Source organism: Microcaecilia unicolor, chromosome 3, assembly GCF_901765095.1.
Source record: "Microcaecilia unicolor chromosome 3, aMicUni1.1, whole genome shotgun sequence".
Lineage (NCBI taxonomy): Eukaryota > Metazoa > Chordata > Amphibia > Gymnophiona > Siphonopidae > Microcaecilia > Microcaecilia unicolor.
The window spans coordinates 191,990,922-192,063,010 of record NC_044033.1 but is presented as its reverse complement, the minus strand read 5'-3'; the positions used below and the strand labels follow the sequence as shown (position 1 = coordinate 192,063,010).

At 44.1% G+C, this 72,089-nt stretch overlaps 1 protein-coding gene across 2 annotated transcripts; it reads left to right on the top strand.

Moving 5' to 3' along the window:
• Positions 1 to 20,308: 20,308 nt before the first annotated feature.
• Positions 20,309 to 70,194, top strand: NR4A1 (nuclear receptor subfamily 4 group A member 1). 2 transcript variants are annotated; one of them, XM_030196856.1, is made up of 7 exons: positions 20,309 to 20,441; positions 53,390 to 54,198; positions 58,697 to 58,826; positions 60,283 to 60,434; positions 65,115 to 65,317; positions 67,006 to 67,184; positions 69,425 to 70,194. In XM_030196856.1, the coding sequence occupies exons 2-7, from the start codon at positions 53,392 to 53,394 to the stop codon at positions 69,679 to 69,681; spliced, it is 1,728 nt and encodes a 575-aa protein (XP_030052716.1). In that variant the 5' UTR covers positions 20,309 to 20,441; positions 53,390 to 53,391; the 3' UTR covers positions 69,682 to 70,194. The 2 variants fall into 2 exon arrangements, with proteins under 2 accessions (XP_030052716.1, XP_030052715.1); XM_030196855.1 differs by lacking the exon at positions 20,309 to 20,441 and adding an exon at positions 48,976 to 49,084.
• Positions 70,195 to 72,089: the final 1,895 nt, after the last annotated feature.

Sequence of the window (72,089 nt, the reverse complement as noted above, 5' to 3'; positions counted from 1 at the left end):
TAGGGAGAGGTTTAGCTTGTAGTGATCTGTCCACGGTGTTTCTGTCCATTTGATGTCAGTTATTGTTAGGTTCTGGTCTGTTGACAGTTTGTGTGCGAAGAGATCGAGTGTGTGCCCTTTGACATGGGTTGCTTGCATATGCGGCCATTTAAGATCCCACAGGTGGAGGAATTCATTGCATTCTTGTGCGTTAATGGAGCTTGGGTCTTGGAGTATTGGAGCCCGTCAGTAGTTCCGTATCGGCGCGTGTTACCACTGCACAGTAAAAGAGCCCCTTAGAGATCAGACAGCTAATAACCTGGTATAGGGCCCCACCTCTAAGAATTCAAAAGGTATTCTAGGATACCAGGAAGCTGTTCCCAACATTTAGATGACAAAAGCTGTATGGATCCTAGTGCAGACCCCTGAGTTCTAATATCTAGATGTCATATCGAAGTGTTCGTTTGGAACTGTAGGGTAAAGTGTTGCTAATGTCTTATTTAAAGGTATTATCTGTGTGTCAGAAGGAAGATTTATTGATATCCTGATCCTAAGACTAATAGACTGCACTGTGCCTAGTGCCAAATAATTACCATTTCCATTCTAACCTTGTGCCAGATTCTATTTATGTTCACCCTGTATGTGACTAAAGCAGCTTTTAAATATAACCCTTGAGTGGCTGATTACTGCCAGGAATGAATCTTCCTGTTTTCCTACCCTGTGCAAATGATTGTTCTGCTGCTCTCCTACACAGATCCCAGTGGATTCCAAAAGGGAGCCAGTCACATGCTTCCATTTTATTGTTAGGTTGGTTTCAGGTTTTTTGACCAATACCTTTGAGGTCCTGAACAGTATGTGCCTGGGTCATTAAATTCCCCTTTAAGTCTGTGTCTTAGAGAGCTATCAATGAGGCTCTGCTGGCAGTGTGTAGTAGTAAGAAGTAATACCTGCAGTGCCTTGTAAAAGTCCTCACACCCTCGTACAATTTTACATTCTGCTGTAGGAGTTTGTTTGACTATCTACACAACATGCTCTAGATCAGTGGTTCTCAAACTGCAGGCTGGAACCCCAAATGAGATCACACTGTCAAAAGATGTGGTCAGAGAAACAGAGCTGCTACCCCTCCCTGTAAACCTCCATGGTGACCTACAGTATGCCTAGTAGAGGCAGTCAGCATGGGATCTGGAAGTCAGAGAACATTCAAAGGCCCTGGCTGCTCCCTAATACTATATAGGCTTCTTGTTAAAATAGTACTGGGATCTATTGAGTACACACTGAAACACAGGGTCCTGTGCTGACGCTGCCTTCATGCATTGGGTAAGTGGAGGAAAAGGAAGTGGATGAGGGAGGAGAGGGAAGCAGAGCTGCCAAGGGGGGGCAATTTTTGAGAAGGAGATTGTAGGGCATGCCTCTAGCTCTGCATACTCTGCCCAGTCCCACCCACTCCACTTCCTGGCTCTACCCCCGGCACACCTCAATTTCATAGCCTTCTCTTCAATTCTTCAAGGCACCAACAAGCTACCTCCCCCTCTTGGTAGCAGGAGACACCCTAATAAAATGCCATCTGCTGCTACCATAGGACCAGTCTTGCAATCAGAGCTGTGAGGTTTTGCAGTTCTTATCATGAGACTGGTCCCACAGCAGCAGGAGATAAGGTCTTATTAATGTGTTTCCTGCTGCCGATGGAGGGGATGCAAAGATGCCAAGGAAGGCCCATTCCAAAGCTGGAGATTTACTGGCGCTATGCTGGAGAGTTAAGGCCAATGAATGAGATCTTTTTCACATGCCCCAATCATGTCTAACATCTGCCACCAGCTCTAGCATTCCAAAAACTGACATTTTAATCAATACGTAGAAAATAAAATTATTTTTTCTACCTTAGATGCCTGGTCATTTTATTTTTCTAATTGTGTTGGTTGAAGTCACTGGTTTCTGCTTTCCTCTGTCTTCCCTTAATTCCTTGCCATGGTTTCCTTGTCCATTTCTTCTCTCTCCATGTTCACCATTCATCTTCCTTCTGTGTTCCTATTCACCCTGTCCAGCATCTCCCTTGGGTCCCTGCCTCTATCCTCCCACCATGTTCAGAATCTCCACTGTCTATCCGTGTTCCTATTCTTGCCCTGTCCAGCATTGCTCTTCTGTGTCGCTATGACCCCCCACATGTCCAGTGTAGCTCATCTTTATCCCTATCCCCTCCCCTTCTTGAACATTGCCTCTCCGTATCCCTGTCCTCCTCCCCATGTAGAGCACTGCCCCTCTATCTCTCTATTCCCCTCCCCATGTCCAGCTTCTCCCTCACTTTTCCTGACCTCCCACACCAGTGCCTCTCCTTCCAGGACCAGCATGTCTTCCACTCTTCCTTTTTCCCTGTTGCACTTCCAAAGGCCAGTATCTCTCCCTCTTTTTTCTCTCCCTCCTGCCCCCCCCCCCCCCCCCGGTTTCAGGAATCCAACAAGTGTTCTCTCTCCCTCCTCCCCCTCAGATCTAATATATATCCTCTTTCCTCTTTTCCCCATAGGTCCCAGCATCATTTCCTCTTCACCCCCACCCCAATGTGGTCATTTCTCACTATCTCCACTCTATACCTTCCCCCCCCCCAGCAGTCTGGTAATCTCTCCCTCTCTACTCCTCCCCCTCCCCAGCATCTCTCACACTCTCTTTTTCTCTGCTCAAACTCCCCCCCACCCCCATTCTGGCAGAGAGAGAATAAGCGTGAAAGGGGGAGGGGGAGGGAAGGAAAGGGAGAGAGATGTGTGAGAGGAGGGCAAGCAGGAGTTCCTGGCTCACCAGTAGGAGTGCAGATGACCTACAAAAGCAGGAGTCTCCTGCTAAATGTGGGAGACTTCGCAAGTATGGGGAAGTGGTATTTTTCATTGTCATCTGGGATGATGTGAATTTTTAAGTGTTAAAATAGGACATACTGGAGGAAGTAACATCACCCATCCTAATAGTAGCTTGAGCTCTTCTTAGCACTGGGGCTTCCCGCAGACAAAAGATGTGAGTTCTGCTCCTACATTGAAATTACCTGGGTGATTTCATGGGTGCTGCACAGTTACACAATCCAGAGTTCCAACGTTGACTCGGATGTGGTCTGCAGAGGTGAAGTCATCGGCGGGTGAGATCCTCGTGTTGGAGGTACACCATAAGGTGAAGATAGCAGCGGGTGGTGATACAGCTTCAGGCCTCGCAGAACTACAAGAAGTTGAGATCTCCTCCACACCAAGATGTGGGCTTAGTTTCAGGAACTGAAATCTGATCTCAAGTCGGTGAAATCCGAGCTGCAGGACACCCTGGAAGAACTAAAGAAAGATATTAGTGACATTGGATACAGCGTAGAGGATACCAAAGTGGAGTTGGAAGAACATGGGGAAGACCTGGACCGCCTCCCCATGTGGCTGTCCCAATTAGAGCAACAACATGAAGCTATTGTCCTGGAGAATAGATTTTGTGCCCTCTTTTTTTTGTCACAGCAAATATGGTAAACCCAAGGAGGATTGGATCCGGAGGTGTGAGGAGCAGGTCAGGATAAAGGGAACAGAGTACTACTGGTGAACTGTTCCAGCTCCTGAACCCAAGGGTTGAATTCTGAAAAGACTGAGTTCCTCTGAGCTCTCAGTTGCAAGACTCTCCTTTTGCAGTCTGTGGCCAAGCTACAAACCAACAGCAAAGTTTTCTATCTCCAAAATACAGACAGTACAGATATCAAAGTGACTGCATCTGGGTTACAAAACTGTTAGCTGTTCTGACCTGGTTTTACAGCCTGCCTCACTGACACAGACTACTCAATAATGTGCTGCTTGCAAAAGCTGAGTAATCCAATAAATCATTGTACCTCCTTTTACAGAGAGGAACAAATTTCAATGCCTAAAAATTTCACTGCCTGAGACGGTCCTTGTATCTTATTAAAATTTATCTATGTACTTTCTTTTTGTTAATTTTCACTCTTCACTTCCTATATTTATAATGTGCCACTCTCACAGCAGCACGCTATCCAGCTTATCAGTCAGTAACTTATTCTGACAATTAAGCATCTCATTTTGACTGTGTAAGTCTGTACTTTTCCTATGCTGTTTATCCCAGCTCTAACAGGTTTTCCGATAAGCAATACTGTTCCTTCATCCTTTCTATTTTAACTTTTTTTAAAATATATACAACGAACCACATCCAAAGACTGATTTTTTTAAACAGGAACCCTACTCCTCACGTAACTCTACACATTTTGACCACTCAGTGGTTATAATACCATAAAGTACCCCATCCCAACCTGATATTTCAACACTCTCCTCTGCATTACTCTTAAAAAGTGCCATTCCTTCTACGAAGCCTTCCCTCGTCGCCAAAATGTTCTGACCTGGTTTTACAGCCTGCCTCACTGACACAGACTACTCAATAATTACTGTAGATTCTTTTGGATTCATATTAGGTAAATGAGACTTTTATTAGAGGTTCATTATTGCCAAAGATACACAGTGATTAAGATATATACATGATTAAGCTATATAACTGAAAAGAAACAATACCTATCTATAGTGAAAAAACCCAATTACATCACTGGTCCCTACATCCAAGCAATGCTAGGAGTCTCTTGATCAGGAAAAGCAATAATACATCATAATATACATAAGTCACTGGTCCTTAATCTCTACATCCAGGCTATCATCAGCTGGGGGGGGGGGGGCCCTGTTCACAGAGAAAGTCAGGAGTTTCTTTGACCAGGAAATACAGTTCTCTGCGCAGTACATACATTACTCACAGATGAGCTCCCCATTTCACTGGCAGAAATTCCCCTTTTTATTAGTTTTAGAACTCATGTTCAGAGCTAAGAAAAATTATAGAATGCTTGAGAATTTCTCTGCTTTGGTAAACAAACCATACTGTGGTAATGTGGTCACATGTTTCTCAGTCCAGGTGGCCAGTCTGAACTCGAAACAGGCTCCACCTCTCCCTTCACATACCAAATTAATTAGAGCTGTGTCTTATCTTCTTATCACTTTAATGAGAGAGTGCACTGTTGGTCAAGGCAAGTTGAAAAATAATCTTTAAAATCTTCCATTACACTAGCATAAGGTAACAAAGAGCTGTTTCACTCCTGTTTTGTTCTACAATCTACACAAACCCTGAAGAGGCACAAAGAGTGGAGGAGTAGCCTAGTGGTTAGGGTGGTGGACTTTGGTCCTGGGGAACTGAGTTCGATTCCCACTTCAGGCACAGGCAGCTCCTTGTGACTCTGGGCAAGTCACAACCCTCCATTGCCCCATGTAAGCCGCATTAAACCTGCCATGAGAGTGGGAAAGAGATACTTTTAAACTTCTCTTTCCTTCAATTTGGTCACGCCAAGCCACATTAGTATCTTTGGAGCCATTACAACACAGTTTAACTTGTTTAATAAAAAATACAAGGGAACATTTTGGTAATACTTTAAGGTGTAATTACCCAGCTACCTTTGAGCTGCCTGGGTTAATATCTTCAGGAACATTTCTAAATACATTCAATGTTAGGTATTGTAAGCCCACAGGGGTGCTCTCCGGTGTGCAGTGGCCTTCTAGTGGCTCCTGCCTGGCCTCACCAGCCCTTTGCCTCAGGGAACCACCTTGCAACTAGACTTCTCTGTGACTGCGTTGACTCGGGCCTCTATGTTTGGGCCTCCCCTTTCCCTCAGGGTGACCTCTTCATTAACCTTCAGTCCTGGCCCGGCCTCCCTGCTGTATCTCCTGGTAACCGACCCACCTTACCAGTTCTTCTGGTGGGGCCCCCTGGTCACCCTTCTCTGGAAGATAGCACAGCTTCCTCTGCTTGCAAAAATATGCAAATTAGCTGGTTGCATGTAAATTCAGTTTATTAGAGCTAGTTTACAGTCTTTTGGGAACCTGGCTTTCCAACTCTTATTCTTTGACTGCGATTCACCCCCCTGAGACCATTTACTGGGGGACATCTGGGTCTCAGGGTATAACAGCCACCTCCCCTGGATAGGACACACTTTATTCACCTTAACCTTACGATCCTATCCTCCACCCCACGGCTGTTTGTTCACTTTAACCACTTCACAGTTCCAACCTCCATATTTTGGCGACTTCTAACCCCAGGCTTTTACAGCCTGCTTTACCTTCTCGGCCACACAGTCCCTGACACACAATCCTTCTTCCACAGCACCGGGTCACACAGCCCAGGCTTCTGGCCTCCAGGCTCCCATCTTCTCTCCCTCGGGCAAAAACTCCTCTCTTTCGGGCAAACCTCTCTCCTCTGCTAAGAGGAAGCTATTTATTATGAGGTGTCCAATAAACCTCCCCACCTCTTGAGACCTCGCCCCTCTGGTTCTAGAAAGATCTGGGTCCAGAAGTCTCTTCTCACTCCCCCAGCTATCTCTCTGGAGCTCCCTCTACTGGCCCATACATGACAATACTCAGCTCGATCCCTGGAGCTCCCTCTAGTGACCAGAATGGGCATTTTCCCGATTTCAGTGGGAGAGCGCCCTCTGGCGGCCTCCTCATGTAAGGGCAGACACTGTTTATCACAGTATACATATATCTTTTGATTTAAACACTCTTAATATTTATAAAGCAGGTACTCCTTGTCCACATAATTCAGCAAGCTGCACAAAACCGGTCATGACTTCTAGCTCTTCGGTGCCCTGGGTCCCACCCTGTGCAGTTTCTCTATATTGTATTCAGGGGCTCTTGTGGGTGCATCTGGGGTTTGTGGAAGCCATGTTTCCAACAGGGTTCACATGTCTTATTCCTTTACTGATTCAGGTAAACCATTAATTTGCAAGTTCTTTCATCAGTTCGGTCAAGTAATTGCTGATTGCGTCTTTCCAGCTCACCCACATATGTTTCCAGACCTACCACCCAATTTTCCCACAGGCCTAGGCGTTCTTCGGCTTGTTGGAATCCACTGTTGAGGGAATCAAAACCTTCCTTTATAGCCTCTATGTCGGTATGGATTTGTGAAAGTTTATCTTCCATAATTGCCGATAGAGGACCTGGCTCCAGGGTGAAGAGTGAGTATGGGTAGAGTGACTTAGCATGAGTGAATGTGTGGTGAGACTGAATAGATGGTTGCTTGGGGGAAAGGGAGTTTAGATATAATCATGCAACAGAGGCAAGCATTTTCTTTGCATTGGTTTTTTGAAAGTTGTAATATGCTTGTACTCAGAAAATTTTTGATAGTAGAAACACCATACACATGTCCATTTTTGCTTACCTGTATGTATGTCACCTGTTGCATGTATAAAATTTTTGTTAGAAAACCTCTCAGCTGTATATCGTTTGTAGTTCTGAATAAAATGAAAGTATACCTAAATAAAGTTCTGTTATTCAATTACACTGTGCCTGAGATAATTTGGAGTGTATGAGGTCATCCAATGGTTATGGTTTATTAATTTCTTTTTCTGTTTACATCAAAGCAGATTACATAACAAACATGCATAATCATAAAATCACAAAATAATTAAAAATTCAGAGATAAAACCAGTACATCTTAAAATCACATAAAACCTGCTTGATATCTAATCCTCCTGGGCACATATATGAACCACTACATACCCTTTCATATGTCTTAACAAATATCCTTTTAACAGTCTCTTAAACTTAACATTATATGCTATCAATCTAATCTGCAAAGGAAGCTGGTTCCATATCGCTATTTGGGGTCCTTTTACCAAGCCACGTTAAAATGTGGCTGGCACTGTTGTCAGTGCAGAGGTTTTCCACGAGCCGTGGCCACTTTTAGTGCACCAGTAAAATGGCTGCCTTGCCATATTTTTTTTGTAATGGCCATGTGCTAATTTCCCAATTAGTATGTGGCCATTACCACAGGAGCCCTTACTGCCACCTATTTTGGGCTCCCGCACTACTCCTGCACCAGGGGCGTAGCCAGACCTCGGCGGGAGGGGGGGGCCAGAGCCCGAAGTGGGGGGGGCACTGTTTAGCTGCCGACCCCCGCCGCCAACCCCCCGGCACTTTGGACCCCCCCACTGCCGCCGCAATCGCACCCCCCCGCAACCCCCTTGCCCCCGCCCGCCCCCTGCCCCGCCGCCACATCAGGTACCTTGTTTGCTGGCGGGGTCCCCAATCCCCGCCAGCCGAAGAGTCTTCTTCAGTGCCGGTTGATTCCGGCGCCTTTGTTGTGTGATCATCTATTTCTGACACCTTACGTCCTGCATGGGGCTACATGCACAGTGCAGGACATAAGGCGTCAGAAACAGATGATCACACAATGAAGGCGCTGGAATCGACCGGCGCTGAAGAAGACTCTTCGGCTGGCGGGGATTGGGGACCCCCGCCAGCAAACAAGGTACCTGATGATGCGGCAGCGGGGCGGGGGGGCGGGTGGTGGTGAGGGGGTCAAATGTAGAGGGGGCCAGGGCGTAATCTGTGGGGGCCCATGCCCCTGTGGCCCCACGTAGCTAAGCCCCTGTCCTGCGCTAATCGGGCAGCGCAAGGTAATGTATCTGTGCTACCTGATTAGCACAGGGCATGCCTACTCTCAACCCCCCAGACATGCCTCCCACACAAAAAAAAAAAATATATATATATATATATATTTTTTTTGTAACGCAGGAGTAGCACACACTGATGGCCAAACTAGCACAGAACACCTCAGCGTATCCAGTGGTAGTGCTCTTTCAGCACACAGTAGGCCCGTGTTAGGCCTACTGCACCTTAATAAAAGGACCCCTTTGTCTGTTTTCCTCAAAATGTATTTTTCTCAGAGCTGTGATTGAAAGACATTGCATGCCCTCTGATCTCAAGGCACAATTGGAAAGGTACTGGTCTGCCTCCTGCTCTAACGCCTTATGCATTATAAGCAAAAATTTTAAAAACAATTTTCTTCTCAACTGGTAACTAATGAAGCTCTACACTGTTACTGAGGTTGCTGAATGGAATATCAAACACACAGTACATCTGAAAGTTCACGCAGGTCCTCAAACTCTGATTTCCAGGCAGAGAGAAAATTACTGCTGCAGCTTACTCCCTCATACCTGCAGTTGACTCGAGGGCCCTTGTCGCAAAAGTTCACTATTTTAAAAGTATGATGTCCAAATTATGCATTTTTACAGGATGACATGGGGGTGGGGTAATCATGATTATAGTGTTTAATTATAAAACTCTCAGTGTGGGACCTAACAAGCCTGAAAGTTGAGGGGGTGCCAAACCAGAAAGGCACATAACACCCTTGAACTCATACTGCTTCTGCCTAAGAGTTCCTCTCTTAAATTGAAACTTGAGATCTTCCACTCATTAAACCGTCAAAAGATCAAAATAGATTATACAGATGCAAATCAAGATTAGGAACCTATTATATTTTTATTGTGCAAAGTGATTCAAATTTATGCACATATGACACAGAATTTTCTAACTTTGTCACTGGAAACTAGATGCTGTGACTAAGACCATTACTGCTTTTTGCATGGGGTGACTAGAATAAACCAGTTTAACCAGTAACATTAGGAACTATAGGTCTGGACCAGCACAGATTCCTGCATTTGTGACTTGGACTACTGGACTGGCTCAGACCCAGCTAGTCTGGTGTTGTGACAGTATGATACTACTGCTAGGGATTCAACTTAATGGTAGAACCACAAGAGTACTGCTAGGGTCAGCACTATTTTTGAAAGATGGTGCTGCCAGGGCAGGAGCAATCAGGAATCAACTCTGCCTCCACTAGACCCCCAGAGATGGGAAGATGCTCCAGTTTTGGATAAAAGGATGCAGGGCTTAGGGGGGCACATTACTTCAAATACTCTTTTCACCAGTTCGGGGATGGTCACAAGGGACCACCCCACCAGAGATCTCTGCCACAGAAAGGAGAGGCTGTGTAATGTACCGGCCTCCCTGGGAACAGTGGCTTGTGAACTAGCAGACCAGTGCTCTTGAAGAAAAGTTAATTTTCTAGGAATAACAGGACTTGCTGACTTTAATGTGATCTCTGTTATTCTTTGTGCATAGTAATGTGCTACTTGGCATGCATTTGTTAAAATGAGGCGTCTTCCAGGTTTGGAAGGGATCAGTGGAAATTATGTAAGAGAGAGGTGATGTCCCTTTTTCTCCAAGGGTGAGGTCAGGACTCTATGGGTGTTGTACACCTGACGGAGCCATGGGAGGCAGCAAAGAATGCTGTGCTTCTTGAGGTATCTCAGAAAGGAAGGAAAGCAAGCCTTCCCATCCAAGGAGGTAGAGTACAGTTTCCCAAACTATGAGCTGGGACCCCAAATTATTATTATTTTTACATTTGTATCCCACATTATCCCACCTTTTTGTAGGCTCAATGTGGCTTACAATTCATCGTGGATACTGGAAATAGAAAAGAATGTACATTTGGTTTTACAGCAAGTTTTGGGTACATGATGGTGAAATACATAATACTGAAAACAGAAAAGAGTGTACATTTGTTTTTGCAGAAGTTTTGGGTACATGATGGTGAAATACATGATAGTGTTAAAGCCATAGACATTAGATGCATGATAGTGTGAAAGCAAAAGACATTAAAGAACATTCCTGGATTTCTTAAAGAATATACAGTGGAACACACTGTGTGCTTGTTTAGGAAAAGGTTGATGCATGCATTAATTTGTATTTCAAGCCTTTACATTTGGGAGGATGAAGATTGAGGATTGTGCGGGAGGATTTTTTTGCATTTCTGGGTGGTAGTTCTAATAGGTCTGACATGTAGGCTGAGGCGTCAGCATGGATGATTTTATGGACCAAGGTACAGAGTTTGAACGTGATGCGTTCTTTGAGTGGGAGCCAGTATAGTTTTTCGTGAAGGGGTGTTGCGCTTTCGTATTTTGGTTTGCCGAATATAAGTCTGGCTGCCGTGTTCTGGGCTGTCTGGAGTTTTTTGAGTATTTGCTCTTTGCAGCCGGCATAGAGTGAATTACAATAGTCCAGATGACTAAGTACCAGTGATTGTACCAGGTTGCGGAAGACATTCCTTGGGAAAAATGGTCTGACTCTTTTTAGTTTCCACATTAAATGGAACATCTTTTTAGTTATGTTTTTTGCATGATTCTCAAGTGTTAGGTGTCGGTCAATGGTGACTCCAAGGATTTTTAGGGTGTCTGAGACTGGTAGACTTAGATTAGGTGTGTTGATGGTGGTAAATTCCTTCTTGTTGTATTGCGAGGTGAGTACTAGGCATTGGGTTTTTTTCAGCATTTAGTTTCAGTTGAAATGCATCTGCCCAGGAGTTCATAATGTGTAGGCTTTGGTTGATTTCGTCGGAAATTTCTCTTAGATCATGTTTGAATGGGATAAAGATCGTTACATCATCAGCATATATATATGGGTTTAGATTCTGATTTGATAGTAGCTTAGCCAAGGGTGTCATCATTAGGATGAATATGGTCAGTGAGAGGGGGGATCCCTGTGGAATTCCGCATTCAGGTGTCCATGTGGCTGATGTAGTCGAGTTTGATGTCACTTGATATGAGACGGTGGTCAGGAAACCCTTGAACCATTTGAGAACGTTACCTCCGATTCCAAAGTATTCGAGGATGTGTAATAAAATTCCATGGTCAACCATGTCAAATGCGCTTGACATGTCAAATTGTAACAGTAGTATGTTGTTGCCAAATGAGGTCATGACTTGGATAGGCTCTCCATAGGTGCATCATTATTCTGCATCTCCAAGGAGTCACAGTAACAAAAAGATTGATAAGCATTGAGGTAGTTTCTCCAGTGCTGAGAGGAGTCAGGAGGAGACTCCATGGAGCAGTCAGTGTACAGGAGGATGAAGATCCCTCAGACAAAGGAAGATCCCTGTTTTTGTAGATTTTCTGTCTATGTAGAGGGAGATGAGGAGTTTTTCAGATCCCTGGGGTTAGATGAAAAGAAAACCCATGGAGGAGGCAGAGGAAGGCTGAATGTTTCCACACAGTGAGCACTCAAAGAGCCTGAGGATAATGTTCTCTGAACAGTGTTCTAGTTTTGATGGATTTTCACTAAAGTCTTGAACTGTGGACTTCCCAAATTTGTGTGTTTCTGTACCATTCCATTTTTACTGCTGCGGTCTTCTTTCACATTTGGACTATAAATGGACTTCTCTGGTTAGAACCCAAACGAGATTATATTTTGTGAGCAGGGTGAGACCTGTGAGTGATCCCTTAAGGCTATGGCCTTCCAGTATCTGCTGGTCCCACCCCAAAAAACTTGTTTCAGATAAAGCAGAAAGGTATAATTGCTGCAGTTTTTGAAGGTGAATTCCCCTTTTTTTATTCTATCTGGGCCTGGGTGAGCTCCAAGGAGGTTTAATTAACAGAAGACAGTGTCATGTGATAAGGTTGAAGCTGTAGTCCCCATCTTGGTACACTGAAAGCAACACAAACTATTGGTCCACACCAAGCCATATGCAGGCAGTTCTTATTTCTAATAAGCATTTGCTATTGTTTTGGGTGGCTCAATATGAGTCAATATGGCAGCAAGCTCTATCTACCTGTTTCAGGACAGATAATGGGTCAAGCACATTCCAGCCATCTCCTGTCAATTAAACCTCCTTGAGGAAATGGAGATGCAGTTGCAATTATCATGTGGTATTAGTAAATAGTAGGGAAAGGGATTGGAACTTGATATACCACGTATCTGTGGTTTTTGCAATTACATTCAAAGCGGTTTACATAGTACATACAGGTACTTATTTGCACCTGAAGAAATCAAGGGTTAAGTGACTTGTCCAGAGTCACAAGTTGCTACAGTGGGAATCGAACCCAGTTCCCCAAGATCAAAGTCCACTGCACTAACCACTAGGCTACTCCTCCACTCTGATGGGCACCCAGAATTTGTTGTTTCATTTTGGGCGCGATACAAATGTTGTTTCTTGATAAGGTACATGTAAGCCCTAGCAGGAAAAAGCATGCAACATCCCCTGGATTCTAGATAGGTTGCCCAAAGTTGGGCACTGAGCCCAGATGTGTGTGCAAAGTATATAGAAACCAGTGACTTGCATTTAATTGGCACTAATTTGGATTTGCATGCAATTTTCTATAATGCTGCTCGCCCAAAATGTCTCTTATGCAATCCAAAAGGGGGCGTGACCATGGGAGAGGTATGGGTGGGTCAGGGACATTCTAAAGATTTAGGTAGAATGTTATAGAATGCCAGGGTTACACACTCAACTTGCACAGCAGGATTTATACGAGGTTTCAGCTGGTGTAAGTCCTTGTGCTCAAAGCTGAGTACAGGAATCTGCTCTAAGTGCTATTCTATAAAAAGCATTCAGCCCAGAGCACCCTTTAAAGAATAGTGTTTGGCACTCAAATTTAGGTACAGAGAACTTTCCACAGAACAATAAATGAAAGCCTTCAAAGGATCTCTATATATAGTGGCAAGGCCGCCGAGTGGGGATGGGAGGCAAGATTCCCCAGGGCCTGGTCTCCAAAGGGGACCTGCCCAGCACCGGCATGGCTGAAATTGGTCTCCTGCTTCTGTGTGCCGCAGTGCCGGGTTATCGTGTTAACTGTTCTCCGCCAGCCACAGGTCCTTCTTCCTACCTCATCCTGCCTCCTGTGTGAAGTACTTCCTGTTTCTGCAAACATGGGAGGGGATGTGGCAGGAACAAAGACCTTGTAGCAGAGCAGAGTTAACATGGTCCTGGCACACAGCAACAGGTGACAAGCAAGTAAGCAGGCCTACGTGTGTGTTTGGGGGGGGGGGGGGGGGGGTGCTGTTTGCCAAAGCCCCGGCTTTGTCTCTTGGCAGCCCTACATAGTGTTGCAAATCTGTAGACTATATTGTTACAAAAATGGAAGAAAAGACCTCAAAAAGCCTAATTACATCCTCACAACTGAATATTATATCTTGTCCTGATATCATTATGTTATGTTATGTTGATATTTCAATCCACTTCCAATCCAATATGATTTACTTATTTGTAATAATTGTAAAATGATTATTCCGTTAATATGATTGCTGTGATATTCTATGTACCCATCTGTATCTATATTCTGAAATTCTTATCCTATAATGTGTACATGTTGCTATAACATTTTGTAAGCCACATTGAGCCTGCAAATAGGTAGTGCAGCAAATAAATAAATAAACACAGAATGCGCAGACGATGATAAATATTGTGAGGCACATTTATTTCCTTGACAAAGCTATGACCGAAATGGAACACCGTCGGGTTGGATAAGAATGTTTTTTTCTCATTTGAATTGCCATTGAGCACTGTTTCGGTTTTATAACTTTATGAAAACTGAAAAATTAAAAAATTATGTTAATGATTGGCCAATGATGAGCTTGAGTCCTGATAGATGCTTTATTTTTTTTTTAATTTTGGGAGCACCACAGACTTTTCCTTCATTTTTATGACAATATAGTCTACCGATTTGCACCACTATATATATATATATATCCATAGTATGTAATTTTGAAGACGCTCAAATTTAGTTGCCAATGAAAATCCGCACTATTTACTGAATCTGGCCCTATGGACAGATAGTGTATATTTTTATTAAAAAATGCATGCTCTTACCAGCGAATGACGTTACTTTTAAATGACTGCTCATCCCTAGAAAATAATGCACATTTATTGGGCAATAACACACATTATTGCTATAAAGCAGCTTATTACATAGGCCCCTATGTTTTTTTTCTTAAGACAATATAGGGTGAAAAATGACCTGCCCAAAGGCATAAGGAGAATCAATGGGAGAGCAAAAGTCAGACTCCTTACCTGGCTGAGTCTCAGTCCACTGCTGGAACCACTACATAGTAGATGATGGCAGATAAAGATCTGTACCTTCCATCCAATCTGCCCAACAAGATAAAGTCATAGCATAAAGGTATGATGTGATACTTCATATGTATACCTGATCTTGATTTGTCCTTTCCAATTTTAGTGCATAGACCATAGAAGTCCGCCCAGCACTATCCTTGTTCTAAAACTTCTGAAGTTGTCATGGAAGCCCCTGAAAATCCCCACTCCAGCACATCCAAATCTGTCCTGCCACCATCAGGGCACCATAGAAGTCTGCCCAGCACTGGCTTTGCTTCCCAATTATTGGTATTACATAGTAACACTAGGCTACTCCTCTACTCAAGGATGCTATGTGGGGAATTGTTGGGCCTCGTCCTTCCTACTCTGCTGGCATTAGTAGCTTCCTTGCCTTCCCCCATGCTCCTGGCATCACCACATTTCCTTCCTGCAAGAGCAATGGAGCAAACAGTACTGTGTACCTATTGTACACTTTTTTCCTCTGCTGGCTTTCTCCTGCAGTGGCCTACCTCCATCTTCCTCCTACAGGCAGCTCTAAGTTAAAGAGCGGAGGACTTGGGCTGGGGACAGAAGGTTGCAGGGACACTAGACACAAGATTTGGGGTACTGGTGAGTGGGTTTGGGGCATGAGCCTCCACATGCCCATAGCTGGTAGAAGCAACAGTAAAGAGTGGGGCTCCTGGCTAGAGCAGGGCTGTTTGTAAAAACATTCCTAGCCATGCACAGGGCTGGCTCTGCTTCCATTCCAAGCATGCTCTTATACAGTCCCTGTACTCACAACCTGCTAAAATTACCACACCTAGAACCAGCCCTTCAGTTTTCCCCACGCCACTTCAAGAGAGGTGAACTGGGCTAGGGGAAAGAGGACATCAATGAAGGCCCTGGGGGGGGGGGGGGGGAGGAAGCAAATGGAATTCCATGGCAGGACCCACAAATGTGTTTACCTAGGGCCCAGTATAGTGTAAATCAAGCCCTTTATGGCCCGTAGAATGCCTCTACCTGTTCCAAGTGACATTCTATAACTGTCTGCCTGGAAATGATATTATTATCACAGGCCAGATGGAACAACACCTTCTGCCCCTCTGTGGAACTCAATGTGGGGACGCTCCCTTTCCCCAGAACAAGTGTCTGTAATAAATGTCCAGCTGAGGTGTGAGCATTAAGAGATATGCTAGACTTCTGTTAAAAAATAAAAGAGAAAGAAACATATTTTACTCAGGCATTTCAGGGGAAGCTGTACTTTCTAAAGGTTTGAATGTGACTTCTTTTTTACGGTATTTTAAATGTAATGTGAGTTATATGCTGAACACTGTTTTTTTAAAAAAATGCTGTTTCTAGTGTTGTATTCCACCTAGAACTTATTGTGATTGCTCATATATGTGATTTTATTGATTTAATAATCAATCCAGTAAGCTTACCCTAGAGCAGGGGTTCTTAACCCAGTCCTCAGAACACATCTAACCAGTCAGGTTTTCAGGATACCCAAGGAATATGCATAAGATAGACCTGCATAGACCAGAGGTACTGCATGTCAATGTTATCTTAAGCTCATGCATATTCAGTGTGGGTATCCGTGGGTATCCTGAAAACCTGAGTGAGTAGGTATGTGCCGAGGACTGGGTTGAGAATCACTGCCCTAGAGCAGCAATCTTCATTGATTTTCCAGTAGGTGTATATATCAAACATATAAATGGCAAGTGACCGACACCTGCAAATGCGCAGTAGAGACTTCCCTCTCTGTCCCGCCCTCGCGTCAAGACGTGATGATGTCAGAGCGCGGAACAGAGAGGGAAACGGAGTCAGACTGTCGGATGCTGCCGCCTGGAAATGAACATCGCGTGCACCAACCTCCACCCTCCCCCCATCCCTGCCGCCGCTCCCGCCCCCTCCGTATCGGGCCCCCTGCACTGACCTGACAGCACCTCTCACCTCCGTGTGGAAGCGCTGCAGGCAGCAGAGCGATCTGCTGCTGCCTGCAGCGCTTTCACACGGAGGTGAGAGGCGCTGTCAGGTCAGTGCAGGGGGCCCGGCACGGAGGGGAGAGGGAGCGGCGGCGAAGAGGGTAGCTGGAAATCTCGCCCGTTTTAACGGGCTTAACGGCTAGTATATATATATATATCTCAATGTGAGAGTCAAGATTGTTGTTGGATAAAGTGAATAGCACATACTGCATAGGGATTCCCCCTCTGATGACGTGGTTAGCCTGTCTGCTTGTGCACATTTGGAATGACTCATGCAACTAAAACAAAGTCTACTCCTCCACACTCTCTCTTTCCCTAAGTCCTGTTGCTCTTTGTGATCTTGGGCAAGTCACTTAACCTTCCATTGCCTCAGGTACAAACTTAGATTGTCAGGCCTCCAGGGATAAGGAAACACCCAGGCCCTCATGATCAAAAGCAAACTCTGGCGCTAGAGGCTGTTAACGCCATACTAGCGCCAGAGTTTGCAGCCGATCCATGATCAGAGCCCTCGAGCGCCTGAAACAGCGCACTCGAGGGCTCTCAGCTCAAGTAGCATGCAAATGCATGCTAAACAGTGCTTCTAGCACAATTTGCTTGCAAATGCATGCTAATTGGCGCTTAACGCATTCATCCCCAATGATCAGCGACCAGCGTGCCAAAGATTGGGTCGCTGGCCGCAGCAAAATCAACACCAGCTCGGAGCTGGCGTTAGATTTTGCGGATCATTGGGGAGGAATGGTGAGCCCTGTCCAGCATGCAGTTGCATGCTGGCAGGCCCCCCTTCCCCCCCAAGGCAAACGCGAACGGGGACTGGAGGTCCGGTGGACCTCCGGTCCCCCCGACGATCCCCCCCCATGATCTCCTACTGTGATCCATCGACGAGGGGGGGGTGGGGGCTGGAGGTCCGATGGACCTCCAGCCCACCCCAAATCCTCCCCCCAGCGTTGTCCTTCGATTCCCTGGTGGTCCGTGGTGTGCTGTCCATGGTGTGCTGTGACGTCGTGCCAGCCCCCTCCCAGCCCCCCTACCTCACATGGTCTGTAGCCCCGCCCAGTGCATCCCAGGATGCAGTGGGCGGTGCTGGGCGCCGCCATTTTGGGCCTCGACTGACTGGAAGAGGAGGGAGGCAGGCATGCTGCGTCCCTCCTCCAACAAAAGGTAGGGGGGCCGGGAGGGGGCCGGCACGACGTCACAGCACACCATGGACCACCAGGGAATCGAAGGACAACGCTGGGGGAGGATTTGGGGTGGGCTGGAAGTCCACCGGACCTCCAGCCCCCACCCCCCCCTCGTCGATGGATCACAGTAGGAGATCCTTTGGCCGGAGGCAGCCAATCAACGATTTCTGGGGGTTTCGGGGACTGGAGACCCAGCAATCCTCCAGCCCCCCTCCCCCCCGTCGGTGGGTGGGAGGGTGGGAGAGGGTTTGGCCGGCAGCGGCCACAACGTTTTCTGGGGGTTTGGGGGGGGCCTCGTTGTTCGGGCCTCGGGGCAGGCTGTTTGACAGGTTTGGGCTTTTGACAGCCCAGACCTGTCAAACAAGTGCGGGAGGATTGTGCTGAGCGCATGCTCGGCACAATTCTCCCGCACTTTAAACATGATAATCAAAGATAATAGCGCTGCTTAGATTTGCATGCATTATCTTTGATCATCGATGCAGAAAAGCCCTGCGCTGTCCCGGCGCTATTTTTAGGGCGCTGTTTGGAACAGCGCAGGGCTTTTGATCATCTGCCCCCCAGTGCACCTGAATGTAACTCACCTTGAGCTACTACTGAAAAAGATGTGAGCAAAATCCAAAAAAAATAAATATCATCCCCCCCCACACACATTCTGTATCCATGTTCTTCAGCTATTGCCCCCCCCAATTCTTCCCCGCTCCTCTCCATTACATATTCTTCAACATCTGAACCCTAACCAGTCTGTTCTCATTCCCACCAGTCAGCCTTCACCATCCTATCTCTCGCCTCAGCCACTTCAAGCTGGCCCTCACTCCAGTTTTCTAATCCCCTCTATATTTATTGCAGAGGTTTGTTGGAACTTGGAACAGCTATTCCATTTTCTTCCATCACCCTGGTTCCTTCACTGCTCTTTCAGTCTCCTGAGAAAAGTGTGGGAATTTGGGAAGTACAGGGCTCAAACTCACAGACAGCTACATGGTGCAGGTAGAAACCAGAAGAGCTGTTATAGATGTAGTGCCAGCAGCAAGTTTCTGGACATGAGGGAGGGGGGAATGTGTTTGGGGGGAGAGGCCCTGAACTTTGAAATGAAGAACATTGTCCTAGAGTGACTCTGATTAGGCATCACTCCTTGAAATTGGTCCTGCTATTTCTTGTCTGTCTTATGACTGTAACCTACACGCAACAAGGAATGTTGGTTATGTGTACTTGAAAAGTGCTGCATACAGCTGGTAGTACTATGTAAATTATTACAATACTCATGCTCCTTAACCCTCCTTTCCCAACTCCACTGCATGGACCCAGCATTTAATTCTAAACCAAACCAGGAGTTGTGCATTTTGTCACTAGAGGTCCCTAGGAAAAATTCCACCAGGAATGGAATGTTAGCCGCTTGAACCAGTTCAGCTTCAAACTCATCCAGGTACAGGCTCAATATCTGAAGCTGGAGGAGGGGGGGGGGGGGGGGTGAAGCGTCTTGGCCCCTTAGGCTTGCCATACTAAGCAGTCCAGGAAGGGACTACATGCAGATTCACTTCCAGCCTTCTGTGTTCCTCTGAGCTGGCTGCTGCAGGACTGGATGCAATAAAAATGCTTTGTTCATTCCACTGCATAGGTAACAGGGAATGAGGGAAGCCAGTAGTCAGTCGCAGTTGGGGACACTGGAGATTGCATGCCCCACAGGGAAATCTAAGCTACAGCATCATGTGTGCACAGGGGCAAAGGCAAATCAACCAGCAGTGGCAAGCTCAAGTGGGCTAGACCGGGGAGGGGAGGGGAGGTGCTGCCCCCCCCCCTCCCGGGGTCCGATCTCCTCCAATATCCATCTGTACACAGAGATGGGAGCGGTGTCAAGCTGGCGGCTCTACCGCCTAAGAACCGAAGGGGTCGGGGTGCAAGTCAATACGGAAGCGATGCAGATCAGCGACGTGCTGTTTGGGCAGAACAATAAAAAGAAAGAAAGCTGGTAGGTACATAATCATGTTAGGTTAGGGAGCTAGGGGTATTTTTTTTTCTTTTCTGGGTAGACACAGTGCTTGTCTGCGTCTTAGTTACATGTGTTTCTCCTACTACTGTCTTGTCACCCTCCAGCGATGAGCCCATCGCACGTTATTATTCCTCCCCCTCACTAACGTTTGCAAAATTCCCCCGCCTGTATTTGCCTCCAGCTCTACGCAAAAGAACTGTCTCAAGTCCTTCCATTCCGCGGCTGTTCGCTTTGGAGATTACAATCCCTCAAACGCCCCAAAACCCCGAGGATGGAATTTATTTGTGGGGAGGGAGGGGACGGGGGACCCTCCCCCTCTCGTGCAATCCCCGCATCACCTGGGCGGGGCCGCGCGCGCGCGCGTAGGTCTATTTTGGGCTCGGGCGCTGCTGCTGCTAATTTTAGCCCCATTGATGCACGTTCTGGGATTCCACTGACGTCAATGGAGCCCAGCGCTAACGTCACGCCGCCTCCCCTCTTGTCTGGCATGAAAGAGCCACACGAGGTAGAACACAAGAGAGGACGCATCAGGTTTCCCTGCGGCCGGGAGCAGGAGCCGGCATGGGAGGGCTGCTGCTGCTCCCCCACTCCCGCCTGCTATGCGATTTTAGCCCCGGACCTGCTAGGGTAAGTGCTACGGGCGCCTCCGATTGCTGCTGACCGGATCGGGATTTGGGTTGCCACTGAGCGTTTTGGCTAAGACCAGGGATAAGGTTTTATTGTTTACTTCAGTGCCATCTTTTTCTTTTTTTTTTTTTTTTTTTTTGGGGGGGGGGGGGGGGGATTGGCGAGGAAGTCAGAGTCTCCATTCTCATACGAGAATTAAAGACTTCTTTTAAAAAAAGAGGCCCTTGAACTCAGAAGTCAGGTGCGTGTTGGCACGTCTGAAATATGAGTTAAGATAGTGTAGCGATGCCAGCACTCGAAAAATAATAAATGTCTTTTGATTCCTACTGCAGCTCCTTGTGACTCTGGGTAAGTCACTTAACCCTCCATTGCCCTTGTTTGTCCATATAAAAATTAGAGTAAACAAGCAACTACAACCCCCCTTTTTTTTACCTGCAAAAGTAATAGTTTTTTTTATTGGGGGGGGGGGGGGGGGGTGAGCGGGACACAGGAAAACAGACCTACCTAAGGTACAACAAAACACTGGATCCTTTCATGCAAATACCTAGGGTTGCCTTTATACTTAGAGGGATAGTTGCCTGGTCATTTTTTGTGCATTGTAAATGTTCCTACAATATAGCTATGTACATCTACAAAATGGAGTGGAGAGTGGCCTAGTGGTTAGGGTGGTGGACTTTGGTCCTGGGGAACTGAGTTCGATTCCCACTTCAGGCACAGGCAGCTCCTTGTCTGGGCAAGTCACTTAACCCTCCATTACCTATTTTGACAGGTAAATTTGATCCTATGGTTGGATAGACCGTTCAGGTCTTTATCTGCCATCATTTACTAGGTTACCTGTTGCACTTTAGACTAAAGCTGACAGAGGGGGAGGCAGAAGATAGATGTGCTGCTCTGCTCACCTTCTCATATGAAGGAGGAAACAGGAGATTATCATGATTGGGGTGGGGGCACGTGAGGATTAAATTAAAAGGGGGTGAGTGCTTTCCCCACTGTGATTTTGACATTGATTTGTCTGTCTTGCCCTAAGAACAGACCTGGATTTGGGTGCTTTGTGATGCATCTACTTTGCATGCTTGAATTTTGGCCATTGTTCGGACTCCTTCAGGGCCAGCCCTGCCACTAGGTGAAACGGATGTCTGCCTGGGGTAGAACAACTTGGGTGGGCAGCAGCACAACTCCAGCATGCATGAGGGCCTTCTCTCATCTTCCCTTTCCATTGCCAGGCTTGCTACCACCACCCCTACCTCCTCCTGGGCAGACCACGTTAAAAAAAGAGCCCGGGCTGGTGCTGTGTGGGCTCTGTAAATGCAGGCCTCTACTGCAGTGTCTGCTCCTCTACAAGGCAGACTTCCTGACATTGGGGGATTGGAGGGAGGGGTTTGGGTATACTGCAGCACAGGCCTGTGCTGCCTCTTCTTTAACCTTCCAGTCAGCCCAGGGGGAAAGTAGGGGGGTAGCAGTGGCAGGCCCTAAAGTTAGAGGGGAAGATGGGAGAAGAATTGCTGGCCAATTGGGTGGGGAGGGGGGGAGGAGGTTAGAGAGGAAAAAGAAATACTGCGAACGTGGTGGGGGGGGGAGGTTAGAGGGGAAAAAGAAATGCTGGCCAACTGGGGGGGGGGGGGGAGGTTAGAAGGAAAAAAAATGCTGGCCAACTGGGGAGGGGGGTACAGGGGAAGGGAAGATGCTGAGTTGGGTGGGGGAGGGAGGGCACAGCTGAAGGCACTGTCGATTGAGCACACAACCACTCCCATTTGTGCTCTACCCATTTCCTTTTGACTGATAAGGTGTTGCTGGAGTGGTTACTGTGTGAGTCATATGTAAAACCTGATCAAATGATAAAAGCTGGTACTGTCCCAGTGGCTTATGGCTGAATTAGATTAGTTCCCCCCCCCCCCCCCATGCTTTCAGTACCATTTCTGTAAAGAAATAGTTATTACTGTTAATCCACAGTCTAACCTCATTGGGTCTCTTGCATGATGCTCATACGTTTATACCTGTTTTGACATTTTTCAATTCTCATGTGTATGATAATGCAGTCTTAATTTTATTTTCGTCTTTGAATTGTATTTTCTCATAAATGGTCTGTAAGCTGGGTGGAATAGAACAGTTTTTAAATGAATCTCTCTAAAGTCCTTTTCTCTAAGATGCATATTTGGATGCTTAAGGGTCACTTCAGAGGGCTTTATGTCACAGACTTGATTTTGGCAGCCCTTTTCTGGCCTGTGCCCTTTCTGTAAGCTTTTGTGAATATAGTATCCAAAACTGGACAGAATATTCCAGACGAGGCCCCACTACTCGTTAGCAACCTCTTCAACAGCATTATTACCTTCCTTTTTAGGCGCATCTAAATCTTACTTATATGATAGTGCCTGACGGGGAGGGTCTGATTGTCCATCCATCTGGATTGTTTTTACTTACCTCCCAAAAAATGTATGTATATGGATAGAAAGAGGTGCTAAAAATAGAAGTGAGGGAAGTAGGAAGGAAATTGGGCCCCACTACCTGAAAACAAACAAAAAAAGCTGGTGCCATAGACCCTCCCCCCCCCCCCCCCCCCCCAAGTCTCCAGGACACCAAAAAGGGGGGGTTGGGTCCCATGGCTGTACCATTACCAGTATGTGGCCAGGGATCTATCCCCCCAGCTATAAATATATATCCCATACCACTCTCATGCACACCAGTGATCATGACGCACACCCAGAACAGTCTCCCCCCTACTCACTCACCCAACAGCTGCTCCCACCCTATCTAGATAGACCTTACTATGTCTTATCCCACCCAGGCCCTCAAAACGCGCCTGAGTCTGTAAATGAGGGTTGGCAGACAAGCTTTTCAACTTTTTCTATTAGGCTTCTGCTTTTCCGCTCTCGCATTCTTCTTGCTAAATGAAGCAAGGAGGAATTCTTATTCACCTAACTTCTGGGACTGAGAGTGAGTTACTAAGCTTGCCTGATGTTTGAACAGCTGATGTGTATCTGAAGCAACCTAAACTTCTTACAGAGAAAACTTCAGTACCTAATTAATATTAGCAAATGGGGAGGAACCATAAACATGTCCCTGAGGCAGAAGCCCAACAGGTTGTTCTTCTAACAGAATATTTTTTTGGCTCATCTATTTGTATTTCAGTCTACAACCAAATTAAGCAGGAGAATGTTGTCTCCAGGAGCTTGGGAGCTAAATCAAACAGTGTTCCTCTGCATATGCAGGAAACAGGAGCTCTCTCAAGATGAATGGCCTTCAGCGGCCTCCAGGCAGAACGCAAAATTACCTTTTTTATTTTTTATACTACTACTACTATTAAACATTTCTATAGCGCTACTAGACTTAAGCAGCGCTGTACAAATTAACATGAAAAAGACAGTCCCTGCTCAACAGAGCTTACAATCTAAATTGGACAGACGAACAGACAGCTAGGGGTGGGGAAATTGCAGTGGTAGGGGTGATAAGTGAGGGTGTTGAGTAAGAGAGTCATGGTTAGGAGTCGAAAGCAGTAGCAAAGAGGTGGGATTTAAGCCTAGACTTGAAGACAGCCAGAGACTGAGCCTGACGTACTGGCTCAGGGAGTCTATTCCAGGCATAGGGAGCAGCGAGAGAGAAGGAATGGAGCCGGGTGTTAGCAGTGGGGGAGAAGGGGGACGACAGGAGACATTTACCCAGCGAACGGAGTTCACGGGGAGGAGTGTAGGGAGAGATGAGAGCGGAAAGGTACTGAGGAGCTGCGGAGTGGATGCACTTTATAGCTTTAGTTCAGCTATGATATCAGGAATTGATAATCTGTTTTTCCTCTTTAGGTCATGATTCCTTGTGTACTGGACAGGATTTGGAATTGCAAAACAGAAAACATGTTATAGCTCCATTCTGGCTGTAAAGGCCTTTGGTAGTAGAACTGGTTCCTGGGAGATAATGTCCTTATGTGGCTCATCCATCACTATTTTTCCATTCACATCTAGCTTTTTAGCAACCTGGAAACTGAGGGTGCTCTTAAAGAAGGGATGCTTCTTTAATGAATTTTCTTTTAGAAACAAACCTTCCATGAATGTTTGGATTACGTTTTTCTTAGTGGGGGAATAAGAAGACCCCCTGAAAGCCCCTATTAAGACAACCCTGAATTTATTTTTCAAGTCTCAATTAATATGAACTTAAAATAATTTTGTCACTCTCTTAAAACATTGACTGAGTAACGGGACCAAATAAAAAGCAAATAATCACAAAACTAGCAATAAAAATAAGTATGCCCCAGGATTCTTTATATTGCGTCTTAATTTCCATGCAGAAATCAAAGCATATTCTATAACAATGCGTGCAACTTAATTGATTAGCTAATCAGCGCTGTCAATTGGATGTTAAGCAATTAGCACTAATTGGCATTAAGATTTACACAGACAACTCGCTAAGCGTATTCTACATAGTAACATAGATGACGGCCATCCAGTCTGCCCAACAAGATAAACTCATTTGTGCTACTTTTTGTGTATACCTTACCTTGATTTGTGTCTGCCATTTTCAGGGCACAGACCATAGAAGTCTGGCCAGCACTAGCCCCGCTTCCCAACCACCAGCCCTGCCTCCCACCACCGGCTCTGGCACAGACCATATAAGTCTGCCCAGCACTATCCCCGCCTCGCAACCACCAGCCCCGCCTCCCAATCTCGACTAAGCTCCTGAGGATCCATTCCTTCTGCACAGGATTCCTTTATGCTTATCCCACGCATGTTTGAATTCCGTTGCCGTTTTCATCTCCACCACCTCCCGCGGGAGGGCATTCCAAGTATCCAGCACTCCGTGAAAAAATACTTCCTGACGTTTTTCTTGAGTCTGCCCCCTTCAATCTCATTTCATGCCCTCTAGTTCTACCGCCTTCCCATCTCCGGAAAAGGTTCGTTTGCGGATTAATACCTTTCAAATACTTGAACGTCTGTATCATATCACCCGTGTTTCTCCTTTCCTCCAGGGTATACATGTTCAGGTTAGCAAGCGTGTCCTCATACGTCTTGTAACGCAAATCCCATACCATTCTCGTAGCTGTGCAGTTTTGACAGGTTGTTAATAAGTCCTCACCTGAAGAACTGAATCACATTCTTGAGGCCTCACTTCTGGAAGCATATAGATAAAACTGAGGTAGTGAAAGGAAAGAAGGGCTAGCAAAATAATACACGGCCCGCATCTGAAGCGCTAAGAAATGAAACATACAGATACAAACATGGACATCTTAGAGCAGTGGCTCTTGGCTTTTCCTCTGCTGCAACATACCTGTAACATAGTCAACTTAAATTGTAAGTTATAGTTGAAAAGGGGGTGTGGCCATGGGTGAGGCATGCGTATTTCTAAAATCTATATGCATGGTTATACACCTAATTTAGGCATCAGGATTTACACAAAGTAAAACATGGCCGCGAATAAATTTGGTCGCATGGAGAGGCGCTCGGCGCTTTCTGTATATCGTGTGGAAATTTCAACCTATTCTATAAAATATATAGAAGAATACGCCTAGGGTTTTTTTCTTCCCGTATGGAATTTTCAGGCGCTGTATATAGAATCTAGCCCATAATGGCTGGACCAAGTGGCACCAACTCGGCATAAAAATGCCAATGACTAAAGTCAACTAACTGCCTGGAATAGCCATGATTTAATAGATACCTTTAAAAAGGAACAGGTTGGTTATGACACAAATATTCTTGGAAGAGCTGATTCCACCATAATGGACCCAATATAGGAAAAGACCCAATTTCTATTATTTGACAGCTTCACCTCAGTTATTCTGTTTCAGCACATGGTCATCTGCTGAGCTCCACACACAAATAGGTTTGTAATGCACTAAGCCGTTGTGCAAATAGAGTAGCCGCACTATTCCACGAAGCTTTAAACCCTCCAGGCCTCAAGAGTTTTTTTTTTTTTTTTTTTTGTTTCTCCTTAATGAGTATGTGCATAATACTAAACGAGTTACCGTACTAGGACTGTGCATACACTTCACACACTACTTCTAATGCCAGTCAAAAAAATTCTAAAGACATTTAACGTAGGCAGTACAGTGGCGTACCAGGGGGGGGGGGGCGGTCCGCCCCGGGTGCACGCCGCTGGGGGGTGCTGCGGCCCGTGCCTGCTGCGAGAGTTTGCTAACTTCTCTCGTTCGCTGCAGCTCCCTCTGCCCCGGAACAGGTTACTTCCTGTTCTGGGGCAGAGGGAGCGCATCGAACGAGCAAAGTTAGTAAACTCGCAGCAGGCGCGCGCTGTGGCACACCCCCCCCCCCCCCCGCGGCATGCATCCGGGGGGGGCTCTTTCGCGCGGGGGGGGGGGGGGGGTCTGCGCTGCATTGGGTGTCCGCCCCCTCTAGGAATGCCACTGATGCAGTATTATTCATCTTTACTACATTAATTTATACAATGAACGCTTTTCATGTGGAAACACTTCCTGCTTGTACTACACAGAATCAAACTAACCTAAGTATCAAGTATAACTGCCAATCAACGCCAATCATACCACCATTCCTACCTAAATGGAGCTTATTGCCACCACGCTTTGCTCAAAATACTAGTACAATACAAAAGGCAATCCTGGACGTAGCCGGTTGCAACGTATAACGGTTAAATGCTCTTGCACAAGTCCATAATATGGAGCAAGAACATTGCGCTTGTTCTTCAACTGAAAGTCACTTACCTTCTGAAAAGCGATGCTGTATTTGTAAATCCCCACAAGTCTTGTCTTGAGCAGTGCAGTCTTACAAGCTCCTTATTTCTTTACCGGCTTCGTGGTTAACTAAGACACCAGGCGCAAGCCCTTTAGTCCAAAAGTAGTTGTAGCGCAGTAATGTTGTTCTGCGCTCCCATCAACGCAAATCAATCCATGGTGGTATGATTGGCGTTGATTGGCAGTTATACTTGATACTTAGGTTAGTTTGATTCTGTGTAGTACAAGCAGGAAGTGTTTCCACATGAAAAGTGTTCATTGTATAAATTAATGTAGTAAAGATGAATAATACTGCATACGTTAAATGTCTTTAGAATTTTTTTGACTGGCATTAGAAGTAGTGTAATGAATATGTACGAGATACCTGTATAGTAACTCCTTTTGCAACCCTTGAGAACTGGGAGAACCACTGCTTTTAAGCAGCAACATTTTAAATACACAGTGGTATTGTAGCAGAAGACAAATCTAAAGTTTCCAAGAGTGGTATAGCCAGAATGATATTGTTTTGGTGTGTTTTTTGTGGAGCCCAAGATTATTGGTGGTATCTAGGCAGTGTGAATGTTGACAATTCCTCCAGTTCCCCTGATCAGGGCCACCGAGAGACAAAGCTAAGCCTGGCGTAAACAATCTTCAGGGCCCCGCTACCGCCGCTGCAGTGAGTGAAAGACTGCTCCGCCTGCTACAGGCCCTTCTTTCTGCAATGTCCCACCTCCTGTGAAGTAACTTCTTGTTTCTGCATAGGCAGGAAGAAGGACCACGACAGAGGAGTCTCTTTTGATCCCTGGTGCTGAGCCCGGGAAATCTTGCCCCCCCCCCCCCCCCTTCGGCAGCCTGATTGTCTTGTCTTGTGTTACTGCTGCAGACTGAGTGGCCCACTCATGGCTAAGCACCTAGGCACCAATGCAGAAAGCAGTGCATTAGAGTCAAGGCCTTAGTAAATGCAGGGCCCCGTGCAGACCAGTTCAGTCCCCCTAGCTCCATCCCTGCCTAGCCCCACCCCTTGTTGACAAGATGTATTTAAAAAATATTTATGAAATTTCAAATAAAGACAAATCAAGCAAGACTTGCACAGAAAAACGTATTCAAATAAACACAATGCTATCGTAGAAAACCTAGTATTAAGCAATGAAAATAACCAGAAATTATTCAGTTCAAGTCCGCTACAATTAGGCGTTCCAATTCTCATAACATAGAAGAGAATAAAGGAAAAATACTAATTAAGGGGGGAAGGGAATGGGACTTTCTGTGGTTTTGCCAACTACATTCAAAGTGGTTTACATATTATATACAGGTACTTATTTGTACCTGGGACAATGGAGGGTTAAGTGACTTGCCCAGAGTCACAAGGAGCTGCAGTGGGAATTGAACCCAGTTCCCCAGGATCAGAGTCCGCTGCACTAACCACTAGGCTACTCCTCCACTAAGAAAAGATCTAGGTATGTGGGCAAAGTACTTTAAAATTCCACCATATCAATATGCCCACAAATGCTTACTGTTACTAGTTATAACCAATTACAGTATCAAATAATACACAGAACTTATTGGAATCTCATAAGGGGAAATGGTGGTAAGGGTATGCTGGAAATTCAAACATTTTATTGTGGGATTGCCCAAAAATCCACAAGTATTGGCGAGGGGTATGGAACAAAATAAGAGCTTGGACTGGTGAAGATTGAACTTTGAACAAACAAGCACGCTTGTTAGGATGATTACCAAATTGGCCATCGATGCTGCGCCACCCAAAGGGGTGTGTCATCTGCTCATACTGGCTGCAAAAATAGGAATTTCCAGATCATGGAAAGATTATCTCGTTGGCCCTGTGACAAGGGATTGTAAGGTAATATGACAAGCTAACTTTGGAAATTCGTGGATGTGGGCATGAATACACCAAGGTGTGGAATGTTGTGCAGCTCTGAGAATAGACTATTGTTTATCATGAAGAGTAATGCAGTACAATGGAACTTGGTTAACCCCCCCTCCCCCTTTACGATCAGGTTGCATATTATTTCCTATGAAATTATACAACAACATAGTTTTATCATCATACTGGATGATTCCACTGTTGTACTATAAAAGCTGGGCCTTTTAGGACTTCCTTCTGTTTACTTTGTATATGTGTGGGGTGAAGGCGTAAATGTGGATTTGGGGTGAGCAATTTGTATTACTGTCATCTTAAATGTTCACCCATTATATTTCACCGAAATTGAATAAAGAATTACAGTTTTTAAAAAATTGGCCAAATTGTTTCAAGCAGTATGGGAAGTATATATTGAATCCCTTCCGCACAGGGCCAGGAGTCTGCTTTTGAACTCTTTTTAACCAGAGGATTGGAGAGTCAGGGTTGGGATGCTCCATTGCAATTAGACAAAGTGATCAAATAAGAAATGTAGGTGTGGAAACGCTGGCCAGGTGGGGCCCCCTTCCCCCCCTCCCCTTCTTCTTTTCCTTTTTTTTTTTTTTAGGCGACTCAGTAGGTGGGGGGAGAGCAGGGGGAAGCAAGAGTGTGAGTAATGAAAATTGATGACGTATCGTGTTAAATGTGGCTACAGTGAGTGCTATGGGTCTTCTTTTAAGGGATCTGTTTGTATTGTTAGATGAGTGCCATGAGATAAGATGTATCTTATATGTGTGTCATCAATAAAAACAGTTGAACCATAAAAAAAATTGGCTAACTACTCATTTGGATCGATTGTTTGTGGGCATGATTGAGGAGGCAATTGTGCTTACATTTGATGTTTAAAATCTCCTCTTAAATGTAGATTTAAAAAAAAGAATTGTAGCTAGCTCATTAGTTGATTCTCCTTGGATGTCCAGTTTTGTAAAATCCAGCATTTGTATAAGTGGTGGCAGTTACATATTCAAAACCTGGGAGTGGTGCTGCTCGTTAGTGTATTCTTTTGTAAAATGGTTATTGCTGCTGTATGTATTCTTGCATCCTTGTATGTATTTTACAAGAGACTTCAGTGAGCCTTTTATAACATATTTGGAAATCGCCATGTTCCTCTTCCTACCTAGACAATCTGTACTAAACTAGGTTTCAAGTCCTTTATAAAAATGTGACTGAAATGCTATCACTTAGTCTTCTAGAAATTCCTCTTACTGAACCATGGCCACTTTAAATGATTTCTCCTAGCAGAGGTAGATGGATGCTGGCCCAGAGTCCTCAACTGGGGAGGCCAAGGAGGATTTTTACCCCCTATTTTATATTTTCTATTAACTTACTTTAATCCACTCACTGCAGAGACAGTCTTGGGCTAGTGGCCCATGCAGCGGGGCTCCTTCTGGATCCCTAAAGCTGACCACTAGAAGTTGCCATTGAGTGATAATGGACTCCCCTCCCTAGCTCTAGTTGACTGAGGGAGTAGAAGAGACGTGAAAAATCACACGCAGGTCCCTCAGCATGGCCATTAATATCACTGATACTGAAGAGCTGATGTAAAAATGTAATAACCTACACGATCTCTGAGCACAGCAGTTTACTCAGGATTTTCCCAAGCTAACATTACTCATTGTAGTAAGCATTTTAGCAGAGAAATTTTACAACAAATAGGTATGAGGCGATGCTATAACAGGTCTCTGTAAGCCACATTGAGCCTGCAAATAGGTGGGAAAATGTGGGATACAAGTGTAATAAATAAATGTAAATACCGCAGTTTCACTTGGACAATTACAGATCACTGTATTATTCTGAGCTTCTAAACTTTGCATCTGTTTCAGTCTTGAGTTGGCAGTCAGAAATATTTAAGAATCTATCATCTTTATTTCTCCAGTAAAATCCCTAAAAATCACGTTTGACTTCTCCTGGTGTTGGCTTGCAGGAGTGGTAACTCCAGTTGTACTCTAGAAGAAAGAAGGGAAGGGGTAATAGAAACTATTTCAAATATCTGTCAGCTGTCCATCAGGAGGAAGAAATACTATTTTAGTGGGAGTACTGAGGATGCCTCCTCATAGAGGTGTTTTGCAGTGAACTGGAGATACCGGTGGGTGAAAGATTCTTCTCTGCTGGCGACTACTGCTGCTCTGGTGTGGCTAGTCTGGTATGAGGAGTAAAGGAGGCTGTGTCAAGTGAAGCTAATTGGGTGCTAAGACGACAAGAATGAGGTATTTTATCAGCAATGGGGCTCAGGAAGTCCAACACATCTAATAGGTCACTTTAGACACAGTACACAAGAAAAGGGAGCACAACACTGGAGTTACAGCAAAGGTGCATGCTTGATCCCAAAATCCCTAACTATTATCCAAAGAGCACATTTTCAAAAATCTATAATATAATTCCATCTCAACAAACTGGAACTTGGTCAACAAAACCCCAATATCCTCTTATGCACATCAGGGGGTTCCAACAAAATGCATGTCCGTTTAAACACACCACCTCCTAAAACCAAATACCAACCATTAGTACTATATCATAAAATAGAGATTTTCTTTCATCATAAACCTTTTAAACATCAATGAATAGTTGCTAAAAGCTGAATTATGAAGGGACAGTATCTTCACATGTTGTGCCCACAAGACTACTTCAATCGCATAATGATCTGAAACCAACCATAAACAATGCATACTAACCTATTAAAACTCCCAATATCTATAACCAAGGACTAGGAACATTTCATGATGCCTTGTTTTCCCCTTTGACGATAGCATAGTCTCTTTCAAAATGTCCAGTGATATCTGAGTATGTTCCAACTTCCCTAAGATTCACTCAACCAGCCTGCTTCCTTTTGATTTTGAAAAGTTGAAACAAGTTGTAAAATCATTTGCCTTTACTCCGAGCGAGTGAAAGTCAGCATACTGTGGGAATCGGAGACTAAAAGGTATTGGGCAATTATTTTGATGTAAAATTCCATGTGCGACACTTAAGTAAAAGCCATTCAGTAGTTTGAGTTTCAGTGGATTGATGGACTCAACAGTAGGTGCTCTCACACTGACATGCACTTAAACAGAGCTTCTAAGCATCAGGAGCCTGGAGTGCTCTGTCCCACAGAATCAGTTGCTGTGTAATGGTGACAACACCTAGTGACTGGATTTAGGGCCCCTGGTTGCTTAGTCACTGCAGTGTCTAGAAAGGGTCCCTTAAGGCTGTGGATGAAGGTTTCTGAGCCCAGTTTCAATAGAACTAGAAGCCCAAAATGCAAGACCACCCCTGGGGGTAGGGAATCAATAGGTGCCTGGGGCCCTGTGCTTTGACATTTAACTTCATCTTCTACATCCTCACTCTTGCCAGCAGGAAGAAAACAGGACATCTTATTTGAGGCGGCTGGTGCCTCTGATTCAGTGTTGAGGTTTTGAATGGTGCAAGGCAGAGAGGTTCCACCAACTACAGGAACCTGAGAAGAGGTTTAGACTGAAGCCAGCAAAGAGACAGCACAGGAAAGAAGTATTCTGACTCCCCCTGCTGGTAGGGAGGTTGAAGGTGATTTAGGAACAATTATGCTGGAGGGGCTTACATGGATTGATTGATTTTACTCTGGCCCTCTACTCCAGGGAAGCTTTGTTCAAAAGAGCAAGAGGCAATTGCTCAGCCAAAAATAAAATGAAAAGTTCAAACATTATTACAGGGATGGAGTGGAGAGAAATATGGACATATGAGTTCATAAAGCTAGTTTTAGTGTATCAAACACAGGTAAAATATGATGTATAATCAATCTTCAGGTGACATAGTTCCGAAGTTACTTTTTTGAATTAGTCTCCTTTTTTTTTTTGTAACTGTGTGATCTGTCTTCTCTTTAAAAAAATCAGTTAAAGGAAAGGTAGCAATGTGCTTCTATAGCTTGCTGTTTCCACCCCCCCCCCCCCCCCCAAAATTCATAGAACGTACGTCTTCTGTTTTCAAGTCTACCCAGCTACACCTTCCCTTTGCTGCACTGCTTTTGGAGTGTAGGAGTAGCCTAGTGGTTAGTGCAGTGGACTTTGATCCTGGGGAACAGAGTTTGATTCCCACTGCAGCTCCTTGTGACTCCGGGAAAGTCACTTAACCCTCCATTGCCCCTGGTACGAAATACATACCTGAATATATGTAAACCGCTCTGAATGTAGTTGCAAAAACCTCAGAAAGGCGGTATATCAAGTCCCATTTCCCTTATCCCCAGCTTCCAGCAGTTTCAGTACTACAGTGGAGAGGTGTGGTAGCCGTGCTACAGTGGAATCTGGTGCTGTAATGAAGGGTGGGGCCTTGAATTTTATTACCATGCTAGATGATAGGTTTCTCACCCATCACATCACATCTAAACTTTGTTTAATATTTGTATATATAAATGAGAGCAATTTCTAAAAGCCATTTTGCCAGGTAAATGTGTGATTTTGAAAATTGGCCACTCTCCTTGCAGTAAACGTACCTGTACTTGCTGATGGTTCGGTGAGTTTTACATGGTTGTCGGGATCTAGCGTTCTGCATAAATTTCAGCTGCTCTTTGCTGCCCTCTAGAAGCTGCCACCTTAGGCAATCACCTAGAATGTCTAATGGTTAAGCTGACCCTCATTCCTTTCATTCACACCTCCCCCTCCATAGCTGCAGCTTGATTCTGGTGAGCAGATTGAGAGGCAGAGGAAAGCAGTAGCACATAGGATGTGTTCAGAAAAAGTTAATTTCATTAATCAGCAATGCTGCATTAGAGAGTTGCATATCCACTGGAATATAACCCATATCCAACGTGTACCTGCTATGATCCATCCAGTCCCACAATTTAATTCAACACATTTATATTCCGCTCAACCCTTCAGTTCAGAGGGGATTACAAAATGGAGAAAAAAAATAATCATACATAAAAAGCAGATGACAAAAGTCAAACATTTTCCACATAGTTCTTAAAAAAACCAAATTTCAAAAATTACAATGAAATAACACTATTATACATGATAAGAAAAAATAAGTCAAGCATTTCCAATCAGGTATTTCCTGAAAAGCCAGGTTTTCAGATTATGGTGAAATAACATATAATTCTTAATATTCCTAATAAAGGTTGGGAGGAGATTCCATAATTTCACTCCTTTACCGGCTAATGTGCGTCGTTCTGTAGACGGCAGCCTACAGCAAGCCTTAGGACATTTCACCAGCGAAATGTCATTTACTGAGCGAAGGCATCTTGAAAGGATATAATCTCCTCTATCCCCACACTATGCAAGAGCTGATGTATTACTTTCTCAGTTGAAGCCCTCTCGATCCCAACAGCCTCCTGCGTTTTTGGGGGCAGTATTCAACCAATGAATGTTCCAAGCCTCAATCTGTAGTTTTGGCTGCCCCTTTCTGGGCATTCCAAGCTTCACTCTAGCATTGCCAGATGCAGCAACTTCTTCCATCCCTGCAGGAATCCCGCAAACCCAAAGCCATACCCATGGGATTCTTCGTAGTATCTTAATGTTCTCTCCCACACCCTGCGACTGCCCCTCTCTGGGCATTCCAATCCTCACTCTAGCGTTGCCAGAGATTGCCAGATGTGACAGCTATCATCCCTGTGAGAATCCCACAGCAACGTTTTCCATCCCCGCAGAATCCTGCAAACCCAAAGCCATACCGGTGGTAGTATCTTAATGTTCTCTCCCACACCTGATCCGATGGAAATAAAGCGTGACTTGGGATCTCCAGAGACCTCTCATATAGTGCTTTTCCAGAAGATCAGCCATATGAGATACCTAGGACTTCCCACATTATCTATTTCTCATAAGGTAAGTCCTAGCAGTATTCATAGATCCGGCTTACCTGATACAGAAATTGGATGCCAGTATTCTTGAAAGCATGACTTTGCATTACGTATAAATACGCCTCTCTATTAAAAGGATATATTCATTTCATAGCAAACTGTTTTAGCACAAACAGTTATTTGTTTAAAAGGCCTCCCCCGTTCTATGCATCTGCCAAAACTCTTGAAAACTGTGTGACGTTTATCCCAGTTACTTGCTGTACAAGTTTCTCTTCTTTCTAGCAAAATAGCTCCATGTAAGGAACCATTGCATGCATGAAGACGTGGAACCCAGGGCATTGCACTTCTGGAATGTTATCTCTCGGGCTCCTCCTCTCATTGTGTCAACGGGTGGCCCAGAGTTGTCAGCGTAGGTTATTTTTAAAACATGAAAGCTTTCTCCTGTAGCAAAAATGAAACCTCAGCCCTTGAAGTTTCTTTGAATGTGAACTCATTAAGAGTTATTACCCAGGACTGTGGACAGAAACCTGTCAGAAAAATTAATTTGATTGGCTAAGAACAGTTTTGCTGATGTAAGCCAGGGAAGGTGCAGAGTTGAGAAACCAGTTGCCTTGTCACCTCCTAATAATTTTTGCTATTTTTTTCTGTGGTCTTTTTTTTATAAGACGGCTGAAACTCCCCAGGCCTTATGTGGGAGATATTTACCTCCAGCTTTGCTCTGTGATGACTGAAGCCAGCTCTAGATGTGGACGTTTCAAAAGGCCCACTCTTCTTTCTGGCCTATTCTTGAATGGTAAATAATTTGTGTCAACCTGCTCAAGTGAGCACTACCACGATCAAGGCTGTTGGGTTAGTACAGATGGCCAGACAATGCTGAGCCCTATGCTTGAAGGACAGTTTTTCATGATTCTGCAACCATGGAATCGCTGCAGACTGAGAGCCAAGACTCTACACACACAAGCCACATATGTTGCTCATACTCAAACATGGCTCTTGTCATGTTTCTCTGGTCCATATTAAAAGTTTAGGCATAGAAGTGTAAAGTGTATATTTTTTGCTTGCTGTTTGTAAAGAAGTGGCACAAAGCTTATTGCTGAATATTGGGGTCCACCTGCATGTTAACAGAGATGCAGTCTGGTTTTCTCCGAGAATGAATCAATTTACATAGTAATATAGGAGATGATGGCACGCAACTAAATAAATTCATAGCATATGATGTGATGTAATCTAAAACAATAACTTTTTGCTATAAAACACATTGAGGGAGATTACGGCAAGAAAACATGGAGGCTAAAAAATAATCAAGCATTCATGTTTACTTGCTGTAATCTCCCTCGGTGTATTTTATATCAAAAACTTTTTGTTTTGGATTGTATTTTGGATATTTTTGCTTCTCTGATGTGTTTCTTATAATGTGATATAACACATGCATGATCTTCCTTTCCTTTAAGCATTTGTTACACTGCCATTAGTTATGCTGATTTGTCCTTGCCATTTTTGGGGCACAAACCATAGAAGTCTCCAGCGCTGGTCTTATTCTCTAAGTTGAGGGGATGTTTTGCAAATGCAGTGCTGTAGAACAGTGGTTTTCAACCCAGTGCTCAGGGAGCCCAGTCAAGTTTTCATGATACAGCAGACCACCAATGTAGAAGGTAGAAACAAGGGCTTTAATTTCACCATGCAAATGCTTATGTCTGACATGGCCACGTTTTACTGAAAAGGCTGCGTCAGAGGCAAAAACTGTCCAAATAAAATTTAAAATCATATAAAAATTCACAACATACACATAAAATTAAATAGCTTATAGATCAAACTATAAATCATAAAAAAAATGCACAAAATCATTATCCTAACCAAATACCAACATCTACAATGTGGACATAGACGGTGTATCAGTGTGCACCTTTCTTACTCTGTGCATTGGTGTATCAAGCGAATAGTCAAATGTAATTACAAATCACTGTGCCTATTTGTGGAATAAACCAGAGACAAACAGATCAGTGAGTGTGTAACTGTAAAAGTCAAGATTAAATCTGGCATTAATACATACGAAGAGGAGGATTAACATAAGTCCCTCTAGAACTCGGTCAAAGTGAAATTTGAAAAGATTTGCCATAAACGATCATAAAGATAACAACAAATGCAGAAACCAGCCAAAATATATAATTTAAAGTATGACAAAAATACAAAATTAACTTTAATGGTTTGCAGCACCAAAGTTTCTCCATTGAAACAAACAAACTTAGCAGCAGGTTTGACTTTCCTGGGAGTCAAAGGTCACTGTTCTCAAAAACGGTTAAAAAAAAAAAAAGAGGGGTTTCAAAAATTTTTCAAAGGACCATACCTTAAAAATGAGTCAAATTTACTTAAAATCAATTATTTGTACCTAAAAGTCCCAATTAAAATTCCCATGGGGCTGTTTTATCAAAAATATATATAAAACTGCATAAATCCCATATAACTATAACCACTAAAAATAGCTGCAAACGGCTGTGAAAAATGCTAAAAACATTTTAAAACGCTGTGCATTCCAGCAGCCATTTTCTGCGTTCCAGTGATATGCTGATGACATCATCAGAATCTGGGCCAGCTGGAAACAGCTTAAAGGTCATCTTCTTAAACATATGGGAGCAGGTTCTATATATGGTGCCTAAAAAAAATTGGCGCTGAAATCTGTGCCGACCAAGCATATTCTATAATTGGTGCCTAGATTTAGGTGCCAATTATAGAATACACTTAGTTGATATTTCAGCGCCTAAATCTACATGCATCCATTTACACCAATGAAAAGTGGTGTAAATCTCGGTGCGAAGCAAGGGCCTAGCCAGACTTCGGTGGGAGGGGGGTCCAGAGCCCTAGGTGAGGGGGCACATTTTAGCCCCTCCCCCAGCACCACCGACACCCCCGCCCGACTTCTATTGCCAACCCTGCCGCCACCACCAACTTTGCTCCCCCCCCCCCGCCAATGACCCTCTCGACCCCCTTCCCCCCGCCATTGCCTACCTTTGCTGGCGGGAGACCTCAACCCCCGCCAGCCGAGGTCCTCTTCTTCTCGCAAAAGGCTTCCTTCTGTTTCTGACGTCCTGCACGTACAATGTGCAGGACGTCAGAAACAGAAGGAAGCCTTTTGCGAGAAGAAGAGGACCTCGGCTGGCGGGGCTTGGGGTCCCCCGCCAGCAAAGGCAGGCGACGGCGACACCGGATTGGCAGCGGGAGGGGGGGTCGAGAGGATCATCGGCAGGGGGGGTCCAGGGTCCAGGCCCCCCCTGGCCCCACACAGCTACGCCACTGGTACGAAGATTTAGACACCCTAGGCACATAAATTTTGGAACACCCGCAAAACACCCATAACCACGCCCCTTTTTGCCTGCGTGCCTGTTTTGGGATCTTGCCAAGTACTTGTAACCTGGATTGGCCACTGTTGGAAATGGGATGCTGGGCTTGATAGATCTTCAGTCTGTCCCAGTATGGCAATACTTATGTAAGTTCGGCGCACATCGTTACAGTGCCAATTAGCGCTCATTACTGTTTCATGCTGTTATCAGCGCTCATTAGCTTGTTAAGCTTAAGTTACACATGTTATATCGGCGTGGATCTCTAGACGCGCTCTGTAGAATCCGGGGGATAGTGCCCTTCTCAAAATGCTAATTTAATCAATAAAAACACTGGTTTGTGTCATAATTACAAGCATATGTAAAATCTACACTGAATACATAAATATGCCTTAAACATATACAGCATCAAAACTGTTACTAAAACCATATAATCCATACATCTTAAATAGCCAATAAGCTTCTGAATCAATAAATGACATCAATGTCTTAAATCGCACGTACTTGGCACTACTAACTCTCTCTTTAAGAGCCCTTCAACTGTAACTACTCCCCTAACAAGACTCATATATGGTTTTAACCTCCACCTTAACCATATATCATATAGAAATCATTCATATGTTTTTTATGTTTTTTATCGCCTCAGCAGTGCACATGACCAACTTCACTCTTTTATTGGACATTCAACAGCACCCAAATCCTCACTGGCGATAATATTTTATTAAACTGTTTCTTCATTTACTTATTTAACTGTTTATTTTACTTTTTAATCTCTAAGTTACTTATAAGCAATACTTAACTTGCACTGAACGGTCAGACCAGGGGTTCAACCAGCCTCCAGAAAGAAAACATTGCGAGGCTGGTACTAAGAACGGCTAAGGGGGAGCCCTTGACACAGCCTTTTAGGGCGAAACATGCATGTTGGGCATTGTTGAACCCCTGGTCTGACCGTTCAGTGCAAGTTAAGTATTGCTTATAAGTAACTTAGAGATTAAAAAGTAAAATGAACAGTTAAATAAGTAAATGAAGAAACAGTTTAGTAAAATATTATCGCCAGTGAGGATTTGGGTGCTATTGAATGTCCAATAAAAGAGTGAAGTTGGTCATGTGCACTGCTGAGGCGATAAAAAACATATGAATGATTTCTATATGATATATGGTTAAGGTGGAGGTAAAATCAATGTCTTAAATAACATCATGACAATAAATATGTAAATAAATAATAAACATTCTTACTGTACACTGCCTTGAGTGAATTCCTTCAAAAAGGCAGTAAATAAATCCTAATAAATATGTCCAGCATGGGTATTAGTGAATCTGTATATGTACAATGTTCATAATAATTAGTCTTAATGCTAGTGGTCTCGTATAAAAAGACGGATCGGATTCCTGATTCAGTCCATTTGGTGTCACTGTTAAACCTACAGTATCCAAATCTCCACCTCTCCATGATACAGAAAGTTTGCTTCACAACCACAAATCTTAGATGATTAAAGGAGTGTCCATACTGTATGCAATGCTCCACCAAGGGTTTCTTGGTTGCTTTCTGGGTTACTCACTTTTATGCTGAATAATCCTGGCTCTAAATTGGCATTTTGTCTTTGCTGCATACAGTAATCCACATGGACAAATGAAGACATAACTGACTCCTTTGGATCTACAGTATGACAAATGTCTCTTCAGAATTTACTCACTTTTTGGATGTGTAAAGATTTTGGTTTTGAGAGCGACTCTATAAGTAGAACAATTCCCACAAGGAAAATAACTGGTGGCTTTATTTCTTCTGGAATTATCAGCTACAGGAAGCACAGACGGTGCTAGCATATCTTTGATTCCTTTCTCTCTAATATGCAATAATCTATTTCTTTCCGTGATCAAGCTAGTAATACCCTGGATTGAATTTGAACAAAGTGCAAATGATTATCACTGTTTGTTATGTACAGTATTGCACTTGAATAGTGTTTTCCTCTCTACCTTTTGTAGTCCTATTCAATCCTTTTTTAATATGTCTAACTGGATACCCCCTTTCTTTGAATGTATGCATCATTAAATGTGACTAAGTGTAATCTTCTGTTCTGGAGCAGATATGTTTAACTCAGAAATTGACTATAAGGTAAATTCTTTTTGAGTAATAAAAGACTGACAGCTCTTGTAGTGAAACATTTTGTTCACATCAGTGTCTTTCCTGTATAATGTTGTATAAAATCTACCATTTTTTTATACATAATCATAATGTCTAAAAACAGTATCTTCATTCTTATAATTCATCGGAAATTTTAAATTACAATAGTTTCCATTTAACCATTAATAGAAAGAAATCAACTGACTCATCCTTTCCAAATGATCAGGATATTGTCTACATAGTGACATCATATTGCTACATGTTCCTGAAATATATGGTTATCTAGAAACTCTCTCAAACTCTGCTACATAGAGATTGGCAATCGAAGGGGCCATCGTGGCTCCCATTACAGTACCTTTTAGTTTGTTTGTAGCAATTGCCTTCAAAATAAAAATAATTCACTTGTAGGGCAATATCTGCCAATTTTACTAAAAACTCTGTGGGAATTCTCAAAGCCTTGTTTCTTTTAACAAGTGTGTTCCTAACGATCTGGTTCTGGGATGTTGGTGTACAATGATTCAGTGTGCATCGATACTAACAAGATGTTTCGATTTTATTTCCAAATCATCCAAAACTTGGATGACTTGGGATGAATCACATACATAAAATGGGATAGATGGTACAAACGGTTTGAGAAATGTATCAGTGAAAACAGATAAGAGTTCTGAGCCAATTGCAGACAGTTTCCCAAATTCTATATATTGCACCTTAATTTCCACATGGAAATTGAAGCGTATTGTATAACAATGCACGTAACTTAATTGGTTAACATCCAACTGATGGCGCTGATTAGTTAACTTGCTATGCGTATTCTGTAACATGGTGCGTGTAAATTCCAAGTCACACAGTTGAAAAGGGGGCATAGTTATGAGCATGGAATGGGCATTTCTATAATCTATGTGCATTGTTATAGAATACAACTGATCTGCACCTAATATAGGCATCGGGATTTACACCAAGTAAAACATGGCCTAAATGGACATGGCCAAATTCGGTATCATGGAGAGGCACTTGGCATATTCTATATACTGCACAGAAATTTAAGCCTATTCTATAAAATTTAGGCGTACTTTATAGAAGATGCCTAGGTATACATTTTTTTATCATGTGGAATTTTTCAGTTGCCATATATAGAATCTAGCCCGGTAGGCCTACCAGGAGGTGACACGAGATTTGTGGATCTTGGGTAGTGTATAGATCACGAGTCCTGGGGTGAGTGATCTTTTAAAAAATCCAGCTGTCTGTGAGGAACCCTGCAAGTCTAGCTGTCTCTAATACTGAAGAAATCTTATGTTTAATCATAGGTGTTGGATCATTCCTCAGCTTTTCATAAAGCGTATTGTCATTTAATTACCTATGAATTTCTGCTACATAATCAGTTTTATTCATAACAGTTCCTCCTTTGTCCACTTGTTTAACTGCAATATCTGGATCATTTCTATGCCAATTTAAAGCTAACCTTTCTTCTTTATTTGTATTGAAGAAAGGTGTCTTGTTACTGGCGTCCACTTTCTCTCTGTCCTTCAATATTAATGTCTCATATGCCAATATCAATGGGTTGGTAATATTGGGGGGGGGGGGGGGGGGAGGGGGAGATTCCAAGTACTGTTCCTCACAATGGACATATCTGTATTGTGTGTATTTTTATTGGAGAAACAGTCCATAATTTTTAGCTTTCTGGTGAGTTTAAACAAATCTACTCAAGTGTTAAAAGCATTATAACAGGGTGTGGGGACAAAGAGACCCTTTTCCAATATTGATACTTCATTATCATTCAGTATTCTGATAGAAATATTCACTACTCTTGATTTTGACTCTTATCGGTTCCATTCCCTGAATACTGTTCTGTCTGCCACTGTTGTTGTTTCTCCCTATAACTCTTCCTTTCCCTCTGTAGGGCAGGTGATTCCTCTGTGTGGAGGTGTCTGTTGATCTTTTCCTCCATATTTCTCCTAGTCGAAAAACCTGCTGGATCACATTGTGTTTAGGGGGAGTGGTATAGAGGGAGACAGAATGGTCAAATTTCATCAAATCAATTTCTGACCCTTTTGTTCCTCCTCTGTTACTGGATTTTTTTGTCTGTCTTTTATTTTATTTTTTTAACTTGTTCACAACTCTGATCTCTAGGTTTATTGCTTGTGAACTGTCTATAGTGGAATTGGAAAAGGTACAGAGGAGGGCGAGAAAAGTGATAAAGAGGATGGGACGACTTCCCTATGAGGAAAGGCTAAAGTGGCTGGGGCTCTTCAGCTTGGAGAAAAGACGGGCTGAGGGGAGATTTTGATAGAGGTCTATAAAATGAGTGGAGTGAAACGGGTAGAAGCCCTTAAACATAGGTATCACTTTTTGCCTACAATATTCCAGCAGTGTGGAAGAGAAGTTCCATGCTTCCCATCTTCTTACTCAATCCAATTGCTTCTTTCCAGTGCTCAAATTGGTCTTCCATTCTATCGTCACCTTTTAAAGAAACGTTCTTTAGGAAGAGGTTCCTGTAATTGAGCTTCAGAAAAGCTCCAGAATATTTCTCCAAAGGGAGAACAACATCTCTTTCACTTCACAAAAACAGGGAACAAACAGAGGTGTGTGGGGGGGAGGTTGGGGGGAGGAATCTGCAGTGCAGATGCAGCAAAACCAACAGCAGACAACCGATGTAGAAGATAGAAACAAGGGCTTTAATTTCACCAAACAAATGCTTATGCCTGACGTGGCCACATTTCACCAAAGAGGCTGTGTCCAAGGCAAAAACTGTCAAAACAATAAAAGTAAAATCATATAAAAATACTTCACAATATACAAATAAAACAAAATTAAATAACTTATAGATCAAACTATAAATCATAAACATGTCATCATTATCCTAGCCAAATTCCAACATCTACAATGTAAACATATAGACAGTGTATCAGTGTACACATTACTTAATCTGTGCATTGGTATCACAAGTGAATAGTCAAATGTAATTACAAATCACTGGGCCTATTTGTGGAATAAACCAGAGACAAACAGATCAGTGAGTGTGCAATTGTAAAAGTTGAGATTAAATCTGGCATTAGTACATACAGAGGTGAAAGATTAACATATGTCCCGCTAGAATTTGGTCAAGGTGAAATCTGAAAAGATTTACCACAGATAATCATAAGGACAGTAAAACATAGCAACAGATGCAAAGACCAGTCAAAATATGCAGTTTAGAAGTATGACAAAAGTACAAAACCAGTGATTTTTTTTTTTTTGTGAAATTAAAGTTTTCTTAATACATTGGCGGTTTGCTGTTTGTTTTGCTGCATCCGCACTGCATATCCCCTGTGATCCCTGGTTTTCAGGATCTCCACAAAATGAAAGATTGCATTCACTGCCTTCTTGGTATGCAAATCTCTCTCATGCATATTCATTATGGATATCTTGGTCTGGCCAAGTGGTCCTTGAGGGACTGAGTTGAGAAACACTTCTGTCGAATGAAAGAAATGGCTGACAATTGCAGTTGGGTATTCCTTTTGTGGGTTGAGTCATGGCAGACTAGGTCTAGGGCAGAGCTTCTGGGGCAGCAAAAGGAATTGCACGCAAAATAAAAAGTGTGTATTCGGGCATGCTGAGCTACAGGGAGGCCAGGGTTCAAATCCCACTCATTCCTTGTGACTTTGGGCAAGTCATTTGACTGCTCCTTGCTTCAACCTTCTGGAGATGAGGAAAATGCTTACTGTACCTGAAACTCGCCTTGAGCTACCAATGAAAACACATGAGCTATAATAGAATTGCTTAAATACTTCTGTGGCATAAGTGTACAGGAGGTGTGTCTCTTTTAATTGAAAGGAAGCTCTGGAATGAGGAGGCATAGGATGAAGGTGAACAAGGGCATTCAGGAGTAACCTGAGGAAGTACTACTGCACAGAAAAGGGTGGTGAATTTGTGGACGCGAGCTTGGGACAAGTACATAGTACCTCTAGGAGAGAGGAAGGGATAGTAGATGGCACGGATGGGCAGACTGGATAGACCAGTGATTTCTAATCTTTGTGTGACTCTATATACTTACAGCCAAATTGTGTGACACCCATGGAGATGCAGAATAACAATGCATCTATGGAGAAAGCCTGCCTAGGTCATCACTCCATTTGGGGTCCTGACCCACAATTTGGGAGGCTGTGGGATAGGCCATATGGTTTTTATCTGTCTTCTTTTTCTCTGTTTGAGTCTATTGTATCTCTTCACAAGATATTTTGGGAAGGGTGGTGCTGGGTGATCATCACCAACTTTAGTTATCAACATCTTGGGGGGGGGGGGGGGAGTAAACTAGGATCCTGAAAATTAAGTGGGAGAGGTGCATAGTCAAGTTTGCCTAGAATCCCCAACCTTGCATCAGCTCTGGGACTAATGAAACACACCCACTTGTGAAAAATCATATTTCATCTCAAGCGATAGCCAAATAATCAGTAAGACATCATAATGTACATCATCTCTGCCTCACTGGGCTAGTTCTCCTTTCAAATGCTTTCCTGATTTATTGGACTAGTTAACTACTTTAGAATCTTCTAAAGTAAATGGCCTGAATCCCAGAAAGATGTAGGGCATCAGCCAATAAAAACCACCACAAACACATTTGGGGAAAGCAGCCGTCCCAGGGCAGCTGCCAGGAACTCGACTCAAACATGCAATAAAGTTTCATTATATTACGCACTCATGTTTGTAAACGTGAATTCTTAACTATATCCAGAAAGAATTCCAAAAATAGATTTTAACAATAGGAAAAATGCATAATTATTTCCTGAGCCAACTTAACTGTAGTTTTGAGCATTGGAATCTTTTTCCCTGACCTGTGGGTCCTAAAACCCCATTTGTTATTCATTATTGTGCAGCTGCAGAGAATCCATGATGTAAAAAAGAACCCCACACGCACACTTTTTCCATCTCCCTATATAATGGGGAATTTTGCAGTTGTGCTAGTAGTGTTTGTATGTTTGCACTGCCATCTGCTCGGTGAGGTACTGGGGGGCAATAGCATATGCTAAGTCTTCTCAGCAGTGCTAGCTGCACCATGTCATCTTTCCTGCTCCTCCCCCACCCCCAAGTATATGGACAGAGGAGATGGTGGTGCAGAGGGGACTTGCAACTTGCATAGTGTAAATGGTGTGGCAGGAGGAAGTGGTCATTGCATTGCACCAGTTCGAAGTGTGTAGTGTGCTGTGAGATTTTGAGGGTGAGGGGCCCCAGCCAATAGGAGTTCTAGACGTGGAAACGGGCTTGACAGGGGGGCTGGGAGAATGAGGGAGGGAGATATTCTATGCGGTTGCAGGGGCAGAAGAGCACTCGGCTCATTGTATCAAATTTGATACTTTTACCCCAACTAGTCTGTACATAAAGTAAAATGACTTTAAAAACCAAATGCATTCAGAGCTCTATGTACTAAGCATTCTTTCCCATAGACACAAAAGGAAAGAACCTCTAATGACCGTTACCATGCAAGATGCCTGGATGACTCGCCTTTATTCTTTAAGCACTCTAGCTTTCTGGAAGGAGAATGGGACAATCCTGCATGTCCTCCAAGAATAACTATTGCTCAACCTACAGCTGCATTTCCGGCGGTTGTAACCCCAGTTCTTCCCACCCTGCCAGATGAATGAATGCGTAGTCACCCTACCAGCAGATGGAGGTAGAGAACTGAATTCTTCTAGCAACATCACCAGTAGGAGGAGTTCAGTCGGGAATGATGCTTTAGGTTGGGCTGGTCCAACAGCTTTGGTGGTGGGCCTGATTTTCCTGGGCCTGCAGTTTTCAGCCTACAGTCCTGCAGGTTCCTAAGGTTTGAACTGTAGTCCTAATACCTTCCTCCAGTCACAGGCTGGTGCTCAGTGACTGGTAGTGGTCTGCAGGGGTGTTTGAGAGTGTGCATTTCAAACCCCCCTCCCCTGCAGCTATCGAGTACAGAATTGGTATTGGAAGCCATTTGCCTTTAAAGCTGGGTGAAGCGGCGTCGCGGGTCGCTCTCGCTGATGTAATAGTCATTGCGCAGGTGGACTTGCTTAGCAGGAATTGGCTCTCAGTTCCTTCAAAGTTGAGGTAGCAGGCTCACTCTTGTTCTTGAGACAGAATTCAGGTAGATTTCCTAGTAGTCTACCCAGATCTAGTTTGTTTCTTGAGTGATGTGAAACTTTTTTTGGCCTCTGCAGGGGCCACTGCTGCCGTAGGACCTTAATTAGTCTCAATGCTCTGATTGCTGCACCATTTCAGCCCTGGAAACTAGACTCCCCGGAAGTCCAGTGCTTTGGCCTGTTGTGTCAGATGCAGGCCCGCACTTAAGTTAGTGGGAGAAGATATCTCCACATACTGTTCCATCCTTTACTAATGGGTACCCCGTTCATGTGAACTGGGTGGTATTCTCCTTGTCTTTGTAGCAAAAACTAGCTTGGATTCCTCCCACTAGCTTCCTAATCTGCAGAGTGCTCCCAAGATGCTCCAGCGAACCTTTCTGGAAGCAACAGAAGTACTCATTCCCCCCCCCCCCAAAAAAAAAAAAAATATTCAGCCGCAGTAGTCGGCAGAGGGCTTTTTTTCTTTTTTTTTTTAAATGCTGATAGTCACTGGCTAATTTACCCCCTAATATTCATGGCCGGGCCATGGCTGGGAATTGACACTGAATATCGGGCAGGGTGGGCACTAGAGCTTATGCTGCCCCAGCTATCTGGCCAGGGCCTGCATAACTGTTTTTAACAACAACAACAAAAAAAAAAGAGCCCCTGACAAATAACATGGGGAGGAGGCATGGTAGGGGTAGGTAAGAACCCTTGTCAGAAGACACCCCCTTCCCCAGGGTCTACCTGTATCCCTGGTGGTTCAGCGGGGTCGTTGGCAGGAGCACAGCCTCTCTAAAATGGGCTCCCATGATCTATTGCAGCTGACAATTTAGATGGGCACCGCAAGCGGCAAGAGGGGGCTGTGCCCCTACCCCAACAACCCTGCTGGACCTCCAGGGATATAAGTAGGCCTGGGTGTCTACCTGGACAGCTGGGGCGGGTCTTGCTGTGGGCTACAGGAGCAAAAGGGGGAGCTTAAAATGGGGATGTGTGCCTGATAGCACCAGCACCTACATAGCTAAGTGGCCTTATTTAGGACAGCTTTTGAGCTAATTTAAGCCGCTTAACTATGCAGGTGCTGACACCTGTATAACCTGGGACTCCTTCCCAGTGCCTCCCACGTTGTTTGGGTGGTCTGTGGGCATATTCAGTAGCACTCCAGTAAGTGCCGCTGGATATATTCCCACTTAAGTTGCAAGAAGCGATTTAAGTAGGCAGGAGACCCTTTGAATATCGGCCCCTTTCTTTTTTTTTTTTTTCTCAGAGTGGAAGAAAGTTGCTTCAGTGGCCTCCTAGCACAGTGCAGTAAAGGGGACATTGAAACAGCCTGTGTGCTTCAAAAAATATATATATATATATTTGTTCCTTTGGGTCTTAAGCTTCACTCTATTCAGATGCAAACAACTTCTTGGGCTGAGGCTTGAGGGCTCTCAGAGGATAATTGTTGGGCTTTGACCTTGTAGATGCTCTATTCCTTGATAAAACATTCAAAGATTGGTCTAGCCTGGCTTTGTAGCATCCTCTGGTAGTTGTTATTCAAGGGACTGTTTTCTTCCACCCTGCCCTGGACTGTACTGCTGTTCTACATCCCGTTTGTCTGGCTCTGTCTAGCAGGATATCGAAGGTGAAATTTGTTATAGGTACCAGTTATTCTACCTGCTATACTATGTTATTGATCTTAAAAAAAAATAGAATGTGCTGGTGCCTGCCTGGGATTTGGCGTCTGCAGGGCTGGCCCAATCATTAGGCACGACTAGGTGCTTGCCTAGGGCATCAGCTGCAGACAAAGCAAAAGAATAGGTCCTAAAAGCCACACGGCTTCAAAGACGCACATCACATCCGTTAACCTGCATTTTATAGGATTTTTACCTGTTGATCATGATTGGGGGGGGGGGGGGGGGGATACAGCAAGCTATGGGGTCTGAAGATAATAGGGCGGGATGAAGTGGTTTAAATTGCTTTTAGGAATGACAAAAGTTGGGTACGAGAACACAGTTCATCCCCATCCCTTTCTCTGACTGCAGTTATCACTGCTGCTGTGGTTCCCTGTCGGAAAATGCGCGTAGAGGTGCTTTAACTGAGAGTATGCTGCACGTTTGTCCGATCTGGCAGACAAGCTTCGGATCAGATGTTATCTAGGTAGTCACCGTTGCAGAAGGGAATCCCTCTCTGATCAGCAGCGTACAAGATGAGGTGTCTGGCCAGGAAATCCCCGTCTGCACGTGCAGGTGCCTCGCACTCTTTCCGTGGAACGGTTTGTGCTACCTTCAGCTCGTATACGGGAGTCCTTCGAAAGGTTCCGGGGCCGGGCCGGGCCGCGGCCAACCCCCCCACTAATAAAAATATCTGCTTCAGGCGTTATCTATTTTCAGCGCGCCCGTGGCTTCTATTTTCAGGACCTGCCCCCTCCCGTGCTGTTATTTTTAGCCGAGGAGCGCGCGACCACTCGCGCTATTTATAGATCAAACAATGCAGCCTGCGTCAATGGAACCCCGCGTGCGTCACCCGCCGCACATTCCAGGCGCTCGCCGTTGGCCGACGACCGGAACAGGCCCGCCTCCTTTGCCTTGTTTGGTTAATAATTAATGCGGGCTCTGCGTCAATGCGTATCCTCGCTGAGCGCCCGCCTCTCGTGCGTCACGCGTCGTTTAATAGAATATAGTCGCAGACTTGGAGCGGCGCTTATTCCTTGTGCTGTCGCTGGGGAAGCTGGTGGTGGTCGTTAGCCTTGTTCGTAGCCGTGCCTGAGAGTCCCACTGCAGGGTTTATTATCTCTTGCAAAAGGGGAGGCGGATTCACTGGGTATGTGACAGATCGTGCTTGGGTTTTGTTTTGTTTTCATTTTTTTACTGCATGGTGATGAATGGAATTTTTATTCTGGAGATCAAGGTGGTATTTGAGTGCTCAGTGCACGTTCGCTTATGCGAGTAATGATTTAGTTGCAGAGCTTGAATGTGCATTACATTGTAGCATCTTAAGATAGTAAATTACTTTCTTTGTTTCCTTTGCTTCTCTTCGCAGTGTGCAAGAATGGTAAGGATAAGGACAGGTACGGTGCACAGTTGCACACTGAGGAGAGGGAATCCTAATGTGTGACGTTAGTTTGGAAAGCTGCACGAGTCACTTAGGATGATTCCAGTTTAAGAATTGTCTCCGTTTAGTGAAATTCACCTTTTTACAGCGTATTGCACTGCATTTGTTACGTTTTCATATCCTTTATTCTTTTCCATAGTTTCTCTTAAATTTCAGATCAAGCATAGAATGTGGATTTTAATATACCAGAAAGCAAAGCATGATATGTCGCACACTATGGGGTCCTTTTACTAAGGTGTGCTAACAGGTTAGTGTGTGCTAAATAAGATGCCCGTATGAATATAGGGTGTCATAATTTTAGCGCATGCTAATCATTACTGCACGTTAGTAAAAGTACCCCTATGTTTGTATGGTTGGTACAATAATTGAAGAAGTTATTTATTCTGAAGAATTATCTATAAAAGTAAACTTTTTTTTTTTTTACTTTGCATGCGTTTGATCTGTGTACTTAACTTTAGGTTTCTTTTTCTTTTTCTTTTTTTTTAATAGGGGAAGCTATTCCATTGTTTAAAAGTAGTTTAAGTAGCAGATCTGGAACTTAAAAAAACAAACAAAACATATGCACACTGAATTGCTTCTCCAGAAAAAACGCATTGCCTTTGAATCTTGCATTTTTGATACTAAGTGTTTGGTCTAGGAATTGGAAAGATGGGAATATTGATTGTAATTTAGGACTTATTTCTTAAAACATCTGACTTCAGTATAAGCTGTACAGCAAGCTTGGCCAGCAGAGGGCATGATCTCTGGTCTTTCTGTGACAGAGGTTGGATCCTACAGGTTGCAAAGCAATAGGTTCCTATCAGAGTACTTCTGACCAGGTCCTATGCTTCTCTGCAAGACAGCTAAAGCGTCCACAGAGCTGACTGTTGCGCATAATATGTTAACAGTCCCTTTGCTTTGGTAGACCGGGGGGGGGGGGGGGGGGAAGGAGGAAGTAGGTGATAAAATACCTGCTTTTCCTAGCATAGCCAAAATGCTGCCAACTGAAGGAACTGGTACAGATATTTATACAGTGAGCCTTATTTTTTGCTTAGGATAGATTTTGTTTTGCTTTTGAATCTACAGCATGAGGTTGTATTAGTAGCCTGTTTTCTTTGATGTCAACAAAAAATATAATTGTTATAGCAAGACTAGCCCTACAATAAATCCAAAAGAAGGGAAGGGGGAGGGGTCCATGAGAATTTATAAACTGCTTCCATTAACTAAATTGCTTTTGGGCTTTTGCACAGTGTTAATATCTGAAGAATAATTTTAGTGTCCGTCTTTGGTGACTGGATGTCTCAACCAGGCATGAAGACGTCAAGCATTTAGTGAGATTTAAGTGGCAGGGTGCACAACATAAATGCACCTAGCCCTGGTATTTAGGGTGTGTGGCTGCGCAGGGCACCGTGCATGAGTGGGTGCTAGTGTACTGATTAGTCTACAACCCCTTTGTGCCCTTGCACATCACATCAGCAGAGGGAAACATTAAACGTTGGGGTGATAATGGTGCCCAGTAAAGAGTGAGGAGCAGAGAGGGGGATGCTGTGCTGGAGTCGCTGCCATTGAAGCCAACTCTTCAGAATGGGGGACTAAACTAAAAACAAACTGACCCCCTTTCCGGTTGCAGTGAGTGTTTAGTATTGGGGGTGCTCAAGGATTCACTCACTGCAATCTACAGGACTGGTGGCTGGAGGCCAGTGGTTCCCAAACCTGATCCTGGAGGCACCCCAGCCAGTCAAGATTTCAGGATAGCCACAATAAATATTCACGAGAGAGCTTTGCATGCAGTGGGGGCAGTGTGTGCAAATGTCTCATGAATGTTCGTTGTGGATATCCTGAAAACCTGACTGTCTGGGGTGTGCCTCCAGAACCAGGTTTGGGAACCACTGCTGTGTAGGTATTGCCACTACCAAAGGAAAGAAAACTGTGCCAAAGCTGATACTGCTGAAAGGAAAGAGGGTCACCAATCTAGATTTGCACAGAGCACTGCTTGGCCTAGAGCCAGTGTTGCTTGCAGCCAAAAAAAAAAACAGTTTGGGATGGAGCAGGGGAGGCTTGGATCTGGAGTCTGTACGTGGTTTCATTCCACCTCTCTGCTGTTTGTGCTGTATGAGATTCAGTCATAGCTCCTTGCCTGGAACCCAGTTAGACACCCTTATGGTATAGAAAGGCATAGGGCTTCCTGTTGGCAGAAACAGCCACTCCTGTTGGCTCTTGACATTATACACAAGATAAAAATCACACAATTCAGATTGTACCGACAGTCCCACTTTTTTTCAAAAAATAAAGGAGGAAAAAGACCTCGTACAACAGTTATATGAGGTCTTTTTCCTCCTCTATTTTTTTCAGAAAAAGTGGGAGTGTGTTTTGGACTCTTGATATTAGCAATCTTAAAGCCTGCAAGAAAAGGATTCTATTTTAAGGGTATGAAGTGTGCCTTGTCAGGGGCATCTCCAGTAGCGTATCAGTTTGGGGTTTTTTTTTTTTGTTTTTCCCACTTGAAAGTGTTTTCTTGATGCACTGCTGCTAGCCTGCAGAGAGAGAAATCCTGGTATAAACTTCTATTGAATGGAAATAACAGGATCTTATTTACCTAGCGGCAGTCTGTCGCGTTATAATGGAATTTTCTGAATTGCTGTTCAGTGTGTGCGTGGTTATTTAGTGCTTCCAATGAACGTCTGATGCATGACACACCTCGTATCTAATCCAAGAAGACAGGAGGAGCCTCCACGGAAAGTCAAAACAAAACAGCAAAAGTAGAGGCTGACAAATGCGCAAACCAATAGGGAGATAATCTCAAAAAAACAGTTTATTCAGAATATTCATATCAATATCAAGGACCCGACACAGTCCGTGTTTCGGTGCCAAAGCGCCTGCCTCAGGGGTCACAATCAACTTTCTCTGAGAAGAAGGTGATAGGCTTGAATTCCTTTATGTATGCAAGTTAATCCACAAAGAGAACAAAGGAACAGCCAACTGATCAGCAAACACCGTTTGCTGATCAGTTGGCTGTTCCTTTGTTCTCTTTGTGGATTAACTTGCATACATAAAGGAATTCAAGCCTATCACCTTCTTCTCAGAGAAAGTTGATTGTGACCCCTGAGGCAGGCGCTTTGGCGCCGAAACACACCTCGTATCTATACATTTGAGTGAAAAACCTCAGTAAATACATTTTTTTCCTTGGTATTTTTTTTATTGCTTTCTGTAAGAATGTAAGGCCCTGTTACTAAGCCGTGCTGTGGGCATGCTAACATTTTTAGCACTTGCTAACACTAGAGACACCCACAGGAATATATGTTGGTCTAGCATTAGCGCACGCTAAAACACTTGCGCATCTTAGTAAACAGGGCCCATAGTCCTTTTATAAAGGAGTTTTCCAGCTTTCAACATAATCTCTCGTTTACTAAGCTGTTATATCCTGGGAGGAGGAGACTGAGGCACTGAAACTAATGTACAAGATCACCTGGGACTTTTTCTTTTCTTTGTGGGTCCCATAAAAGTTCTTACAACCTACAGAGTTCAGATCTTAGTTTTATAAAATTCCTGTTAACTTCACAGCTGTTTTCCTAAGAGATTATAAAGTATAAACACAAATCCGGTCTCCATTGCTGTAGCACTACCAACACCTTAATGTTTGACAGGAACTTTTTAAACTGTGTTACATTCTCAGCTAGAAAATGCTAAGCAGGGACTGTGAAAAACAGTGCCCCGAAATGCTTAGGGTTGTTTGGCTTTTTGAATAAAAACTGCAAGCATCTCTTCCTGCAAATGACTTGGGACTTTGTGTTATGACAGGAGCTAGAATCCAGCTTCCACTTTAATCCTCGTGAGCTGCTTTGTACAAACTTTCACTTGAGCACAAATTTCGTTTGCAGTAAAAAGGGCTTTGAGAGAAACATGTGGATTATATAAATGTTTGCTCTTATGAAAACTTTTTTACATGTTCACTTTTGCTTGCAAAATGCGTGAGTGTATGTACAAATTTTAGATAGGCATTTTAACATATATATTAATGTTTTATTTCTCTTATAGCAATGCCCTGTATCGAAGCTCAATATGGAACATTACCACAGAATGGAGGTCCCTGCGAGAACTATCCCTCTGACTTTCTAACTGAGTTCAACAAATTCGCCATGGACCTGGTCAACACAGATATCACTGCCAGCACTTCTTTACCAAGTTTCAGCACTTTTATGGATGGTTACAGTGGAGACTTTGATGCTTTTTTGTACCAGATCCCAACCTCTGCCCCCCAGTCCTCGTTTAAGCTGGATGAATACCAAGTTTATGGTTGTTACCCTGGCTCTTTCACTAGTCAGCTGGACGAAACCATGTCCTCCAGTGGGTCCGATTACTACGGCAGTCCCTGTTCCATCCCTTCTCCTTCCACACCTGGATTCCAGAATCCCCAGGTTCCAGCTTGGGAAAACTCTTTTGGCACCTACTCCCCAACCCAGAGTTACGAGGGCATGAGATCTTGGACAGAACATCAGAAAGGCAACCTTTCGCAGCCGTCGTTCTTTTCGTTCAGCCCTCCAGCTCACAGCCCTAGTATTTCTCACAGTCATTTGAAGACGCAGTCGGCCGCGCACAGGCTCGACCAGCAGTTGAACGATGAAGTTTTTGCACTATCTCAGAATTCTCCAGTGGGATTTTCAGCTCTTCCCATTGGACAGGGGCCCTCGTTATTGGACAGCCCTGTTTTGCTGGACAGCTCTCTGTCTCCTGCCAAAGCACGGAGCCCAAACTCCAATGAAGGCCGCTGTGCCGTATGCGGGGATAACGCTTCATGCCAGCACTATGGGGTCCGAACATGTGAAGGATGCAAGGGCTTCTTTAAGGTGAGTAAAATCTTTATTCTTTCAAATTACTGTGTCCAAGCAAAAAAATCAGTGAATGGGTGCTTGTTTAAGTTCATACTTGCTAGGCTCTTGAAGCATTTTGTCCCCTCCTTCTGAAGATCCGTTTACACAGGGCCTCTAAAGCTGGAATCTGACTAGCTTTGATTCATAACTCCCTTTTTTAATATTTTCTTCTTTCATTTCTTTTTCTCTCAGCTTATTTCAGTCCAACTGTTGCTGCAACAGCCCCATATAGTCCCTTCTGCAATTCTGAATCCATGGGCCCAAGATACAAATGTTAGTTATTTACTGTTGCATAATGACCAGGGCTCCCCACCACAGGGACTGTGGATGAAGCCTCCATAGCAGCCTGGGGCTTGGAAGACCTGAGCCATGCATTGTAGCCAGCTCCTTCTTGCATGGAATTGCACAGCCCTGCTGCTCTTGGGATGCTGGGCCAGTATCCCCCCCCCCCCTTCTGTAACTCTCGATTGTGGGGCAGTGGTTCTCAAACCTGTCCTGGGGACTCCCCACCCAGTTAGGTTTCCAGGATATCTATAATGAATATTCATGAGAAACCGTTTCCATGCACTGCCTCCACTGCATGCAAATGTTTCTTTATAAATATTCTTTGTGGATATCCTGAAAATCTGGTTGGGGAGCCCCCCCCCCCCCCCCCCCCCCCAGGACGGGTTTGAGAACCTGGAACTGGAGAGGCTGGTTTTAGGATGTAGGTACTGAGCTAGGAGAGGGGGAACTTAACCAGTACAGAAATAAATAACCTCTGGCTTTATGGGAGAGCAGTGTTACGTTTCCAGGTTGGTCAGATTCATCAACTCTGGCCTGGAAGAACCAGTGTGATCATTTTCAAAGCATCTTAAAGGAGATTGAAATAAACAATTTAGGTGCTAGTCATTTTTACAACAGCAATGAGACCATTTATTGGAAAGCAGTGGAATTTAGCAGGATGACCTAGTGTCAGACTTTCCATTAGCCACTGGCATCCGTTGAAGGCTGTGTTTACAACTGATTCTTGTTAAATGTGTTGTCCAAAGATGACAGCTTCTGAATAGACTGAGGTACGACTTGCTGTCCTGCAGGAAAGGGCTTACTACAATTTACCGAGGGTGCTGCCTCGGAAAGTTAGCTACTAATGGCTGGAGGAGTGGCCTAGTGGTTAGAGCACCCGTCTTGCAATCCAGAGATGGCCACTTCAAATCCCACTGCTGCTCCTTGTGATCTTGGGCAAGTCACTTAACCCTTAGATTGTGAGCCTTCCTGGGACAGAGAAATATCCAGAGTACCTTAATGTAACTCACCTTGAGCTACTACTGAAAAAGGTGTGAGCAAAATCTAAATAAATAATAATAATGTTAAAAGTTGATTAGGAAAGAACTCCCTATCCTGAAATGAAATCCTAGAAACCTGCATTTAAAAAAAAAAAAAGACAAGACAGTAGGGAGGTTGCATGTTCCCCATGTGGGTAGACAAGTGGCTGTATGGTGTGTCCTGCTTCAAACCCTCAGTGCCTGGATTTCTGACTGGATCTTAAATGCTGATAGGAACCTACTGGCATTTATTAAAAAATGTATACCTTGCCTATTTTATAAAAGTACTGAACAATTTACATAAAAATGTACAGAGTAATTGGAGCATACATAAAACATATATGTATCTGTTTAACTTTTAGCTCAGTTGGAAGTATGGCTGGGGTCCAGAGCCGTGAACCTTCATTTGCAATGATGCAGGGATTTTCCCACTCCTAATTCATCTAGCTTGGTTACCAGCCCTATGTGTTGCAGAACTTTCCAGAACCCTGCCATCATGGGGCCTAAATTGAACCACTGGGTGGTGGCGTTGCACAATGACTGGGACCTCTCTCATTTAAAAACCTTTCATAATGTCTTATTAGCAGTATGGAGGTCAGAGACCTAGGAAAAATATGTCCATTTGGACTAAGTTTCCTCATTAAAGCAATAGTACTATGAAAGTTCTTATTATTAATGATGGTTTGACTTTTGACCAAAAATATTGTATATTTCATGCTTTAAAGCAGGGCTGACGTCTTTTTGCAGTGATCCATCGGGGGGGGGAGGGGGGAGAGGTTTACAATTTCTGCAGAATTCATCAAATGGGCCCAGACTTGAGGTAGAAGGTGACACATGGGCCTCGTACTTGTCATACCCTTGATCTGACGAGGTTGGGAGGCAATTCTCAATAGGATCAACACGGGGGGGAAATGCTAGGAAATTCATTCGTAAGCATGCTTCCCGCTTCTCTGGGGTTATATTTATACAGACACTTTCTCAATCCTGTGGAAATATTCGTGCTTGAAAATTTTCCTCCTCCTTGGCTGCTCCCACCAAAATTTGACAGTGACCGCTCACTGAAGAACTTCATGCAGGCAATGCAATGACTCACACACTCAGCAAGATACTGTCCACGGAGGAGGGAGGGGGGAGCTGGGGGAAGAGAACCTTTTTGCAGTTGCTGATGTGACTATAGGTGCATATTATTATTATTTAATTATTCGTTTGGATTTTGCTCGCACCTTTTTCAGTAGTAGCTCAAGGTGAGTTACATTCAGGTACACTGGATATTAGCACATCTTTTTAAAACTCAGTCTAACGCATAAGAAGCACCAAAAATCCATATAGCCCCGGATTCTATAAATGCTGCCCAAATTTTGGCTGCGATCCTGAGTTGCACAACTGAATGAGCTAATGAGCCATTAACACTTGATAACTGGCTTCAAACAATTATTGGCGTGAATTGGCAGTAATTTCGAGTTGTGCGTGCAGCTGCCTGTGTACAATTCTATAAGGAACCACATCTAAATTCTCTCACGTGCAACCCAAAAGGGAGCATGGGAAGGTCATGGGCATTTCTAAAAGTTGCACACAGTGTTACAGAATTAGGGGTATGCACAGCCAACTTGCGTGCGCACCAGGTTGCAGCAGGCGTACGTCCTGGTGCCTTTATTGTAGTCGTGGGAATTGGCACCATTCTGTAAAAGCTGGAGAGCAAGGCCAGAGCTGGGTAGACTTCTACGGTCTGTGCCCTGAAAACAGCAAGGACAAATCTAGATCCAGTATACATATGTTAGCATCAGGTATGATGTGATACTATGTCTTTTTGGGCAGACTGGATGGACCATATAGGTCTCTTTATCTGCCGTCATCTACTATGTTACTATATTCAAAAGGGCACTCTAGGATGAGTGTCCTTTAGAGCGCACAGTGCTGCTTTCATCCAGCTGCTGAATTTGGGTGCCATTTACTGAATCTAGCCCATAATGATGATGAAAGCGGAACCTATCATTTGTGTGAGTGCATAGGTTTCGTTCCTGGTGCAGGCCTTCCATTTTCCAGGTATGCTGCAGCCGCAGACTCTGTATTCACAACCCGGTCTTGGACATTGCGTAATGGTGACACCTAGTGGCCTAATTTAAAAGTGCATGATTGTGAGATTCTAGAAGGCATCTTGGTGCGTAGCCTTTAGATGAGGATTGACATTACAGGGATTTATCTAAAGGAATTGGGAGCAGGATAAAACGGGAGTCCCTGAGTAGCTCAGGATGCCAGATTCAGCCCTGGTTCTGACTGAGCTAGAAGTGCAGAGGAGCAGGAGGAAAAACTGCATTGTCAAAAAACCAAAACTGGCATCTGATTTTTGACACAGCTTTGCCAAGTGTCTCAAAAGACCTTACTTAGTGTAATGCACTGGCCAGGTTTTCCTTCAGAGCAAAAGAACTAAGTCCTGCTGCTGTGTTTTGTTTTGTTGGTTTTTTTTTCCTGGTGAGAATAGATGAAGTTGGAAGCAAGCTGCAAAGAAATAACATAACAACGTCTTACAGCTGCAAGGTTTATTGCGGAATATATGTGGATAACGGGGTGGGGGGGGGGGGGGGTACTGGCTATAACCAGGAATTATGTAATGTGTTGTGTTCATGTGACTTTGTAATATCGGAGCACAATATATAAAATCAAAAATGGTAGCTTGATGTGAGAGACAAATCTAGCCCTTCTCTGTTAAACATTTTTGGAACATGTTTTAATTTGATGTCCTCTAGTCACTGGCAGTTAATAATAACATGCAGGAAATTTCCCTACTGAGAAGGCCGACCTGGTCACCAGCATGCAGAGGGTATGGAAAACGGAGTTTTGTGTCCTATTTTTACATGGGTAGTGTCCAGGCTTGTTAAGCTGTTTCAGTGGACCTAGGATTTTTGTTCACCATTGCCTGAGGAAAGCATAGACTATATGAAGATGGAGGGATCATATTCTGAGCTTTTGTTTTTTCACTGCCCATAATGTATAAGTAGAGCTTTGAGTTCTAAACTGTAAAGAATGTGCATTGGACTGGAAGATATATTCTCTCACTTGGATACAAAGGGGATCTTGGTTTTTCCCTTTTCAGTAGTAGGCTGTTTTATTTTTTTTTCCCTCATCACTAGGGTGGCAGCTGATGCTTTTGTTTTTCCCCCTCTCTTCCATAGCGCACAGTACAGAAAAATTCCAAGTACATCTGTCTGGCCAACAAGGACTGCCCTGTGGACAAGAGGCGAAGAAATCGCTGTCAGTTCTGCCGCTTTCAGAAATGTCTGGCAGTAGGAATGGTCAAAGAAGGTAAGCGTTGTATTCCAGCTATCCAAGGCTGACATTTTGTTAATAATCAATGGATGGAAACCAAAACTGGTGAGGAAAGCACTGAAGATATTGGGACATTCTGCAGTAAATAGATTTAGGTATAAGCTTTTGAGCAGAGTCCACGTCAATAAACCTAGTAGCCTAAAAGGTGCCTCCAGCCTGTTTGTTTGACGACTACAGACTTAAAAATAATCCAGAGAGATAGCTGTTTCACTAATTGGTTTATTTACTAGTGATGAAGTAGGGGTTTGGCCTGAAATGGCACAAGACTGTTTCCGCTGCGATCTGTTCAGAGTACAGTACTCGACTCTGCCCTCCTAAAAATAGAACGCATAGACATTCATAACTGGATGGCTTTCTCTTTAATTGCTCTGCTTGATAGCTCTTCGCTCCCTCTTGCCCGATTCATTCAGCAAGGTCGACTTGGTTCCAAACTTTTATTTTACCATGCCACGCATTTGAGACCGAGGCTTCATCACAGACTGAATCTGGAGAGGGCACGCTCTAGATTACAAAGATGCTTTTTTTATGCATCAAAAATTCAAGGTTGCATTCTGGTTTTCTCTGGTGCGGGGGTTCTCAACCCAGTCCTCGAGGTCTCATCCATGCAGTTGGGCTTTCAAAATATCCCTAGTAAATATACATCGTATACTACTATGAGATCTCCCTTATTCCAATCCAGGCACAATCTAATGCCTAACTATCAATAACGTGAGATCGGTCTAGAGATGTCCTTAACTAAATCAGTGTTCATGTATTTGTAATGTACTTATTATAGGGTTATTCTGTATTTCCAAGTTCCCTGTTCTAACCCAGGTAATATGAAATAGAGATATTATACTCTAAGAGTGTGTGAGGATGAATGAATGAATGAAATACGATTACAGGAAGGTACATGTATACCAGTCATTAGTACATTAAAGTAAATATATGCACTATACAAATAAGTGGTTTAAATAGCATAATCAAGTGAGACGTTATTGACAGTAAATATACATGAAAGATTTGTATGCAAACCTCTATCTCTCACCTCCTATCACTCAGCCCAAGTGAATATGCATGAACTGGATTGAGAACTCCTGCCCTAGGAAAATATTGAGCACTTATCTTCACCGCTTCCATTCTGACATGAAAATTATTGCCACACCACCCTGTGTGCCGTAACATCCACATCGATTTACATTTTACTCCCAACGTCTGGGGAAAATTGGGCCTTTTTAGTGCCTTTTAATAATCTAGATTGGGAATTTTAGCTATATTTTACTGGTTTGCTGGAGGGTTGCGTTGTATTTTTTTTTTTTTTGGGGGGGGGGGTACAGCTGTGTGTGGTCTTGGCCCTGGTGAGTTTCCATAGCATTCATGAAATCTACATCTGCTGCTGCTTTGAGTTTCCCCAGTGTCTCTCTATACTAAATATCTCATTTTCCTTTCTCAGTGGTTCGAACGGATAGTTTGAAAGGTCGCAGAGGTCGGCTCCCTTCCAAACCAAAGCAAGTTCAAGATACTTCTCCAGTCAGCCTCATCACATCACTCGTCAGGGCCCACATCGATTCCATACCGAATTCTACTAAACTGGATTATTCCAAGGTAGCTTCTTTTTAGGCTGGTGCATTCCTCATGAATATAACATTTAGGAAATTGCTGTTACGGATTGTGAGTGTAGAATCGGTATGCAAAGAACATCCTGTGAGCAGATGACAGCAGCTATGCCATTCTGCTAAAAACGTAGGGCCCCTTTACCAAACAGCAGTAAAAAGTGGCCTTGGCACACTCTTAACGGGTCTTTCCCACGTGTCAAGGCCATTTTTACTGCTGGGTAAAGCTGTTGAATTTCCTTTTTGTTTGTGTTGTATTAATTGGCTGTGCTAATTTTGTGAAGTCAACCCAATAGGCAGGTATATGGTTTTAGTCAAAAGTACCACAATATAGCTGTATCGCACTATATGAAACTTTAAAGATTTAATTATAGAAGGAACCTCAGCAGTGGTACTTGACAAACAAACGTTTGTCTGGCTTCACCCACCATCCTCTTCATTGATTCCTTTCAATATATAAGCATTCTTAAGATATCTTAATAAATAGTTTCAACTTTTTAAAGAAATCTTCAATTTAACTTATCTGAGTGAATGTCGGCTCAGGGGGAAATTGTTCTAACACGAGTTACAATTCTGAGGTCGGCAGGATGGACCTGTCAGGTTGAAAGGGGGTTCTTTGAAAAAGCTCTTTGTGAAATATGACTTGAATCAGAACACTTCCCTTTGAGCCAACATCCACTCGGATAAGTGGGGGGGGGGGGGGGGGGGGGGGGTTCTTTAAAAGTTGAAGCTGTTTAAGATAAAGTGCTTGTATGTCGAAAGGAATTGATGAGGAGGTTGGAGGGTGAAGCTTGACAAACCTTTGGTTGTGAAGTACCACCATTGAAGTTCCTTCTATAATCCATCTTTAAGTTTCATATTAGCAGAAGCGATCCTAGGTCGGCTGCCACCTGGGGTGGATCACCGCTGTGCACCCCCCTTCCCAGGTGCATTCTTTGGCTGCTGGAAGGTGCAGAGAGCAGCCGCCTGCCTGTCGGCTCCACTGGCTCCCTGCTCCCTGTGCCCCGGAACAAGAAGTAACCACAATATAGCTGTATCACACTAATATGCAATGGCGTACCAAGGGCGGGGTGGTGGGGGTGGTCCGCCCCGGGTGCACGCGGCTGCTCTCTGCACCCTCCAGCAGCGTGCACCCGGGGCGGACCACCCCCACCACCCCGCCCTTGGTACGCCATTGCATGTTTGTGTGATACAGCTATATTGTGGTCACTTTTAGATAACATCTAATTTTGTGACGGTCATCCATCAAGGTGGAGGAACATGAAACACTACGAACAGTGGCACAGTAACGAAGGAGTAGTTAGCCAATAGGACACTTCACCAAGAAAACTCCTATCATCTTGGCAGTGTTCTGTTGGCTACATTACTACTACTACTTGACATTTCTAAAGCGCTACTAGACATTACTCCTTCGTTCCTGTGTGCTAATTTTGCCATTAGCGCATGGCCATTAAAACAGATCAGATTGTAAGCCCTTACCACCAACTATTTCTTAGGGGGTAAGGGTTCACACATTAATCAGCACACAGCTACATTGCTGCACACTAAGGGGCCCCATTACAAAGCAACGGTAAAGGTACTGCACATGCAGTGCACACGAAACCGACACTACTGCCCGGTTAGCGTGCCTGCCCAGCGCTAATGTCGAAGTTGGCGTGTGCGGTTTCCTGTGGTAGAAAATATTTTTCTGTTTTCTACCATGGAGGGGGAGGGAGGAAGCCGTGTTTCCAGCAGTAGTCCCCCCCCCCCCCCCCCAGGTGGCCATATTGGCATGTGCGCTACATGGGCCCTAACCACTAGGTCAATGGGTGGTGGTAAGTGCTCAGGCACAGCCATAACTGCGCGCTACTTTTTAATTTTAGCGCACAGCCATAACTGCGCACTACATTTTAATTTTAGCACACAGCCATTTACTGCTCTACTGGGGGGCAAAAAAAAAAAACCCTTTTTCCCAGCTGGGTCAAAAATGGCCCAGCACGCGCCGAATTCATACGTCCAGACTACTGCAGGCTACTTTTTACCAGAGCTTAGTAAAAGGACCCCTGACTGATTAGTGTAGAACATACTCATTCTGCCCCCCGCCCCCCCTGACACCCCTGCATTAAATAAATATTTTTAGCTCGTGGGTAGTGTGTGCACAGGATGCCTCAATGTGCCCTACAGTACGCTTAATTCTTACTGCTGCCTTGTAAAAGGGCCCCTTAATTTTGGCATGTCCTGCTCTTCGGTCATTTATCCAGTTTGTTCCTTTACCAACATATCAAAACAGGAAAAGGGAAGGCTTTAGGAAACTGTACTACAGTATACTCACTAGGCCCAGCTCCCCCATGAATGCCCAAGTGAAAAAAGGGCTTTTAGTCCAGCCTTGAACTTGCCCCCCCTCCTTTATAAGTACTTGGATAAAGAATTTAATAAAAATATGTAAAAAAAAAAAAAAAACAGGAGTACGATGGGTGGATTCTAAGCATGTTCATATTACTGAAGAATGATGCGGTATGACTTGGCCAGTGGGCCATTGAAAAAAAGAAACTGGTCAGGTCATCAGCGTGAATCCCAAATAAACACAAACATAGATGCAGGAGGAGATGGGACCTGCTATTAAGGCCAATGACTCTTTTGGCCTGCCCAGGTGGAAGGAAAAAAAAGTTTAGGGAGCATGGGAGAAAGAAGGGGTGAAATCACTTAACCTTCTACTGCCTTGGGTACAAACTGAGGGGCTGTTTTTACAAAGGCACGGTAGGGCTACTGTGTGAATAGGGAGTGGAGGAGTGGCCTATTGGTTAGAGTACCGGTCTTGCAATCCAGAGGTGGCCGGTTCAAATCCAACTGCTGCTCCTTGTGATCTTGGGCAAGTCACTTAACCCTCCTTTGCCCCAGGTACAAAATAAGTACCTGAATATATGTAAACTGCTTTGAATGTAGGTGCAAAAACCCTCAGGCGGTATATCAGGTCCCATTTCCCTTTCCCTATTTGAGTTTCTACATGGAATGTTGCTACAATTGGAGATTCTAGATGGAATGTTGCTACTATTGGAGATTCTACATGGAATGTTGCTATTCCACTAGCAACATTCCATGTAGAAGCCTGCCCTTGCAGATCAGCAATCAGCAATGCAGCCGCGCAGGCTTCTGTTTCTGTGAGTCTGATGTCCTGCACATACGTGCTGATCTGCAAGGGCAGGCTTCTACATGGAATGTTGCTCGTGGAGGAGTAGCCTAGTGGTTAGTGCCGTGGAATATTGAACGTTGCTACTATTTGAGATTCTACATGGAATGTTGCTATTATTGCTGATTCTACATGGAATGTTGTTGAGTGGAGGAGTGGCCTAGTGGTTAGAGCACCAGTCTTGCAATCCAGAGGTGGCCAGTTCAAATCCCACTGCTCCTCTTTGTGATCTTGGGCAAGTCACTTAACCCTCCATTGCCTCAGATACAAACTTAGATTGTGAGCCCTCCTGGGATAAAGAAATATCCGGTGTACCTGAATGTAACTCGCCTTGAGGTACTACTGAAAAAGGTGTGAGCAAAATGGAAATAAAATAAATAGTGCATGGCACAACAGCACCATTGCGTGACACACCACAGTGCCCTGCATTAGTTCTGTTTCCTACACAGCATTTCCCAGGACAGAAAATATTTTTCTATTTTCTAGCGTTGAGGGCGGGGAGTAGACATGACTGGCAGTAATCGGCCATTGGCGTGCACTGACTGATTACCACCGGGTTAGCACATAAGCCATTTCCGCCTTCTTCTAAATAGGAGGCGGTAATGCCTGAGGCAGTAAATCACCATGCACCAATATTTTTATTAACGCCCAGCCATTTACGATTTCCATTTAAAATAATGGAAATTCCTGCTGTGGTAAGTGTCCTTAGTGAGCAGCAGTTTCACATGCCCAATCTACTGCAGGCCACCTTTTACTGCAGCTTAAAAAATGTACTGTACTTGATTTGTACACCACTTTGATATCTTTTGGGCTTGCAGGTAGTATATAAGACATTAAAAAAATATATATATATATATATAATATATGAATCCCCATATGCATTTCTGCCAATGCACCTCAGTCTTGCCCTGCAGCACCCCGCGTCATTCCATCTGTAAATTAGCCTGGCTAATTCAATTGATTTGACATACAACCAAGTCTAAGTCTGGATATGAATTGTTTGATTATGAAGCTTTAGGCAATCCCAAGTTAAATTTACCAGGGTAAAGTGGTATTGCTGTTTGGTTGAAAGAAATGCACATCCGCACAGCAGTAGTCTCATTTTTGCTCTCTGTCCTATGCATGTGAGGTGAACTACCTATGATAACCACTAGAAAGCAGAAGAGTCCAGTAAAGGTCTGACCAGTTCACCATGGCTGTCCTAAAGGCAGGCCACACTGGGGACACAAATCATCCCTGTCCATTGTCTCCTCTGTGGTGCACTGGGTGGGAGTGGGGTGTGTGTCACACAGGGTGCCGTTCCAATTCAGGACAGTCCTGCAGCTAACCGGGCAGTTCTTTGTATACTGGAAACACTAGTTTAGTGGTACCTCCAGATTGTCCTTTGACAGTTTGGCAACTTAACCTCCATTCTCTGTGTACAATCAATAGCAGATATGAAATAAATTGCTGATAATTGCATTCTGGCACTCGTTGTGAAAGTAAACGGACCATTTTATACTTCAGTTTCAGGAAGAGGTCTCTCACCAGTTTGAGAAGGAGGATGCGGTTGATGTGCAGCAGTTCTACGACCTACTAACGGGCTCCATGGATGTGATTCGAAAGTGGGCAGAAAAAATTCAAGGTTTTCTGGACCTGCCAAAGGAGGATCAGAACCTGCTCCTGGAGTCTGCTTTCCTGGAGCTCTTCATCCTCCGACTGGCCTACAGGTAACTTCGTTTCCATGAACAAGATGACCCCCGGCCTATGCCATCACAAGACAGAACGGTTGAACTAGTGAGGTGGGCCTTGCAGTGTGGGGAACCGGATTCCAGTCAGTAGTCTGACTTTCTGAAATATTCTGCAGGTCACCCTAGTTAAAGACTAAACTTTTTTGTGGTTACCTACATTCTGCAAAACAATTTCTCCTTACGTACTCCTAGTGTTATGAATCTAACTAAATAAGGCAGGGGCCTTTACTAAACCATATGAAGTGCTAACGTGTGCTTCATACAGGAAAAAAGCTTGTAATAAAACATGTTTAAAGCGTTTCATGGTAATTTGTCGGCATGCGCTAATCGCATGCTATTTATTTTTTAAAAATTATTTGGAGCGGGTGTGGAAGTGTTATCCAGTTAGCACAATGCTAATACAAACGCAATGTCTACATTATCCTGCTGATGTGGAAACATATAGTTCCGGTGATAAGTGCTCACACATTATTTTTGTAGGTCTTGCGTGCTAATGGAAAAACTAGCACCAGGGCCTGCAAAAATGAGAAACATAATTTAAACCCTGTTTTTCGGCAGTGTTAAAAATGGGCTTAATGTGTTTAACCCAGGACTTCTTTGTGTGGTAAGCCCATTTCATAACACTTCTTAGTAAAAGGACCATTTTTAATTTTGGTAATCCTTGCCAGGAGCCTCTGCCAGATCCAACCTGGGGCATGCAAAGCAGCCAGATCAACCTGGGGCATGCAAAGCAGGGCTATGGCATGAGCTACTAACTTGAGGCTGGAAAACGTTTTCAGTTCAGGGAGGATGGCCATAATAAAAGGTGTGAAAACGTTTTCAGTTCAGGGAGGATGGCCATAATAAAAGGTGCATACACTTCTAGAATTTACAAAAAAAAAAATAGATCTAGAACAAATTGTAACAGGAAATCGGAGGAGGCAGAGCACAGAAAGGGTAATTTGATATTTACAGCAGTCTAGGCTCCCACTGCTGCTTTAAAATCAAAGCTTGGGAAGCATGCCAAGGAAGCTTGTGGCTGCAAATATTAGATAAAAGACTAAAGCAAATCCAGCATGACGCAAAACCACCCTGCGAAAGGAAAATGGCAAGAAAAGTTGGCCTTGACAATTTGTCAAGAGAAAAGTTGCCTGAACCAGTTTATTTTTCCTTTCCGTGAGGTTTGGGCCAGATTGTGCAATTTGCAGCAGGAAGCATGAGGAGTTTTCTTGTAGCATGTAGTCTTTAGCCTGAGGGTTCCTGCCTGCCTCTCACTTTCACCCATAAGACATTCTGTGCTCCTTCGATTTTAGCAGAAATCTAATTAGAAAGCCTGGGTTATGATGTGATATCGGGTTGCTTTCTTTTACATCACTGTGCCCTTTAAGACCTGCACTGGCCTTATCACCTGCTTAGGCCTGCATCTCCTCAGCCATAGCTGCTGATGGAGTTTTTATTTAAATTCTTCCCAGCTGCAATCCAGTCTTGGCACCTATTTTACTAATAGTAACAAAAGAGAATGGATCATATTAGGGTGGAACACCTTTTTGTTAAAATTAGCACATCTATCGTGATCACTCTCTTTTGCTACTACTGGCCTCTTTTGTTGACACTTAATTTTGGCAATGTCGGTTTTTTTGTGTCCTAACCAAGTTTTTTTTTTTTTTTTTTTTTTTTTACCATTACAGATCCAAGCCTGAGGAGGGTAAGCTGATTTTCTGCAACGGGGTCGTCCTTCATCGGATGCAATGTGTCCGAGGCTTTGGCGAATGGATAGATTCCATCCTCGAGTTCTCTCAGAGCTTGCAGCGCATGAATATCGATGTTCCTTCCTTTTCTTGCCTGGCGGCCCTCGTTATTATAACTGGTGAGTGTTTGAGCTCTGAGATGCAAGAGTCTATAGATCAGGGGCATAGCTACATGGGGCCACGGGGGCATGGGCCCCCCTAGATTGCGCTCCCCTCCCCCGCCGCCGAGTACCTTTGCTGGCGGGGGTCCCCAACCCTCGCCAGCTGAAGTCCTCTCCTCCAGCGCGGCCGCGTTGCTGATCTGCAAGGGCAGGCTTCTGTTTCTGTGAGTCTGGCATCCTGCAGGTTGTAGCGCGGCCGCGTTGCTGATCTGCAAGGGCAGGCTTCTGTTTCTGTGAGTCTGGACGTCAGACTCACAGAAACAGAAGCCTGCCCTTGCAGATCAGCAACGCGGCTGCGCCGGAGAAGAAGACTTCAGCTGGCGGGGGTTGGGGACCCCCGCCAGCAAAGGTACCTGATGGCGGTGGCAGAGTAGGGTTGGCAGCGATGGGAAGAGGGGATCGAAAGGGTTGGCGGCGGGAGGGAGGTCAAAAATGGCAGCAGGGGGTTAAAAATGGCGGGGGGGGGGGGGGGGGGCTAAAATGTGCCCCCTCACCTCGGGCTCTGGACCCCCCTCCTGCTGAAGTCTGGCTACGCCCCTGCTATAGATTGTGAAGAACTACTTCCACTGTTATAAAATACAACTCCAGGCATAGATGATAAAGCTGGCAGTAGCCTAAATGAGTAGTGTGGTGGGGTGCTCTCAGGAAGCATTATGGCTAGGCTTCTGGCCCAAGTCTTAAGTTCGTTTTAAGACTCAAATTTTTCCTGGCTATTATTGCCTTGAGAGAAATGGGTGTGTATTGTAACTGCACAGAATTTCAGAAACTATCTTCTGATGATGGTATTGTGCTGTGACCACTGGCAACAGGACTCGATTAACGGTGCAACTCCCAATCAATTTCAGAGTTCATAACTAAATGTACTGTAATAACCAGTTTCAGGAACTTCAAAACGATTCAAATGTGAATCACAGTGAAACAAGTACTCTTAGCTTTGAAAGCAGTTCACTTGTTAGTCCTTAATGGAGCTCTTCTCAACATCAGTTTTCCTGACTTTCAAAGAATGCCCAGTGTCAGATCAGTATTGTCCAGTGTACATCCTGTGGGCGACAGTTTGGCCTGCCAAGTGCCTTCTCTTTGCCCACAGAAGCTCAGCAATTTTTGGTGGGAAATGCAGATTTTGGCTACAGGATCCCTGCTTCAACTCATCCATCCATAAGCTTGAGTCGTGTGGCACCAGAAGTTCGTGTTGGTCTCATGGTTTCAAGTCTTGCATGAGACCAACCCAAAATTCTGGTACCGCGCAGCTCAAGCTCACAGGAAGCAGGGATCCTACAGCTGAAGACGGGTGAGGGAGAAGTCTGTGTGAAGGCCAGGGGGTACATGAGAGAGAGTATGAGAGCATGTCTTGGCCCTCCGAATCTTATGAAATATTAAATAAGGCCCCTGACTTTTTTTTTTTACTTTTACAGCCTTTAAAAAAAAAAAAAAAAAAGGTCTGTTCTAGATGTTTTGGCACATCAACTGCCTGCATCAGATATCAAAACACTCTATTTTGTAAAGGACAGACATGTCACATGTAGTGGAGTACACATCTGAATTTCCTCATCTGCTCCAAACCATTTGGGGTATATGCCCTCCTACCAGCAGCTAGGGAGACTGGGAAATACTGAGAAATACTGAGACTTCACCTCATTAGGTCCTGTGCAGCCAAGCCATTCAGTATTTCTCAGTCTCCACAGCAGATGGTAGGAAAGTGCCTGTACAGCCCTGTTTTTTAGGCCCTTGATTAGCATTTAAAAATAGATCAACTTTTTTTGTTCTTGAATTTTTTTTTTGCTGTGCTCAGATAGCTCGGGGATTTTCCTCTCAAGGATTGGAGGAGTTCCTCTTTTGAGAAGCACACTCCTGTTGGCCAGCAGGGATTCCTGTGGTGGCGGCAGCCATCTTGCCTCCTTTCACAAGCACAAATACACTACTTCTGTGGACAATGCCTTTGTCCAGCCAGCTCCTGACCTAAAGGTTTCCCATACAGTAGCCCAAGTGGCTTAAGCAGCCAGGTTCTTGAGTTTGTCTTCTCCAGGTTTCTGTTAAGTTGTGATCCGTGATTCTATGGAGTCTGTAATATATTAAACCAAACAAAAGGGGTGGGGTTCCTTATGAAAAACTGCAGAATCCTTCAAAATAGACTAATTTTGTTTTCACCCATGCTACCAGTGCATACTCATGATATTCACTTTTTTTTTTATTTTTATTAGAGCGACATGGGTTGAGAGAGTCCAAGAAGGTTGAGGACCTTCAAAATCGGATCATTAACTGCCTTAAAGATCACGTAAGCTGCAGTATAAGTGAGCCAAGTCGGCCTAACTGCCTGTCCAAGCTGCTGGGGAAGCTTCCGGAGCTGCGCTCACTCTGCACCCAGGGCCTCCAGCGCATCTTCTACCTGAAACTGGAGGACCTGGTCCCTCCACCTCCCATTGTGGACAAAATATTCATGGACACATTGCCTTTCTAAAGACACCTATGGCAAAGGAGAAAGGCTGCATGCTGCCGGCCCAGAGGATGGGGACACTGCCAGATCTTAAAAGCCATTGGTTGCTCTTGTCTTGAACCAACTAACTGGCTGCACCCCTTTTGGACAAGGAATCCAGTTGGTCTTTTTACTGAACCTTTTTAGTTTCTTTTTAAATCTCTTATTATGCTTCAGAGATGCTCAAAGTGCCTTCAGCTACAGACAGTACTCAGCACATCTCTTCACTCTTGTCACGTTTTGTCTTTTCTTCTCCTGTCCAAGCTGGACTTGCGCTGCCCGGTACACAAGGAACTCGTCCGAGCTCCTACGCAGCTGATAAAACACTTCCTTCCCTTCCGTGCTCCCTTCTACCAGTGGAAGAGTTTATTTCTAGATGCGTGTCACAGGAGAAGGCAGAAGATGAATAGCCAACAGCTGTGCCCCATGGAACAAGGGGGACACTTTCACACCTAATGGTGTTTGGCGACTGTAGACTTTTTCCTTTTTAACAAAAGGCTGTAAATAGACAAACAAAGCTACAAATGTAAATATGATGACAAAGCACAGAGACAAACTATCTGCATCAAGCTGCCGGGATCTGATGATTTTTTCCTCATGGCCTTGGTTTTTCTATCCTTTGGGCTCTGTGTGGGTGTGTGTGTGTATATATACATATGTAATTTGAGCAAAGAAAAAAAACATTCTGACATTTATATTTGTGTATTTTTCTGGATTTACAGTATGTGACTTTTCTGATTAATATATATTTAATATATTGAATAAAAAAAACTACTGTAGCTATAACTGTACCTGGTGTTCATGCCGCACTACTTTCCCAACTTGTTTACCTCTGGCCTTTGCATTCTTTTGGCTCTCTCTTGTGGTGGCTGTAGTGCCCATGCTGAGGTAGCAGAGAAAGCATGTATTCCCTAACTAAGGGATCCTTTTTACAAAGCTGTGACAAAAAGCGGCCTTAATGCACCCTTACCTGGGTCTTTCTGTGCGCTAAGGTCACTTTTTTTTTTTTTACTGTGACCGTAAAGTGGCCTATTTTCTATTTCTTTGTATTAAAGGCCATGCGCTAATGTTGCTGTTTTTTTTAATTCCTACATGAGCCCTTACCGCCACCCATTTTTGTAGGCAGTAAGTGCTCGATGTGGTATCTGTGTGCTAACTAGTTCGCAGTAATGTAGATGTGCTAACTGGTTAGTACAGAAATGCCCACTCTGCCCCCTCAAAAAAAAAAAACCCCAAAAACCTTTAGTGTGCAGTTACCGCACACACATTTTGAAGTTATCGGAGGATACCTGTGGCCTGCGAGACTCCATTTTTAGCTGTGTTAAGCATACATTAGTGCCTACCACAACTTAGTTAAAAGCATTTTCTCCCTTTTCAATTACTGTATACAATTTGTTGTCTTAGGGCCTCTTTTTTTATCAAGTTGTGCCAGCATTCACTCGAATGGCTTTCATCGGCATTGCCACGTGGGAACAGCTAACGCGGCTTGATAAGAGGCCTTTAGTTACTGAGCTTTGTGCTTCAGCTGGATATCTGGGCCATGGAAGGATACCTACTCCTCCTTTCCCAGAGGAGGCCACTCAAAGGAGTGTTCGCCTGGTCCCACTTTTTGTCCTGTACGTGAGTTGCTCTGTTGTCATGATCCAAGTGGCATTTGCTGATCTAAGTTCCAGCTGGTCGCTGTGAGATGCTGGGAAGGTGATCGGTCTGTAGTTGAAGCCAAACTTCTGCCTGTCAGTCCCCCACCCCTCCTCTGCAAGGTGGGACCTTTCTAAATGAAATAAAACTAGAAATAGCTGATTGGAATTCACACAACTCTGAAAGTCACAGACTGGTTTTGAGGTGCCAAAAAACAGAAGTTCATGTGAATATTTTGCACACTTCTTCAAATATGCCTTCCCACCCCCCCCCCCCCCCCGGCTGTTGATGCAAAGGATTAAATGTTGTAGCTGATCTAGTTTCATTAGACGTGCTACTCTGCCAGTTGGACTATTAACAGCTGCTGTGCCCCCACCCACATCTCCTGAATGATCTTCCACCAGTAACAAAAACCTTCCCTGGGATTAGCAATTGCAGACAAATTTTGGTCACCTGCACCTTGCAGGACTCCTTTCTAGCTCTAGTGTGCAAGATCTTCCCACTCCATGCATTCTACCTCAAATGCAAGCCCCTATTCTCTACGTCATGTTTGGAGATCATCCCTAGCACGTAAGCAGTGCCTTTTACCTCCGTTTGAGGGGTCTTGTGAATAAGATGGCCACTTTTCCTTGATGCTTGCTTCCCTTCTCTGGCTCTGTACCCACACTTCATGCAACATGTACAGGTTAATGGAAGCTTAGGTTTCAGCTGCAGAGCAGGCCCTAAGATGTCTTGAGGACTCTCATTAAGTTTAC

What these genes read in the sequence shown, in the direction of transcription:
- NR4A1 (XM_030196856.1), top strand. Translation starts at nt 53,392, where the DNA reads ATGCCCTGTATCGAAGCTCAATATGGAACATTACCACAGAATGGAGGT. An exon ending in ATCCTCCGACTGGCCTACAG is followed by an intron (nt 65,318 to 67,005) that starts GTAACTTCGTTT and finishes TTACCATTACAG; the next exon opens with ATCCAAGCCTGAGGAGGGTA. An exon ending in GGCCCTCGTTATTATAACTG is followed by an intron (nt 67,185 to 69,424) that starts GTGAGTGTTTGA and finishes TATTTTTATTAG; the next exon opens with AGCGACATGGGTTGAGAGAG.